At 38.7% G+C, this 72,089-nt stretch overlaps 1 protein-coding gene across 1 annotated transcript; it reads right to left on the bottom strand.

Annotated features, from left to right (window-relative positions):
- Window positions 1-25,038: 25,038 nt before the first annotated feature.
- On the bottom strand, window positions 25,039-71,655 carry NOL10 (nucleolar protein 10). The gene is made up of 21 exons (XM_056487858.1): window positions 71,547-71,655; window positions 71,064-71,109; window positions 70,263-70,361; window positions 69,407-69,484; window positions 67,579-67,616; window positions 64,179-64,315; window positions 63,375-63,440; window positions 61,640-61,700; window positions 61,044-61,129; window positions 60,615-60,693; window positions 59,263-59,412; window positions 56,849-56,915; window positions 52,147-52,199; window positions 37,157-37,283; window positions 36,119-36,198; window positions 35,841-35,939; window positions 35,157-35,246; window positions 33,265-33,438; window positions 32,632-32,879; window positions 28,875-28,977; window positions 25,039-25,432 (listed from the first exon to the last, which is right to left on the bottom strand). The coding sequence occupies exons 1-21, from the start codon at window positions 71,610-71,612 to the stop codon at window positions 25,313-25,315; spliced, it is 2,067 nt and encodes a 688-aa protein (XP_056343833.1). The 5' UTR covers window positions 71,613-71,655; the 3' UTR covers window positions 25,039-25,312.
- Window positions 71,656-72,089: the final 434 nt, after the last annotated feature.

Genomic DNA, 72,089 nt, shown 5'->3' with positions numbered 1-72,089 from the left:
GCAGCATTTATGTATCTGTGAGGGTTACCTATAAATGGATCCAACATTTCAAGTTGTGACCTGATGGGCACCCTGTGATTACCCCAGGGTTTTCTCCTTGCAGAGCTCATGAACTGAGGCTGGTCAGATGCATCCATGGCACTTTCAAGGCTCTGTCACCCATGTCTCCCAGACCAAAGTTGATTTTTGAAAGTCAAAGCCAACCCTTCACTTTGGACTGAAGCAGACCTACATAGTATATCGAGTGTTTTATTTTCCTGATGTTGCTACAGAAGAAAATTGGCAACTAATTCCAATAAAGAGTAAAGCATCAGGATTAGTTGTGCTTCTTGAAAACTGTAGTCCCCAAGCAGCTCAGGGAGATCTGAGAAGGGGCAACAGTCCCAGTAAAAGGTGAAGGGAAAACAATAATAGCAGCAGTCCAGGGGACACTGCCCTTAGCTCAGTGGATACCTGGGAGAAACTGAGCATAGAACCACACCTGGGCTTACATACACACACACACACACACACACACACACACACACACACACACACACACACACACACACACATCTTGTCTGCATCCATGCCCCGTGTGTTTTTTCCATGATTCCACAGTATACAATGAATATCTGCCTACACACTTTACAATGCTTGTTATGTCTCTTTCACACATCCCTGATCATGTGAAATTCAAAGTCAGAGCTGAAGCTCCCACTAGCCTGAGGCAGCTGGGCCCTTTCCTAGGAAAGGGTTGTAGTAAGTAGGAAATACAGTGTTTAGTCCAAATTCTAAAGTGAGCAAAGAAAAATATGTTCTTGCACCTTCCTTAGAACAAGGAAAACATAAAGGTCCAGTATGGAGAATCCAAATACAAGAGCCCCAAACCCATCAAGTTGAAAGAGATTTTCCAGGCCTCTATTCCAGCAACACTGTGAGATGAAGTGCTGGTACCCAGTCCCAGGCAGCAGACCCTGGGTGTGTGCCCATCCTCAGGAGAGAGGCAGCAGCTCAGAAAGCCCGTGCCCAGCATTTAATTCTGGCTGGCTTTGGAAGCCTCCAGCACAGCCCTGGGGCTTTCTGCATCTCTGTCCAGCAGAACTGACCCTACTGACTGTGTGGGGTTGGATATAAGCACCAGGCTGCCTTGGCAGGGCTGTGGCAAGACTGCAGCAGCAAAGGGACATGAGCCAGATGCCTTCCTGATCCATCCCACCTCTCTTTTGGATTTGCTACATTTTTCTGGTGCCAGGAGGAAATAATCCAACTAAAATAGGCTCATCAGCAAGCAGTTTACCTCAGTGAAATGTTCAGAGCCAAGGCAGGCTCTTGGCCACAGCAACATCAACTTCTGTACAGCAGCCCTAGGAGTCACAAAGCACATAGGAAGTGATCTATCCTAACCTTGGAAAGTGTAGAACCAATTTGCCATTCCCATTACTACACAGGATCAGTTCAGTGGAACCATTTATCAGGTAAGTACCGTCCACCCATTCTTCATTGATTTACCCCTTCTCAGGGAACTCCACTGTTTCCAGATGGATAAGTGATCATGGCACCACTTCCCACCCTGAAGTCATGTGCCTTGCCTGTTACCCCAAAACTAAACCTAAGGCACAAATCTTTCTAACTCATTGCATTTCTGACAGGTGCCTGAGGTACTGCCAACAGCTGTGTGGGACTGACATTGGGCAGTAATATTCCTCCAGTGCCATCCTTCTCCAAGGAGGTTTGCCTCTTGCTATAAAGTGAAACTGGAGTACAGAGAAAGAAATAACACTGCACCTGACCAGCCCTCTGTCAGAAGTTACTGCACTTCTGTTTTGCAAAGCCTAAGGTGGCTTTCAAGCTGCTTCTGGTACAGCAGAACTTGCTGCTGCTGGAGCCTGATGTAGGCTACTGGGTTACAATACAAGCTGGCAAAGAAATGTAAAGCAATAAAAAGATTAGTAGTCATAAGGTACTAAGCAGAAGAAGTAAAATGGACTAATTAAAAGTCTTTTTAAGCTGTCTCATCATGGTTGTTTTATTTGAAAGCCATTTACTGAAAAGGAGCATTTCCTCTCTATTTTGAGCTCCTTCTCAGGGGACTATCATCTCACTGCCACAGTCTGCACTGCTGGCCTGCATATGTGATGTGGCAGAGCACATCTTTCAGGGCTACACCATCTGAAGAGGCATCTGGAAGTTCTGGGTTGAGCTGATAGCTAACATGTTTAGTCCTGCCTGGAGCCACAGCTGCCCTGCCTTGCCCCTTCTGGGTCACACCAGGGCCTCACAGCCAGCAGCCTGTGAAGGACTGCAGCCTGCTGAAGAGGTGAAAGCTCTGGGAATAATGTGGCACAAGAACCAAAAGCCTGCTCTTAGTAAGTGTCCAGCACTTGTCAATGGTCTCAAAGGGAAACTTTAGCAAAGGTTATACAATCTGGCCCAGTAATTCTGGGGTCTCCTGCTATGGGTGCTGCTGACTTGGTGTTACATTAGAATATATGTGGAGCATTCCCATGCAGCCTTTCACACCAGACATGAGTGACTCCTGCTCCTGCTCTGAGCCAAAGCAAACCAGGTGCAGCTGGGGCTATGCAGTGGCAGAAAGCTCAGGAACACTGTGACTACAGTGACTTGGCTTCTCATTTGGCATTGGTTTGGCTGGGACAGGGGAGCTTTCCCATGTCACATCAATCTGCAAAAGACTTATATTCCCTTGGACTCAGATCCCCAGAGAACCAGGATCATGTGCCTAGTGGAGGGTCTTCTGATCTGCCAGGCACTTTGGTTTGTGGCTGTTCAGGCCTCTGAGACAAAGGCATCTCTTTGTGAGTTTGCAAATTCAAAGACCCCTCTCTAAAATGCTTGCAAGGGTATTTTCTGCTGAGTGCTGTTTTGGGGTAAGCAGGGACAAGTCTGAGTCTAAGGGCCCTGCAGGAAAAAGGCTCAGCTACATTTCCACATGCAGAGGGGTTCTCCAGTGGTTGGAACCATGACAATACAGCACACAGTAAGAAAGTAATCTTGTAAGCAAGACACATAATTTTGAGGTCTAAATCAAATTCAATCTAGCAGCCTATAAGCATCAACTGTCTAGATGACAGCATTACATAAAAGAAGCCTCAACATACAGTTTTAATTATTTTGCAGTTCAGTAGCAACTGGAAACCTCAGTGGAGTCATGCTCCAGCATGCCAAGCACTATATTAACAAATGTCATGGGCTGGTCCTTACCCCAGAGAACCCAGTGTGCACAGACAAGGCATATTCTGAGAAGGAAGCTGAGATGCAGAGACAGATGACATGACTACCCCAAGGCCAAACAGTAGGTGGTTGGTGGGGCAGAGATTTCCCAGCACCAAACTGCTTTCAAGCCTCAAAAGTCCTGGCTTTGTGCACCATCAATGGGCAGTGGTCAACCACAAAGTCCTGCTTAGAACCTAAAAATCAAATTATTGTTTTGCCTCACATTCCAGTACCTTTTTGGAGGAGATAGGAGATTTTTTTTTTTTCCTCATAGTCTCGATTTTTGGGGTTTTTTTGGTGTTTTTTGTTTGTTTGCTGAGGATGTCTCTGTAACTGCTTATAGAGACAAAAAAATAAATAAATAAAATAAAGAAGACAGGTCCTGTCCTCTTCACACCATTGGGTGCATATCCCCCATGTGGTGAAAATACAGGCATTAACCAAGAAGCAACATTTGTCTGTCCACTCCCCAGAAAGAGACACCAGAACCTCTGTCCTGTGCCTCAGTGCATAAATACTCTCCAGGCTGGCTGTGTACCACCCACTGGGCAGAAGCACCTGGATTTTTTAACTTTATTGTAAGTGTGTAAGACCTTTCAGAATAGATATGAAGCAGACTTAAAGCCTTAAATTCAAAAGAATTGCAAACAGTTCCATGCCCAGCTTCAAAAACCTGATGGAGAACCTATCATCCAGGCACAGGTGACTTGGAGATCACCTACCCTGTCCATCCATCACAGTGTGTCCTGAGCTTTCTGCATGCTGCAGAAAATGCATTGCACCAGCCACAGATAGGACAGGAGGCAGAAGGAAGCAAGAAGCTTCCCCAAGAAATTCAGGAATGCAGCAGCATCCATCCTGCAATCATTTCAGCCCATCAAACAATTTATCTTCTGGTAATTGATGTTTAAGGAAGACTGTTCTTGAAAACCAGCTGTGGTCCAGAGTCCTTTAAGGATTTCAGTCTCTGGGCTCAGAGTGGAGAAGTGCCTCACATTACACCAGGCTCACTGCCAGGGCATCAGCAGGGGGTGAGTTAAGTGCATTGCAAAGCACTGCCCAGCTCTTTGCAGATTTCTGTGGCTTATGCCAGGGCTTGGACAGCAAGCATCACCCCTCCATATGGAACATAAAATAGTGTTTTATAAGAGTGTGAGGATATATATTAGTGCCACTCCACAGCTCAAACACACCAAAAAGTTATTGGCTTTCTTTGGACATAAATACAGTTGAAACTTACTCCCTCAGTAGGTGCTAATGATACACTTGGCTTTCTAGCCATGTTCTGGAATAAAAAGGAGTGTTATGAATTACCTACAATCAATGAATTCATTACATTATATGGGACCTGGATGATTCTGTTAATTTTCAATTAAATAAAAAATGTGTTTATTGCAGAATTTAGCAAGTCAAATTGGTTTCTTATATACATTAAATGCTCTTCCAAGATTCCTCTGTTCTTGCAATGTCTGTATGGACAGCAAACATGAGGAATTGCTTACACAAGGATGTAGATGAAAGGCAGGTCTTTAGCACTGTAGCTAACAGGCCACCCCCTAAAATAACCCATGATCCTCATTAGACTGGGCAGATTTACAGAGGTGAAGGTGCCAAAGTAGCTTGTGGAGTACCTTGCTAATACCAGGCATGACACTGGAGAAATGCCTCACGTGCTGCCTGTTCCAGCAAGCAGAAACCACAGCCTGTTTTCCAGGCTGAGGAATGATGGAGATCAATTGGAGGGGGACTTGAGTAGCCACAGTAACAATCTTAGAGGGGAAAAAGGAAACAAAGATAAATAAAGGTGGTGAAATTAATGTTTCCTCTTGTTAACTACATTATTTTAACATAAAATTGCTGAATGTGATTGCTACTAGATAAGAAATGACAATTCTTTAGTCTGTTGGTCCAAATTCACTTCCAACACAGTCAGAAGCACTGAAAACAGCGCCAATGACAACTAGGAGGAAAAAAATGAGACAAAATAACGACTGTATGTATATAGCTTACAAAATAAAGAAAGGTGTTACAGGTTTGTTTGTTACAGACATTTATGTAACAGAATGGAACACCATATATAAAGCAGCAGCTGTACTGAATGCTGGACATTGTAAGGTTGTAGGGTAAAATTGAAGTTGTAGGGTAAAATTCATATTGCCTTAACTCCTGACTGCCTTAAACAGGCTGGGAGATGGGGACTGGGATCTCAGGTAGAACATTTCCTGGAAAAATTTGGGTTACTCTACCTGGGATTTTTCACCCCATCCACCAGATATCCCAGGCTCAAACTGGGGAAAACCACTACTATCTTTTTAACCCAGAGTTTAGAATATTCCTGGTTCAAATCTGCTGTCTCAGCACAAGACTTTAAAGTGGAGGTCTGCCATCATAAAATGAGCTCTAAGGTACCCTGGTGTGGGTAACCCTCAGTCTTTCCTGTTTACAGAAACAGGAACCAGTGCCTGAAATTACTTGTTCAGGGCTAGAAGACTAGGTTTTATCCTGTGCATTAATCATTACTTTACAAAAATCAAAAGATCCAACATGAGGGATAGAATACTTGGAACATCTTTCTCCAGCTCAAGAGTATTCTACAGCATTCCTGGTGGCTGGGGCAATGTCCTTGGGAGGATGTGCAGTTTCAGATCCCCTCAGGCAGAGGAGTCAGCAGAGCCCCAGGTGTCCCACATCCCAGCCCCAACCATCTAACTACTCATCACAGCCAGCAGCCATGTGCTGGGCTGTATTACCTGAGCCTAATCTTGCAAAGAACCTTTAGCTCCTCAAACAAAGCAGCTCTTTGTGGATGTCAAAGCATCAGCTCTTCCCGAAAGGTTAAACAGGGCCTTGACTCCTTCAATCACTTGGCTTGGAGACAATGAGCTTTTGCAGGCTAAGCAAAGCTCTGCATGTGAGAACAGCTGAGCTGACATGTATTTAGTATGTTGCAGCTTCTCCTCCCAGAGGCTTTGATCAATGTTCAGAGAGCAGGTAAAATGCACAGCCCATGCCCAGATGCCAGTGGCAGTTCCAACAAGACACCCTGGCAAGAAAACCTCCTGATCGGACAGAAATGGGAGGTCTGTGATGCAAACAATGAATGCCACACAAATGCTCCCATCTGCTGATCTAATGAACTCTGCTGATGCATCCTCAATGAGATTTTTGCTTTTACACCGAAGTAACATATTTTCTCCATTTTTAATGCCAAGACAGTAAAGCTTAGAGAAACTTGGTGAAAGCCACAGAGCAAATCTGCCATGCCAGAAAAGAACTTCAAACTTTCAGCTCCTATTTATTGTTTCCCTGTGTTTTCCTCCCTTTGTCTTATTACTTTTTGGTGCACTGAGAGCAGGGACTCCTGTGAAGCCACTAGGAACTATGACTGGAGACCACATTACTCCAGTGCCTCCTGTCTAATCAAGTCCATCTCCTGTGTCCCTTGAGAGCACTGGAATGCACAGGGTGACCTTGAGGTGCAGAAAACCCTAAGAGATGTCTCCCTGGGTATCAGATGGTCAGTCCTATTTCAGGTCATGCTTTGTATTACAATGCAAATGCTTTAGGATTTTGAAAAACTGGGTGCAGACACTGGACATAGAGAGAGGCACAAAGGGGACAGAAATACCAGCAAATAAAATGGGCCCAGGCCCATTCTTTGATCCTGAGGACAAGGACCTGCCAGCACAGATCTGTCCAGTTCAGCTTTTCACAGCAGGGTGGCAACATCCAAACCACTTAGTGAAACTGTGTCCAAGCTAATTCCCAAGATGTGGGATGAACATTGTCTAAAGTCCAAACTGACTTAGGTCCAAACCCATTTAGGTCCAATGTTGCTAGGACAGCAGCAGGTCAAGAAGACTCCACAGAGACCCCATGAGCTGCAGCAGCAAACCTTCTTCACCAGAGGAGAGGGTGTCTAGTCCACCTCTGAGTGCATACACAGGCTGAGAACAGGGTTGTCTCTGCCAGAAAAAGGCATTTTCATTGCCAGAGTGTCTCACAACAGCACCCTCTTACAGCAGCCACACCTGTGATCCCAGCAGAAGGAACCCTCTGCACCAGGGCTCCCCAGCCTGCTATTCCCAAAGTCACACAGATTATAACATAGCAGCGCTGACTCTTCAAATCCTTGTGGCTGAAGATGATCAGAGCTTGTTTGTGGTCTTGTCCAGCATCAGAGCTTTGGAAATGTTCAGCTGCAGAAAACTGACACCTGCACCCTGAAGAGTCAGTGCATCTTCAAATGGCCTAGCTTGTGCCCTCACTGCTGGGGCACTGATTTGTCTCTTCTGGTTAATGAAAAGCAGGATTTTTCTTTTTTAAAATAACTGTTGCAGCAACAACACAGGAAAACAACATTACAAGGAGAAAATCCAGGCAGGACAGATGTATCCAAAGGCTCAGAGCATCTTGGTAGAGATGAGGTTGAGAGCAGGTTAAGCTCAGTTGTGGTGGCAAATGGGATTGAATTGATATGACCATGAATAAATTGTATCAAACCTACTAAAAAACTACTGAAGAGCATTTCCATTTCATAGAGGCTTATAAACCAATTCATAGCCAAGTTAGCAACCCAGTGAACTACCCATCCAGACCAGAAGCTATCTTTGAACACAGCAGGAGCTCTGTCTTGCCTTCAGACTATCCCAGATCTCTGGGGCTGAGCGTGAGGAGGCAAGAACAGGAAGTAAGGAAATGTACCGTGAAAAATATAAGGCATGTTTAGTCTTGTGGACTGGCAGTGGAAAAGAGATGATAAAAGAGCATAACCAAAGTGCACTGACAAAAAGGAAGAAGTTGACCTTGAAAAGATAAATAGTTTAATGATGTTGTGAAAGTATCTGTAGTTTATTACGTCTTTCTGCTGCTTTATAGCATATGAACCAAGGTGAATAAGTTTTTACTTCCTGTCTTTCTTAAAACCAATCTTCCCTCTTTTTATTTGGCACATTCTTAAATAGAAAGGACAAGATCTGAGATTTTACCAAATTCTCTTTCAAAGTGTCAATTTAGTATTTTACCCTCTGATATGAAAGAGGGTAAAAGAAAGGCAAAAAAATTATATTCTCAAATTTCTTCATCAATATAGTAGTAGCATGCTTTGAAGACTTGTTTGGAAAATGACAAGCAAAACCATGTTCAAAATGATTTCAACAACCTAACCAATTTGACAATATCAAGAAATTTTAAACTGTGGTAGTTAGATCAGTGCAAAACAGCCTGTGGAAGATGCTTCAGAGCTTCTATAAAAAACATCCCTGTTTTTTCAGCAAATTCTGACATATGCATATAGAAGAGCCCTTGAAAAACATGGGTTTAAGCAAGCCAAAGCAGAACTGTTAACAGCTAAGATAGAGCCACTCCCTAACTACTAACTGCAAAACCAGTTCCCTTTAGAAAGATGAGCAGCATTTTCAAAAGAGACAGCCTCTCCTAGCTGGTCATCTCTCTCTGAGACTAATTGTGTTGGCAAATTTGTCCCACTTGTGCTCCTCAAAGAGCAGCAGAGGCTGCTGCAGATGGGCTGGCTAGCTGGGACATCAAACTGCCTGCTGAGGCAGCTAAGAGGAATAATCCATAATGCTGGATGGAGCTGATGACTGGGCAGCTAAAGCACCCAAAAAGTCTCAGCCGGAATTCAGTGAAATACACCCACCACTTCTTTCAAATGGGCAGGGCAAGTCCAACTCCTCAGTTAAAATGCTTGCATTCATGGAGCCCTCTTAGCTTAGTTAATCAGTTCCTAGGAAGTCTCAGAAGAAAATCAAATGTATAAGCTGATGGCTTACACTCTGCAGAGCAGCTGTCTTGAAAAGAGCACCAACAGCTTTGACTGGCTGAGAATTAGGCCTTGTAGAAGTCCAGTGCTGGTCCCAAGGATCCTGTGATCCCTCAGCCTAAGTTGCTTATGCACCTTCCCTTCTGGCTCCTTGTTCTGAGGTCCAGCCAGTCTCTGCAGCAATGCCTTTCCCCACCCCAATTTGGTCAGCACTGTTTTACCAAATGGGACAGAGGTCCCTGCTTAAAAACACCTTTCACTGATTAAAAAACATGGATGACAAATCAAAACCACTAACTGTGAAATTCCAATGTCATCTGAGGCTACCAGGTAATTCTCTGAGGTGTTCTCACCCTCTCTCCATGTCCTCAGTGATGGAGCAAAGACAGTGGAGACAAACCAGCCAACTGCTCTCCAGGCTGATCACTTGGCACTTCTGGATGTCTGTTCCTGAGAGCAATCTGACCCTAAATGGGTGCTTTTAAAGAGATTACCAAGTGCTGTGCCTGTCTGTCAGTGATGGCCATGGTGCAGGCCTGTACTGTCATGGCAGCTTTGTGCCCACTATGAGAAAATTTGCCTATGCACAGATCACTGGAAGTTACACATGGCAGGGTAAAATCTCTCCTTGTTTTTAGGCTGAATGCTTCAAAAATCACTCTAACTACAAAAAGTTGAACTGTATGTGTCTGTTAGAGACACCTCAAAATAAGAAAAATCAATCTTGGAAGACTTCTGCCACTGTGACACTTTTACCACCATCAAATAGTACCCCCAAGAGCCACACCTATCAGATTCTCATATTTGTTGCTTCTTAAATTCTCACAAACATTTTCTTCACAGTTAAGCCACAATACAAAACTTTTTCTCTTCTGAAACAGGGAATTGCTCCTGTTCCTAAAATCAAACAAAATGAAGTAGATTTTAAGAGGCTTTCAAAATGACATAGAAAAGTTCAGGTAGAAGCTGTTCAATTCTACTAGTCCAGTGGTCTAACTGTAAGACCATCCTTCCTTCCAGACACTCTGCTTTAACGGGAAGCTGAGATAATGAAGAGGTTTCCAGTTGTCTGCTCTGCAGGGCAGGAAGCACCACTGTTATTCTGCATTGGGCAATGCCCATGCATCCACCTCTACAGTGGAAACACAGCTAGAATCAGCACCCACAGCCAAGGACACTGCTGATGAGATGCCACATGGAAATGGATGCCCAGGATGTTTGTGATCAGTTGTAGGTCTCTGCCCAATGCAGAGTTTATAGCCTTCAGTGCTCACAGTGTGGCTTACTCCCATTCCTGGATCCCAGCTGCTCTGTAGTTGAGTGTGACAATGTTTTTGCTTGTATGGTGTAAAACAGGGACACAGAGAAATGTCCTTTGCAACACCTCACATGAATGGGCACTCTCTGCCTCCATTCCCACCTTCTTCAATTGACTTAAATTACATACACCTACAGCAACTAAAAATACATGAAGTCCCTATCTGCTGCCATAGTCCTAGGAGTTAGAATGCTCTGAAGACTCCAGGATGAGAAGCAAAAACACAAAAAAATTCGTGCAGAGCATCTTTTTGCAGACCTTCACTGGGGTACCAGGACTGTCCTGGATGGGCTTGTGACCCTTTGCACATTTGAGCTCGCACAGGTAAAATTCCTGCTGCCTTCCAGGGGTGCCTGCAGTTTTACAGCGTGCAAAACAAGCAGCTCCCCAGTGGAATGAGGAGGCCTTCCTGCCAAAGGCTCAGGCCCAGGAGCAGTCTCACGGGCCTTGCGGGGGCCCAGACGATGAGTAAGGACGAGTCCCATGAGTAAGACCCACGGGGCTGGACGCAGCTTGTCACTCATTTTTCAAGTGCGTGCAGGCCTGCTAAAGCTGACCTATGAATTGGGAAAGAACGCAAACATTAATGGGTTTAACACTGTCCTCTCTTCTAAGGCAAACCCTGGGTTGCCTGAGGCACTCCCCTTTCCCATCAAACTTCCTTGGTTTCTCCAGGAAGCCGCAAACTTGGGGTTTGTGGCCCTTGACTGATATGAGAATATAATCTGACAATTTAGAAGAGCCCCACCAATTTCTCAAACACTGCTTGCTGTCCTTGCTTTACCTCCAATGCAGTAGCCAGCATGCTAAAGCCTAGCACGTACTTAGAAACACTCTCCTTTAAAAAATGCATGCAGAAGTGTTAACCACCAGCACGGTGAGAAGGGCCAGAGCAGGGGCTGCAGGCAGGCAACACCACTGGCTTTCCTCTGTTGAGATAGTCCCATCCATTTTTTGGGGTGACCTCTTGTCAGAGCTCTTTGGATGAATCACTTTTCCTTTAGCAATGTTTTTACTGATTCTACAGCAACTGAATAAACTCAGAGAAGGAGAGTTTGCTGGAGGCAGGTGTGTAATTCAGCTTCCCTGCTCTTTCAATAACTCATTCCCACAGGTACATTTACAGTAACATGAGCATTGTGTGTGAGTAGAAACACAACAGTAACTTCTGCAGTGTCAGCAGCACTAAATGTGAATGAGAAACAAACAAAAGCATGTTGTAAATGCTGGTTGAGCAGGGAATGCCCTAGGATCAGAGCCACTGGAATTTGCCATTTATTAAACCACAGTGAATATGTGTTTGCATTCTTCCTACATATCTTTGATTGCTAGTCTTAGATTCCTTATCACCACATAGCATATACATGCAATATTATCATCATATTACCAGGATATTATCAGCTCCTGCTTGTACACACAGACATTTAATTTCCTGATCTCTTTGAAACACTTTCTGCTACATGGCTGACACAGAACAAAACTGAAGAGGGAAAAGATCAGTGAGGACACTGACCTAGTAAAAGGTTTACTGAAGCAAGTCTGTTTACAAGGGATTACCACAATGTGCTGATTAAAGAGATTATGATTATCTCTTTCTAAGAGATTTATCTGCTGTGATTGTGTGTACATAAATGCTTCACTGCAAGCAGCTAGAGAAAAAGCTATAGTCAGATATCATCAGATCCACAACCAAAGTATTTGGGATAAGTAATAGAAAATCTCTTAGGAAGCAAAGAATATCTAGCCAGATGCCACCGAATCTTGTCTGGGCAACATTTCATCTAACAAAGCCAGTGCCCAATCTCCATCTGGCAAGAACTGGCAATACTCCAGTGACGGGCTGAAGAGCTGGCCTATATTCAGCAGAAATCCCATCTTTCCCTTCTGCTTCTGAAATACATCAGGCAGAAAGTCAGGAAACCTAGCAAAGAGTCAGAAGTGAGCTAATGGCTCATGTGGGTCAAGGTGGACTGCCATAAATCAGCTTTCAGATTAGGCTTTGAGAAACCTTCTGGGGCTACAATGACATAAGATACCACACACACAACATGGCTGTTGTAGGGCATAGCCAGTCTATAATGCTGCATTTGTGAAAAAGGGGGAAATCCAGATCCATACCTATTTGCAGAATTATTAGTCCATGTATTATCTAAGCTTAAAAAAAATTTGTTTGGAGATTAAAGGTCTAACAGAGGTGATATTGAACTCACATCCCAGTAAAAATCTCAGGAGAACCATTTGCTCCATGGCTGACCCTGGAGGGGCAGAAGGGCCCACCCCAAGGATGTGGATGCAGGCAGCCAGGGCAGAGATTCTGGCAGTGGCTGCCTTGCTCCATGCTGACTGATGGAGCAGCTGCAGCTCCATAACATAAGTTCCTCCAGCAAAGCTCTCCCTGTGAGCAGAACTCTTTCCCAGTTGAGTGGTACTCTTGGAGTCACTGGGGAATGGAACTGCTTAAATTGGGGTGTTGCAAAAACTGGGACTTCAGAGCAGACCCAGTGACAGCCAGTTGTTTGTGATCATCTTTTCTGGCATTGCTACATGGAAAAGGTCTTTTAACTCCAGGCTCTGGCAGAACTGCACTAACAAATTTTACCACAGTGGTTTAAGACATGCCCTTTATCTTGCAGCACATCCAGACAGATGGGGCTCACAAGAGCACCCCAGCTACCCAGCCCATGCACAGGGGACTAGCCTGTCACACATAGGCACTGAGACCAGCCAAAGGCACTCACAACACTGCCACAGTGTCACCTCATCCATTGCCTGACAGTCTGGGGGGATGACAATGGGGACAACGGCGCTGCAAAATGATTCAGTGACAAAAGTCACCCTGGCCAAGCCAAGAGCTGCAGTGCACACTGCTTGCTGATGGAGGTAGGGCAGCATGGTGCTCAGTGTCCCCAGCTCCTGGAGGCTCACACTGAGGAGAGGTTACCCACAACAGAGGTCACTGACAGCCCGAGAAGCAGCTGCCACATTCATTATGAAAGGGGAAATGTCAGTGATCATCTTCAGTGCAGCATTCCAGTTCACACCTCAGGAGAGATGGAAAGACAGATGGAATCAGTGCTCCCCTTTCCCTCTCCAGACCCTTTCAGCATCTCCTGCATTGGACTTCTAGGTTCTCACAGCAGAGCATCACAGTAAATCCAGCTCCTACCTCCTTCCATGCTTGCCCAAATCTGTTCTCCAGAAGATCGAACTGCAGCATTTTCTTTTCCTCCTGCTTGCACTGGTATAGAATAGATCAACCTCTGCTAGCAAGCTTTGTGATAAAAGGAGACCCTTGCAGTAAGAGTTTTTATCATTGGATGCAGAATTTTATTAGAATGAAAAAAAACAAATTGACACTCTTCTTCTCTCCATGCTCCTGCTGGGGACATACCCAAATTACTCCCATCTGCCACCCTGCTTCAAATTTAAAAGCAGCAGTAATCCATAGATACTTGTAACTATGATTAATTCTATCTGAGAAGGAAGAAAACCTCAGAATTCAATGAAGAAGTTACCACATACAAAAGAGATGTTGCCTAATAGTGGCCCGCTTTTATTTTATTAGAACTATAACACTGAAATTAGTTACTAATGTTTTGAGGTCTGCCTTTGATCTTAATAATATATGTGGTGAGAATTGGACAAATTGGTAATTGTCTCCAGCTGGAGACAAAGCAGTTGGAGGAGAAGCCATTTCAGGATCCTCTGTAGTTGCTTAAGTAAATCCTAGGATTAGGAACATGTAAATTTTACTGAGAGAGGGAAGAGAGAAGGGACTTGGAGTGCTGAACGGAAAAATGAACAAAAATTATTGTAGGTGGGCTAAGAACTGAAAATGCTTGATTTGAATTGATTTCAAGAAAATGGAAAATTCATTTTCCCCTGTTCTGTCTTCAGTGAAAACCAAAGGTTGGCTCACAGGCACAGTTGACAAATCTATCCAAAAGTTCTGTCATAGCTAGGGCAGAGAGAAAGAAGAGACATGACAAAGAATTGCTTCTGGAAGTCTCCTCTGCTGTATTTATGGGTACAAATGAGTAATGCTTCACAAGAGGATATTTGAACCATAGGCTGCAGAACCCTTGTTTCCTTCTGCAATCCATGCTGAAATTTTTGTAAAGGACACCTGTCCTGCTTGCTGAGCCCTATACCCAAAAGTCTTGTTGCTCAGGGGTGAAGACAAGGAGACTTTTCTAGTCAGCTTGTGCAAGAGAAAACAGTTTTCTGGCCTGTTGTGAATGGTACCTGAATCCTTCAAGAGTACTGCCTAAAAAATCTGGGGAATTCAGGTCAGAGTTTAAACAGGTCAAAACAACACTTTTAAACTGAAAAAAAAAAAAACCAAACCAGAAGTACTTTTGGAACAGCAAAAAGTGTCCTGTCATGCTCTTTTCCAGAAGGTTGACAGAAATACCACCTTCAAGACTACTAGCTTTAAGACTGGCATTCTTCCAACCAGATTTTATTCCACAAACACATCTTTTATGGTTTAATTTTTTGCTCGATACCTGTGTTTCATAGAATTATAGGATAGTTTGGGTTAGAAGGAACCTCTGGATCATCTAGTTCCAAGAGACTCCTTCCATCAGACCTTCCATCAGGTTGCTTAAAGGCCAATCCATTTAATGGATGAAAAATAAACAAATGAAAGAAACATTCTGTCTAATCACTTCAGATGTTCTCAGCAACAGTTTAAAACAAACTGGAAATATTTTCATTTGTTGCTCTGGTTTCAAAAGCATTAAGAAAAGATCTTGCATAGGAAAAGGAGAGGACTTGTAGAAGCAGAAGGCATTTGTGGACTGCAGGGAGCTGTTTTCAAGTTTTTTGTAGAACATACCTTAATGGAACTACACTGAAGTGGTTTTACTTGTGGTTCACAGGCTGGGTGTTACTCATATGTGGTAGACACTATGAGGCTGACTTGGGCAGGAGCCATCAAACACTTCAGACTGCTCAGCCCCATAACAAGCATGATATGGCCATGGAAAGCATTTTCAGGTTTTTTCACAGCACCTAGTCAGAGCCTGGAAGCTGTTTTGCCTCTGAGAAGGGATTTCCAGGCTTGGGTATCTGTGGTGAGATGCAGCTCCAGTCTTCCACTCTTAAGGCTGATGACCACTATTAAAAGTTAGAGTTTCAGCAACTTTCCTGGCAATACCACTTGTCTGCTAATAACAGAAGACCTCAGAGTAAGACCCTGAGAGGAAAAAAAACCAAGCAACTTATAGGTCACGTAAATCTTTAGCTATTTTTCAAGAGGACATAAGGGAATATGCAATAACCCACTGTTTGCTTATATCTTTCTTTGCATGATGTGATTTGCAAATGCTATTTCTCAGACATCATCTTCATCTCACCTCTTCTGATTTTGGGACCCACCACAGCACATACATTGGGAATGTGCGTGAAAGAAATCTTACACAGCTTTCAGTGTTTCCCTGCATCCTCACTCCACTTTGGGAGATTATCTGGCAACCAGGAAGTGGGTTTGTGAAAAGCATACAGCAGATCTGATTTCCCAAGCAGAGCACCCTGCTATACTTTGGTCTCTGAGGCAGAGCAGAAACCATAGTCTACTCTGCCCAGCCACCATCAGGGGCCAGGCAGCTCTAAGCCAGGGAGTTCTAACACTTACACAGCCACTTCCCCTTATCCCAGCATACTCCTTCCCCTCAACAGCACCCAAGCCAACAAGCAACCAGTAAGCCAGGCAGCACCTTGTTACTGTCACAATAAATATACAGCCAACATCATCTCAACACAGGTAAAGCTCCTCCAGTGCCAGCAAGAGTGTCTCTTGATCTGCAGGTGGAACAAAAGCCCAAAGAAAATGAATTGAAAAACTTACTCAGTAACAGTTCAAAGCCTGCATGTGGGATAGAAGCTGGTTTATGCTTGATAATTCTAAGAAATGATTCAATAATAGTTCACCCTGTGCAATGGGTTCTCTATAATGAATGCAAACAGCATCTATGAGAGCCAATAAAAATTATATACCAATCATTCAGATTAGCTCTCTCTGCCTCTGGGTAGTTATGCACCCAACTAAGAGCTTAATGATCACATGCTAGTCTAGCTCACCCGAGATACAGGTCTGCTGTTGAGGGATTTGAAGCATGGCACCACAGCTTGCTCACATGTTATCACTGCTTCTCCAGTTAAAACACGTGAGATCCCATTGACATAACAGAATTTCCATCTTTCAATGCTTGAAATCCCCATGCAAAACAGTGTTCAAAGAAAATGGAATAGCTTTCAAATTTCTTGCTTTGAGGCATTCACATCATCTGATTTAGAAATTGAAGTGTCCCAGAATAGTCACTGTCCCTTGTGTATTTATGCCCTTCTGCCTTAGGGCTTAATAGTGCTTTCTCTGAACCCAGTAGCCAACTTTACTTCTATAGACCTGTAATATTTATGGAATAAAGTTGAATCTCCCATGGAAAATTTTGATTTTATCACTTTTCAGCTTGGTGGTGAGGAACACTGCCTAGGATCCACTGGGAACCTGTGGTACCTTGCTAAAATACTGAAGATATTTCTAGATACACCAGCTTTAAAATGCACTGACATACAGAAGGCTTTCAAGAAAGACCAGGAAGATTACTCAGAGAATGCACAGTAGTGGGAAGGCTGGAGGCATGGATGCTGCCAAAATCTTAGGACAGCCTTGCCCTGGGAATTTCTGAGCTGAGTTTGGAGATTTGAGCACACCTGAACTCTGAGCAAGCTCACAGGACAGTCCTAATTCTTGTCCTAGCCAAGAAGCAGGAAATTCGACCTGTGGGAGTAACACAAGCTCTAAAGTAGAAGTTGGTTGGCTGTACAAGTACCTTACATAATAACAGCTCCTTAAGCCCATCTAGTTCTTCTGCCTGTTTTGTATATTGAAGTTAGCTGTATAGATGCCCTAAAATGCATTACTCAGTATAATGAGCTAGATGAGGATGATACATGAGGTAAGCCAGAAGCAGGGAGGTCCCAAATTCAGAAGCTCCAAGGCTTCCTGTGATTAAGAAATCATTTCCACTTAGCTCCTATCTGTTAGCTGTCACCAACTTCCAACTACACTAGGGAAAACCAGCATCGATAATAATTTTCATTTGTACTATTCCTACTTAGTGCAGAAATTGTCTTGCTGTCAAAACTTACCAGTTAAGACAGACTGAAAAAATGAAGAGGTTGTCTATCAGTGGTAGGTTGATGCTAGCTGGACACCAGGTGCCCCAAAGTTCCTCTATCACTGCCCTCCTCAGCTGGACAGGGAGGAGAAAATATAAAAAAGAGGTGCCAGAAACATGCTTACATAGGAGGAAGGGAAGATAAAAAGGGTTCAGAGAGCCCAGCACTTTAGCCCTTGTGATTAGAGAGTGCCCAATAATTCTAGATGTTGCAGGGGATGGAGGGCAGCAGAATCAGAAGAAATGTTTGAAAGAGTTTACATTACTATTTCTACCTGACCAGCTGTACCAGCCTTGCCATGCTGGCTGGAGGAATCCAGTTTTTAAAGACCACTAAGTGCAAGAAACCACACCAGGTCAGGACAGGACAGCACCTTCCAGGGGAAAATGGCAATAAAATTAAACACTGAAAACCCCAAATTAGAGCAGATTAGTTTCAGCTCTAGAAGATTTGACATTTCCATTGATAAGCTTTTTTTTTTTTTTTTTTTTTTTTAATTTTAAAATGTTTTAAGGGAAACATTTCACCAAATTCCAAGTGATTTTCCATATCTCCTCTCTTCCCCCTTTCTTTCCAGCTGCTTTACTGACTGCCTTACCAAACAGTGACTTTTTCTAAGTTATTTCTTTCTAAGAGAAATTCCTACAGTTTCATGGGAAGCAGCCTCTTTGAAGGAAAGAGCTCTGATTCCCCAGATCTTCAGAGGTAAGGAAAAACAGTGGCATAACTGACACTAGAGGTCCATTACTTTTCTGCAATGAATAGGTAGCATGTAAACATCACTAGAGGCCAAGGCAGACATCCACTTTTGAGCATTACTTTCTAGAAATCATTTCAGTAGACATCATGTACACATCACTTAAGAAAGGAAAGAGAGATCCCCTGGAGGGAAGGAGCCACTGGCCTTGACTGTTCAGTCATTTCATCCTGCAGCACCCAGAGGTGCAGTGCTCTCTCTGCTTGGGAGTAAATCCTCCTTGAATTGGTCACCATTATCCAGCATATCCTGACAGCCCTATCCTCACAGGTATCCCAAATGCCATCACTGAAGAAACTTTCTTTCCCACCACTCCAGGGGCAAGCATTTCTTGGATACCTGACATAGCCTTGTGCCTCACCTCTGCTCTGGAGAAATTTCCATCTTCTTCCAGTTTTTAGATGGAACCTTTCATGATTTGGGAGACAGATTACAGGAATAAAGGATAATCACCTTTGAATTCTTCTGGAATAACTGCCTCTAAAGTTACCAGTTATTCTGATGTCTTCCCTTACAGGCTGAGTTGCAGATGAACAACACCAGTCCCCAACTACAGGCAAATGTGAGATGTTACACAATGCTCCTGGTTGTGTCTGTACTTGTAAACTGAACAGTGTCAGGCCCCGTCCTAAGAACTGGAGAATGATCACTACACTCTTCTTCTAGTGATACTTAAGTTGCAGCAATGCAGTTACCATGACATTGTGCAAAAGTGATTTGTTGAAACCTGTCTAAAATATCTCTGATAGAGGATACTTATTTGCTGTGGAGATCTGTTTAAAATATTGCCTCATTTTCAGTGCAACAGCGTCACAGTCCCATTGTGCAATCTACAGTTTACATCTGGGAAAGGAGAAAAAGTACCTATGATGAAACCTCCCTTTTGATTCAGTTTATAAGAATATCAGCAGAACCCCAGCAGACAATATAATTACTTTTCACAACACTGTCACTTGCATAAGATGATTAAATCTTCACAGGTAGGCATGTGGTCTTTTATGACCCATGCTATATGCACTCCATACTATGGCAATATTATAAAGATTAAAAAACAGAAGAAAATGCTTTTACAGAATAAATGCTGGTAAATGGAAAGGACATAATATACATGATTGAAATCAGAAAATATATCATTTGGATGCTTCTGAATGCCAAATGTTTTTGTAATTGTACATATTGCAACTACACGTATTTAACTCTACACTGCAATTATACTAATGCTGCAGGTAAAACTCTTTAAAAAAATACAAAACACGCCAATCCCAGTTAAAACACCTAGACCTTAGTGAAGGAGAGCTAGCAGTACAGATACACAGAGAGCAGAAATGGATTTTGGGGCAAAAGCAACACTGCACTGCCTACTGCCAGTACCATGTACAGCAGTGTGCACCAGCTCTCTGAATCCCCTCTGGTGCCACAGCTCTATGGAACTCCAGGCTCACACAAATCCTTTCTGCTCAAGATGTGCCCATACACAGCCATACACTACCATTTTAGTGCTCATTCTCAAATCTGTGCTTTATCTGTACAAATTTGTACCAGAGATCCTGATATTAACAGAAAAAAGTGGAGTGTAGAGAGAGGCACTCCCGAACAAAGAGCCAGATGCTCAAACGAGATAATAAGTAAAAAAGAGAGAGCAGCTTTGTCAGAAACTGCTGTAGGGAAGGGTGGTTCCAGGAATTGGGAGTATAAATTCTGATTAGGGCTGGGCTGGTATTTCCCACTTTAACTGCCTAGTTTTCTCTTTAATGAGGAAATGGAATTTTTACTTTTGTCCCCACTCAATGAAGAATTAAATGGGAACAAGGCCTTGCCTGCATAGGTAAACTGACCCAAATCTCAGCATAACCCCACTGAATGAGAACATTTCAATTTGTACCTGATCTTACTGCAAACTTATTGTTCTTCAACTCTAATTAAATATAGCTGTCAAAGGAAGTGCAGCACCCAATCCTTTTCAAAGAGAAAGATAAAAATTACTCCTTTCTGAATATGCTCAGGGTGAATCTTCTCTTCTTTGATATGCTTCATAATCTAAAACACTAAGCAAAGAACAGAAGATGGAGGTGCTGAAAAACAGTCAGCAACAGGCAGACATTTCTGAACTTACACTAATATGGATGGTTTAGTCGTCATGATTTTCACTCATTTTAACAAAAACCCACCTATTTTAGCTCTGCTGGTCCATGAGTGCAAACCAGTCTGTACCAGGGGATACTCACAAGGATTTTGTATGGAAATGTCACTTACAGGACAAACACAAAGTAACATGTCACTTATGAACAGAAATTTGCAACTAGGGCTGATGTGGATTAAAGATCTGGGGTCAAATTAAAAAAAACAAAGATGAGCCACTAATTTGATCACAGAGCTGGAACATCTCTTATGAAGACAGGCTGAGAATTGGGGTTGTTCAGCCTGGAGGAGAAGGGTTGGGGTGACTTTAGGGCACCTTCCAATAGCTAGAGGAGGCTTTCAAGAGAGCTGCAGAGGGACTTTGCACATGGGCATGGTGAGCATGGAGATAGGACAAGGGAGAATGGCCTTAAGATGAAAGGGGGTGGGTTTAGGTTAGGTATTAGGAAGAAATTCCTTACTGTGAGGGTGCTGAGGCACTGGCACAGGTTGCCCAGAGCATATGTGGACTCCCCATCCCTGGAAGTGTTCAAAGCCAGGTTGGATGGGGCTCTGAGCAACCTGGTCTAGTGGAAGGTTCACTGCCCATGGCAGGGGGCTTGGAACTAGAAAATCTTCAAGTTCCCTTCTGCCCCAAATGAATCTATGATTCTACGACCTAGAGATTCCTTAAAATTCAGGAATTCCTTTTCTTCCAGTTGCATAAAGTATAAGTGGTGCTAAATCTGAATATTTTCTGCAGATTTTACTACAAACTGTTCTTTTTGGTGACAGAACTACTTCATGTTCAACACAGAGTCAGTTGTTGAGTAAAACGGGCTTTGAAATAGAGAGATAATGATCAAGAGGTAAAATTTATTAACAGATTTATGTGCTTTCATTCAGTTTAAAATCTCCATACTTCTCAAGATCAGACAAAATATATTAGCTATGGACAAATGCCAAAAGAAGTACTTAATCTTTAAGAAAGAGATAAAAAGATAAAACTAGTGAGTGATTCAGTGGAAAGATGAGACAAAGGGGGGAAATTACTCCAGTCAAATAATGATACATGTTTCCTTCTTATGCCCTAATCAGGCTGGAGAGGTCCTCTAAAGTTCACTAAACCATTCCTCTTCCTCAGGGAAGGCTCCACTACACCTGAAGGTACACAGACATCTATAGCTGTAGTTGTTTAATCCAACATCACAAGTCTTTTTGTGGACATTGCACAACCCAGGCAAGGAGCTGCACTGCTTCACTGTATTCCTGCATCTGAAATATGGTTCTTTCTTCCTGGAATTAAATTATATTCCACATTTTCAAACCTGGAAACATGAAGAATACAAACATAAAAGACTGCTGAAAAACAAGATGGAGTAATCTGAAAACTGTTCCATCCTCTCTCACAACTCCTCCTTGAAGCCTGACATCTCAAACCTGCTTTAAGCTCCACACAAATCCCATGAGTGTAAGAATGTGCATATACATCTTACACACACTTGCTATGTATGCAGGGTAATATTTTAACATCATGTTTCTTTTGTTCAGACATTAAAAACCAGCAGTGTGTGGTACAGTAAATTTTTTTAACTGTTTCATTTAAATTGGTAGATGCTCTTAATTTCAAACAATTATACCAGCCACAGGAACACAGAACGATTCTTGGCTTGGTAATAGAATTTTTGGAAAGAACATTAGATAATTAGTTTTGGTTCAATGTTTGTTGAATGACTAATAGCCTAACTGATATAAATCATATTACCTGTGGAGTAATGTACTGAAATACAGCTGACACATCAGACCTAGGTCATTCCTTTATCTCACCAGCATTTCACTCATATATAACCACTATCTGTACATTTATTTATACTGAGTTTTTTAAACTGATTCTCACCACTAAGTTCTCATATGTATGAAACAATCAGGGTTTCCATAAGGCTACAGCATCTGATCACCCTTACCTTAAGAGTACAAATCTTAAATGTCACAAAGGATCTCAGCAGCTGCTCAGCTTCTAGGAATTGCAATTCTGGATAAATACTGATTCCTGCAGTATGGAAAATGAAGTGATTGCTGACAGAAAAACATTAATGAAACCTAGGCTGACATTTAAAAAATGCCTGCTTTGGTTGCATGATGGAAGTTAATTCACTTGCAATGATGTTGCATTAATATGCCAGCTTCTACTGAAACTTCCAATCTTCCCCAGACAGCTGCTCAAGAACAGCTTTAACCTGCTGTTAATCTGCTTAATCAATCTCAACAATCTAAACATGCTTCATGCCAGGCCCCTGTGTGGACAGTGAGGTGGACTGAGAACTGGCAGATCCCAGAGAGTCATAATCAGTGGGACAGGGTCTAATTGGGGGCTGTCACTGTGGTGTCCCCCAAGGGTCAATATTGTTTGACTTACTCATCAATGACCTGGATGAAGGGGCAGAAGCCTCCTCAGCAAGTTCCCTGATGACACAAAGCTGTGAGGAGTGGCCAATACCCCAGAGCACCATGCAGCCCTTCAGAAGGACCCAACAGGTTGGAGAGATGGGAAGAGAGGAACAGTGAAATTTAACAAAGACAAATGCAGGGTCCTGCACCAGGGGATGAATAACTCTGGGCACCAGCACAGGCTGGGGCTGACCTGCTGGGATGCAGCTCTGCAGAGAAGGACCTGGGGTGCTGGTGGACAACAAGCTGCCCATGAGCTGGCAGTGCCCTTGTGGCCAAGGCCAGTGGTGTCCTGGGGTGCATTAGGAAGAGCACTGCCAGCAGGTCAAAGGAGGTGTTTTGAAGAGTATCCCAACTTTCTCTGAGGTGAAATAAATGGCATGCTAAGGGCAGTTTGCCTTCTATCTAACAGTACAAAGCATTTTCCTTTAATCATATAGACTTCAACCTAAAAACATGATCAATATTATCCTAATACTTACATTATGAATGCAAGTGCATGAAAAGCAAAACACTGACTTAAACCACTCAGTCAGAAGAATCTCAAAACACAAGAAATACACTCATTTTAAGCTGAAAGTCAACCATTTCAAACTCAATACATCACCACCCTGCAGATCAACCACATTTAGTTTTTACTGCTCTTGACAGCCCACAAAAATCATTGCTGAAATACAGCTGCCTTCAACCATTAAATGCAGCTCTAGATCAAATATAATGGGATTTAGTCCCACCATGAGAAGGAATAAACTCTGCCAAATTCCTGCTCTTAAAATGCCAGCTCTCAGTCCCCAACTCTCCCTGTATCAAAAACAATGGAGGCCAGTTTCCATTGTTAGCCTTTCCACATTCCTACAGCCCCATGTATGATGTGAGCACACCAGAATCACACACAGTTTCTAAGAGATAATACAATGCTCCAGGGGGAAGATGTTGCATTTGGATTTCAAAGTCTTGAATATCACAGGACAACACACTAAAAAGTGGGACATACCCCAAAGCAACCACAACTACACTCATATTTTCTCAGTTTCTAAGGAGAAGTAGTAATGGTACTTACAGCATGGGTGAGGCTGACATTGGAAAACTGAATAGTTCTGTGCTAAATAAAAAGTATGGACAAGGCAGAAATTTGACAGCTAGAGATAAAAAACTAGGTATTGAGAGACTCATCCTTTAGTTGAATGCAAGGGCAGAGGTGATGACTACAATGAAAGTTTTTGAAGGTAAAAATATCAGGTGAAAGGGCCTTTTTAAACTAAAGGCAGCAATACAATTAAAACCAGAATGAATTAAAGCAGGTAAAATTAAGTCAGGGAGAAAAAAATTACCCACGTGGCTTATTTTCCTATCATCTAACAACAAAACAAAACCAAAAAAAATAAGGCTATGAGAAACCAAGGTTTTTACTGAAGTAATTGCAAAGATTCTATAAATACTGTCCAAGAGACATGACCAGATTAATACCTCCCTGGTTTACATAGCAAAACACCTAAGAACCTGCAAGTCTTTTAAAAAGATTAACAGTGACAGGGAGATTCACTGGTTCTTGTTGGATCCAAAGTTCAGGTTTTAGCTAGGAAAAAAGCAATTCATAAAGGCTTTTAAAAAGCAATAAAAAGGATCTTTTAGAATCAAAGGTAAAACTTAATTTATTTGCTAAATAGGGACCTACTTAGGCTCAAGGGTTTTTTTAATTATTTAACTAAACTCTTTATTTGAAGCATAGGAAACTGCTGGCCTTGCCCTAAAGTGCTTGTTATATGAACATGTAGCACTTGACCTATGCTGAACCATGACTGACTTTCCAAAACAGAAACGTGAGGATTTGGATATTTACAAAATCTAAGTTTACAGGACTACCCTCCTTCTGAGCTTCCCCTTTTTACATTGATGTGGCAAGAGAGGTTTCCTTACAGAATGACCCAGAGGAACCCATATCAGGCATTCTCAATTGTCCTCCTGACAACCATCTGTACCATTTGCTACTAAAGGCAACCCAAGAATATACGAATATATATGAAATATATATGAATATATATGAAAAACACAATTGTGTGTCACCCTTCAAGAACCAGAAAAATGTGTTGTGTCCTTGTAAAGATAAGTTTTTAGACAAAATAACTTACCCTTGATTTTTTATCTAAGCAGTCACAAAGATTTCAGAAACTGAAACTCACAGGTCTTAAGTTAAATAAAAGACAGACAGCCTCCTTGTATACATAAATTCTTATATAGAAAACATCCAGGGTTACACAATAACCAGTTGCTGGTGATTTCTGAATAAATACAGTTCACAATGGACCATATTTATAGTGTCCTTTGGTCAGTACTTTCACAAACTTTTCATTAATTAACACAAGGTTTAGGAAGTTCTGGTTTTGTGTTCACCAATAAATACAAATCCATTGGTACTGTGTCCCAATCTGAAAAATCCCCTTTTTCAAATGAAAAATGAGGTTAAAATTTCTTAAAAAAAGAACAGAAATCAGTGAAATAGTCGTCCTCTTCCACGTCTGCTCTTGAGATGACTGGCAGAGCGCCGAAGAGTTTTCCTCTCTTGACGATGTCGTCTCTCAGCTTCCTGCTGTTTCCTTTGCTGTTCTGACTGGAATATTAAAACAAAAATAGACTCAGGTTCCTGTAAATTGACACATCACCTCATTGTCCCAGTATCAATATATCAAGTCAGAATTCCATTAATCATATCTGCAAATGTTACCATTAGTTGCCCCATGCTATCTTGTGTCAGACTGTAGCTGTTAATTCTAGATACCCTTAGGCATTATCATTCCAAGTCTTTCAGAGCCAATGTTTAACATAAAGATATCAAAAAACAGTGAATAATGTATTTCAGATAAAAAAAAACAATGCTTAACACTACACTGCAGAATTTATGTGTAAACACCCTTAAGAACACCGATCCCAATTTGTGGCTACTTAGTATCTACTTTCATTAACTAGTGTTTTCAAGTTTAATCACAGAATCACAGAATAGAATAAACTGATTTGGAAGGGACCCACAGGTATTACTGAATCCAACCCCTGGCCCTGCAGGAGTCTCCCTGGCTAGAATCACTCTATGTGCCCAAGAGTATTGTCCAAATGCTTCTTAAAATCTGTCAGGCTTAATATTGCACAATTTAATTTTAAAAAGACAGAACAATTAGTTAAATTTGCTGAACATACGTTTCCTAAAATGTGTTCTTAGGAGTTCTTGAAAGTGTTTGATATGCTGTATGCAATTCTAGAAAGACTTTCTACATGAAAGTAATTCTAAAATTTCTGCTCCTATGGCACATGATCTATTAATGTTTCTTCTCTTAACCAAAAACATGCTGGAAGATGTTTTGATGTACCATGTAGATGAAATGGCTCTTACAGCCACAAACTACTATTTTCTTTGGAAGACTAAAGTTTGCCTTTAAACTAAGCATAAAATGTAACTTGAACCAGCCAAGCTCAGGCAACTGTCCATGTCAAAAAGCACTCCAGCAATTTGAGCAATTTCAAGCAGCCCAGGATAACTGCATCAATAGCATGACAGAATTACCACTGGGCATGCAGCTGCATTCCCACTGCATCTCATTCTGTAACCAACAGCATTCATATCAGCTCACCTCCCCCAGTCTCACCATTTAGCTGAGCTAGAGGTTTGCTTGCATGGACAGCATTTTGGCTGAGGTGAGATACAACCCAATTTACCAAATGTAGCAATCAGCCCATACTGGTATCAAGGCAGAAAAAGCTAATGGTCTTTAGACTTTGATGAAATTTATGAATTCCCATTTTCTGTGCAAGCACAGCAACAAGATATCCACTATTTGAAAATACAGGTAGCTTCTCTCTGTCTCCAGACCTCTTCTTAAGATCATATAGACAGCTACTCATAGTGTACTGAAACTGAATGACCTTGATCTGCATTAGAAATTTTAAGGTTTGGTGTTTTTGAGTATCTTCCATACTGACCTAGTAGTGTAATTACTTTGGTATTTTGGAAATCCTGCTATTTTGTTAGATCTGTTTGCTATGATAAAGCATATTGAAATTGAAAAATAAGCTGCCACACTGCAGGAACCATATTCAAATTCTCTGAAAACTAAACTGTGAAATATCACTGACAAAGTTTCATAACTGGTTCTGTCAATGCTAGCTGGGCATCAGGAGGTTGCCAACATACCACACCTGCAGGAGCCAAGTCCAGCCTCAGTTCCACTCACTTAGGAGTTGAAGTGACACCAACCCTATGGAAGGACAATTCTCTCCCCTACAAAATCTTTCCACCGACTCCTAAATACACCTGCCCTTTGAGGTATGGCATCACAGAGTGGAAGCTGATGTTTCAACTGATACTAAAACCCCTTTTTGGCTTGCCAACTCCAACTCTTCATCCTCTGAAAAAGATGCCAGGACTGCATACTGTGACTTCCTCCTAGCTCTTCCTCCTTCATTCTTTGGGACTTTAGAAGATGTACATAGGGTCTGTTTCGTTGAGAGAAGACTTGTCTTACTTTCTTGCTCTCTTGATAGGAGAAAATATCCTCCACTGCAGATGCATTATTTTTCTTCAAATTAGATTTTTAAAAATTGTTTTAATGTGTACGTATTTCAATAAAGCAATATCGTTAAATAGTCAGGGAAAATCCATAAACGTTAGAAGCACCATAATTAAAGAAAACCCTTAAAGCTGTATCTTATCTGATGGAATCAAGTAAAAGTGGCATTCCAAACCACTGCTGTCTTCTTCCTGCAAGGTCTGTCTACCTTGTTCCCAAGTATTTCTCAGTAAAAGCTGACAGTTTAGTGTGCACCACCAACTGCAAAAAATCTTGTGGCTTTGCACTTCTTAAGTTAAAGCTACTGTAAAAAATACTGTGCCTTGAAGCCCTGCAAAGCCAATTAAATAAGCTACAAGATACCATCAGTTACAGAGTTGGCAAAATTGCCAGAAAGGTTACCCAACATGGCACTGCAGAGGAATTTGCAACTTAATCCACAGTCACCACATTTTAAATTCCAGGAATATAGGAAACAAAGAGGACATCTGTAAGATCCTCTTAAAAGATTAAAAACGACATCTACAAACAGATAATAAACAGTAAAGTAAGGAAGGTAGAGACAGTCAACAAATCTGCTTTTTTTTTTCCTCAGGCATATCCAATTTGACAATTATATAACCACTTAGCCTTTTTTGTGACAATGTTTTACGAGTGAGAACAGTATTTGACCAGTGGTAAGGAGAAATGTGCTATAGCAAAGATAATTACTTGAGGAAAACCAATTTCAACCAAAATAAATTTTGTCAGGTCAAGTATCAATTCATATGGGTCATCTGCTTTTAAACTGAATCCTATCTTCAGTTTTAAAGCAATTTTCAAGTAAAAAAAAAATCCCTAAGTGTACTGCAGCAATAGCAGATGCACATAAGCATTTATTTAACTGTCCCCATACTACAAAACAATCACCTGCATGCAATCTACAAATTCTTTAGAATGGAAAATCAAAACCCTTGGGAAGGAAATAGTAGCAGTCAACTACACAGTCCGTATGGAATGTGACAACCAGTATATGAGCAGAGCTCATTCCTGTGACCTGTGTTCCATAAGGTCAATAACAAAGGTGGTTTGGAGCTCTGCTTCTATCATGCTGAGACCACTCAACATGCTAAACTGAGAGAAAGCCTGAACTGCAGCACCCTAAATTGCATTTGCATCTGCAGACTGAGATCTGATCAGTGCTGGCACTGAAGTCAGGCACGGCCACAAGCATCTGGTGGTACCTCTGCAAATGACAATTAAAAGATGAAAGCCATTATTTTCCACCAGAACCTAAGACTTTAGAAGTGTTGCCTGAGTTAATACAGGATAAACAGAGAGTACTACCAGAGGCTTTCATTCCCTTGGCAAGAACCTGAAGAGTTGGCAGCTTATAAAGAAATGAAGAGGGACATTTGCTTGACGGTTTTAAGTTCCTGTTCTTTCATGCAAAAACTAAAGTTACTTGTGCATTATCTTAAAAATTATATATATATATATATATATATAGCTCACCTTCTTTAATTTGAATGTTGCCTGTTTGCTGCCTACTGTGGTATCAGACACATTGAGCGTGCCAAGTTTTTCTTCAAGCTTTAAACGATCTTCAAGAGTTTTCCTGCAGAGAAAAATCAACATTAGTCCCTTTTTCTGCCGTGTTTTTACTATAATAAAAGTTGACAACGCAGTCGAAACTAATCTCAATTTCTCTGAAAACCTGAAATGTCATAACTAAAAAAATAAACATTAAAGAAACAGAAAGATAAATTCAATAATTCCCTCCAGATACTGCTTTCATTAAAAGCACTTAAAATTTATGTAAAGTTCATTGTTTTTGCTGCTGAAAAAGTAACATGACTCTAATTGAGAAAGAAATCACACCCTTCTACTGCTATAGTTTTCTATGAAATGTCCAAAAATGTTGGTGATATTAAACTGCACCAATAAAATGTAAGGCTAGATATATTCCATTTCCTTGAAATTTTATATTTCTGAATTGGAAACACTTTTGAGGGCAGGAAGTAAGCTTGACTATACACTGGAATGAATTCATCTCTGAACGAATCACTTCACCAGTCTAAGCAGTTTTCTGAATAAAAGAACAACATAAACAAGAGAATGTGATAAAGACAGACTCTGGGCCCAGCCAGGAAGCATAAGCCTTCAAGCACAGTGCTTATCACTGAGTTTCTGTAAGCAAACTGGTGTAGAGCCTGTCCCTCAGGCACCAAACTCCAATTTCTGTGGTCAAAACTGACAGTTTTCAGTTCTTTCACTGGAAGCTAATGCCCTGCAAAAGCAAGACACATGGATGCGCCCCAGCTGCTCCAGCTTGTGAGCTGGTACTTCATATGATGCTTGCTGACTTCAGTTAAGGTGGGCTGTAAACTGGGACAGCTGAGGAGTGGAAAAACAGCCTCCAGCTCAGGGGGGAGGCAGGCAGGCAGGACAGGGGCTGGCTTCAGCCAGCCTCCCTAAAGGCACCTGTGAGCCTTAGCCTGGCTCACCCTTCTCCTACAATGTAGGTCCTATGAGTTACGTGGCACCCTCTGAGAATATGACACGGCTTGTATGATCAAATTCACTTTGCATGTGCTTAGAAAACATTCTAACTGTAAAAAAAATTAGTTTCTGCAATTTGAGATGCTATTAGTGCCTCATTAGTTCTTTCTGAAGAGGGCCAAGAGACATTTTCTATACAATTTTAAAAGTGGAAAAGAAATCATCATAAAAATAGAGATAATAAATATAAAAAAAATAGCAGCCACCAAAGTCAATGGTATTTACTGTGCATGAAGAACTCATGGCTGTGGCCTATACATGAAGTCTCTGAAGTCCACTGAATTTTGGTTAATGAGCCATTTTATGTAACAAAGACTTTTCAGATTAACAATGAAAAATTACTGTCAAGAACTACTTTATTTCTCATGACTAGGTACTTTGTATTTTTTTCTGTAGTATATTTTTCATTGAGTACATTTAAAAACTTGTTCCATCTGTGTGAATCGGAAAGACAAGCTAAGCCTTAGAGCTAACTGTGGCAGAAGATCAGTCACCAACATTGTGGTGGGATTTCTACATTCAAGTGAAGTCCCATTTTTCTCCCCTTTGAAAGTGAACTGGAGAAATATGGCTACTACCCAGCAATTATTTAGCATGACTGCCTAGACACTGCTTCAGTCAGGAGAAAAAATTAAAGTGAGTAGATACTAGCAACATGCTGTGGGGTAGTAATCTTACTGAAAAAACACAGGTATGGCTCTATTTATCTGAAAATGTGCAGACCTCAAATGACAGTGAATGGTACATACTGATACCCAAACAACAGCTGGTTTTTTTGTTTTGGCTGGGTTTTTTTACATCTTTCTCAACAAATTAATTCAAGGGATATGTTCACAGAGCTATGAGAAGCAAATTCCCTTACCCTAACGTAAAAACCAAACAAAAAAATTACCCATGTAATTTTTTTTCCCCTCATTATAAAAGACAGTTTTTCAGGACTTTTCCTGCTGTAAAACAGGAATATCTCTTCAGAAATACTAACTATATTTTTGTTGGCTTTCTTGGCCACCTCTGAAGATATATACCTTAACTGTCATACTTCTTATAAAATATGACTACTATAGTTTTTGATTTTGACATGTTTTAACTTCAGTACCATACTCTTTAAAGGGATATCAAGTAAATCAAAAGATCTCTTAGAACACAGATAAAAATCCTTTCTTTTTATGGTTTCCTTTCAAGTTACTAGGTAGGAAACTTATGTTGCAGGGAAAGAAAGCAAGGATTTGCAGGTTTGTTGTGCAAGTGTAAGAGTACAAAAAGGGAAAATTAAACATAGATGGATTTGAGACAGGGTGTTTTACAGAACCAAATTTTGCAGCTTCCCTGCACAGAGAAATGTGTAGACTGTTGGTCTAGAAAGAAATTTATAGTACGCACCACTGCTTTAAAAGTTGGGCTTGGAGCCATGCTGAGTCAGGAACATGTCAAAAGAAACACCCAGTTTTATATAAGTCATAAACTGTTTCCTCAGGTAGAACATTATATGATTAGAGAAAAAAAGAACATCTAGCCATTAAATGCATAGTGAAGGTATTAAGGTACTTAATTATATTGGTCACAGACCATCATTCTGTAACTTGGATATATCAAATCAAAGACAAACATGCCAGCCTCACCAGATTGTACATGCCACTACAGTCTTTCCAGTTTTCAATATGCTACTTGAATTAATTACTTTTATGCTGACTACTTATCACTGAATAAGGCCAGCACTAAACATATTTATTTTCTTCACAGAATTCTAATATGTAAAAATGCTTATTTAACCAAACAAGTTAGCTCACAACACAAGCTAAATCATTATGACTACAAAATCATATCAGATATGCATTATATGGAACAGATAATGCAACAGCTGTTGATTTTTAATTTTTTTCTAAGAATCTGAGGAACACCAAACTCCATACTGAGAACAATGCTTGGATGAACACAAAGTGATCAGCGAGTATAGAGCTAATTGCTTAAACAAAGCTAAAAAAACCTCATGTAAGTCAACTCAATGACAGCAACTCAGAAAACAAAGAAGTGATGCTACCACATTCATTTTTTTGGTCATCCTATTCTGTCCTCAAATTCCTCTTTTTTTTTTAACATTTTATGTGATATCCTATCTGTGCATCTACCAGAAAGGGGATCTATTAGCAGCAAATCTTAGGACAGATTCTCTCATTTCTTAACAAGCACTCTGTTAGAAGTCTTTGGATGGTGTATGTCATCACACATTCCTTCATCTACAGGACAGGTCTGTGGTATTTGTTATTGCTTTTCCTGGGGTGAAGAAATTATTTTTCTCCCTCAAATCCTTTTAGATATTCACATGAAAAGCATCCAGCCTGTTAACCTCATACTGACATTGGTGGAGAAATATAACCAGTCCACAAGACCATCACTGTTACGTGTGAGAACTGCACTTCACCAACACTGAATAATGGATCCCCCAATCTGACTCAGTAGTATCTTGCTCATTTCATTTGTGTTGTGTTTCTGTCCTACTTGTGCATTTGTTTATCTATAAAACAAAGCTTTCAGCAACCATGTCACTTTAAGTTATACCCTTGGATCACCAAATGTAGCTTTACTAGCAAGTAAACAAGCTACTTTACTAGCTACTAACAAGCTTCCAAGCCAAAACATCGTGGACATGCACTGTAGGGAAATACTTGAGAATCATCCACCCCCACCTATTAAAATAGAACATTAGTCTTACTTCATTAATTTCTGTTTTTTGGCAGAGTCTTTGAAGCTTCTGAATTCCTCTCCTTCTTTAATCTCAAAAAACTGAGGTTTCAGTAATGTTTGCTGATCCTCCTTGAGCCTTTCCTGCCGCTTTAGTTTTTCCTCTTGGCGTAAAAGCTTGCGCTGTTTCCTGACCTCTTCAACCCAGCCTTTTTCATCATCTGAACTCTCAGAACTTTCTGCATCACTTGCTTTTCCTTCTGGTTCTTCCTCTTCTTCCTGCAGACAAAAATAGTATAAAGTAAGAAATCATCAACTAATTTTCTTTCCAAATCATTCCTGCAGAGTATGTGACAGCTTTTAGATAGATACAGCTGAAGAGAACTACAATTTTTGAACAAAAGCAGTAACAGCAAATGAAGCTTAAAAGTATATTACAAGGTTGTTACCATCTACATATTTTATGATTTTCAAACTTGTGCTTGTGCAAAAACGATATTACATCAAAAAAGTTGATTAACATTATAAATTACACTTAATTATTGTAGCTAATAAGACATTCTTGCATTGCCTCCATCTTTCTGGAGTGAGAAGTCTGAAAGCTTGAAACAGAGGAAAAAAAAAGCTTACGGAGTTTTCTTAATCCAAATGGAAAATATTTTACCTCTCCCTGTGCTTCCAGTTGTTCTAAGATCTTTAGCTTCCTCTTTCTTTTCTCACTTATTTTAGAAACAAGTGGGTTAAGTAGCCTAAATTCTTCACTCTGCTCATCCACCTGGAAATCTGGATTCTCAAACATGACCTTAAAACGATCATCTTTGAGGAGGCTGGGCAGATTCTGGAACAGAAGCAAAGCATAAGCAAGTTAAACAATTCTGAAATAGACATTAACAAAATAAGTAACACTTTCTCTTAATTAAACAAAATTAATAACCAGTATATGAAATGCCAGTTGCTCTATCCTTCCAGGTTAAATAAAAATCAAGATTTATGCTCACTGTATTTTTACAATGATTGTTTTAAGCTACCTGTAAGCAAGAGTTTTTTTTAATGCACAGTACAGACACTTTAAATACCCAATTACTAATATTTTCAAATAAATGTTTCTCATACATTCAGCCAGCTAGTCTGGAGACATGTTGATATCTACTGACTAATCAGCAGTACCTCCAAGGCAAATATACTGCCTGATGGGGATGTGCCTACAACATGTAAAACAAATTATAAGGGTACATGTCTTTACGCAATGCTACTATTATTTTACTGTAAATACTTCAGAGGAAATGTTATACAGATTGTAACACTTTTTCTTCACTACTTTCACACACAGAATGGAAAAGGCAGATTAAATTCATGTCAAAGTAAAATGAACTCAGTGTAAATTATGCTACTGGTGAATTCAGAACAGTTCAAGCTACTAATTCATCATATGAGAAGACCAGTTATCATTTTAAAATCATTGCATGCATAGCTTTTTATTAGAAGATGCTTATTTTTTAACATTGCTCAACTTATACCAGCACATTAATCCCACTACTGCATTAGGTTTTTATCGTTACTGAAGAAAAGGAGGGTGGAACAAAGGATACAGAAAACAAGAAGAGTAAATTTCAAACACAAAAATGACACAAATGTGGAACTTTCAACCACAGCCAAAAAGTAAATCCCAAAGCCTAAAATAAACTGCTTGTAATAGGACTCTAATACTCTTTCAGAAAAATAACCTGAATGTACATTTTTATATACATTTTTATTTAGTTCTCAATCCAGTCTACAATCTCCATGTACTCCAAGAAAAAAGCTGTCCCCAGCTATTGAACTCTCATTTTCATTGTACTATTTGCTTAAGTTTGCATTTAAGTTTCACCACCACTTATCTTTTTAGTAGTTCATCCTTCCTACAAACCTTAACACACAAGATTTCATTATTTATCACATGCAGTTGGTGTCTGCCTTTTATGATTGATATATTCCTGTGAGAATGAGCACCTATTAAGTGCTACCTATACAAAGCCTCCTCTCCCATTAGATATTAAACATTCACCCATTTCTTCATTTAAAACTTCTCTTAGCAGAGAAATGGATTACTTTTAACATCTAGAAGAACTCCTGTTGCATAAAAGCAATTTGTTTGAGCTATTCTATAAAATATATTCAATTGTATGCACAAAAAAAGGCAATTGGAGCTTAAATTTTATAGACAACATCTATCCTGTCTCCACCAAAATACCAAAACAAATGTAAACAACGAGTCTTGTTTTAACAGCTGTGATATTAAGGCTGCATTAACCAGCCTCTAGAGTCCTATGAAACCTGTATTACCTTCACAGTATTTCATCATTTTTAGCTTCAAGCTACTATATAGTCTTTTTTTGTGCTGCAGCTACAGTCAAATCCATCTTAAAGCCACCTACCAGAATAAGTTATTTATAAGAAACAGAAACAATGGTATTTTGAATCTGTTTGGCCAAACAGCAACAACAAAAAAATAAAGAATCCGTAATCATTGCGAGTTCTGTGCTCCCAGCTAGAGAATTCACCAAAACAAGAGCTCACCTTTTGTTTTCTTTTTTTACTGAACTGTTGCTCTTCTCCTTCTTCTTCAATTAGTTTGAGTGCAAGTTCTTTATTAACTTTTGGGAGTTTCTAAAAAGAGGAAAACAATTAATAAATTAGCCTTTTACACATGCAACCTACATGGCTTATGTTCTTACAACTATTGCAGAAAAGCTCCTTAACTGGTTCCAAATATCTCTAGATACCAGTAAAGCAACTGCACTTCGAGAAGAATTAAGAACTTATGTATTATTTTTAACTTCTAATGTATCAGGTTTAGAACTTCAAAAGCAACTCTTTTTCCTTTTATATTGAACAGGTCCAATCTACAAAGTTACTATTTATAAACACAATACAATTTTCATGTATTTCTTTCCAGAGTATCATGTCTAAATGCCTTAAGTAATTTAATGACAGAAGTAGAAAATGCAAAGTTTTACCAGTGTATTATCTGCTCAAGTGGCAAAAGAGATGAGAGTTGCATTTTCAGTTTGGTACCAGCCTTTCAAAATCACATGTATGGGAATGTTATGTTTCCATTCAAGAAGTTCTATAAATTCTTTGTGTGTCCAATAATAAACATAATCAAACTCTAAGTCACTACATCTCTAAGATACACTTAGGAAAATATTACTCTTTATGAATAGTTTTCCCCAAAGTATGCTATTTGTTTCTAGGATTCACCTTCAGTTGAACTCTCTGTGCACGTGTTTCTTCTATCTTCTGCCTTATTTTCTCTCTTCTATATTCTTCATAGGCAAAGGGGTTAGCCATCATTTTTGCCTTTGAACAAGCAGAAGGAAGTAAAAAGAAAATACCATTAATACAGGACACAGCCCATTACCTGGATGGAAAAAAACCCAGCCACAACAAAAACAAACAAACACAAAAAGACAGTGAAAACCCCCAGCACATTTATTTTATTGTTGAAATAAAAACTGGTGAGATTCAGCCTTATTTACCTTATGATAAAGTCTTATGTCCATGAAGAAGCCATGCATATATGCTCTGAGCAATGATGATCCAATGAGATGAGCAAGGCCTAGGGAAAAAGTTCCAGAGAATTTCGAAGAGCTTTTACATAAAAAGAACTCTATTCCAAGCCAGTCAGTTCACTTCCTTAAGACAAAGAACTGCCAGTGCAAAACATCAATCTAACAGTCACAATCATGGCATCAAGACTAAGTAGAACTGGGAATAAAAATCACTCTGGCAAGCAAAAAATTTTAAGCTTCTTCAGAGCAACCAAATCCATGTTTCTTGTCATAATACACGTTACTGAGCATGTTTTTAAAAGGCCCACATGCACCATGCTCTATAGAAGTTCACAAAGAATTCCAGAGGATTTTTTCGAAGTCATAGTCCCCATTTTTTAGTGTGATAGAGAGATCATTTTAATTAAAGAGGCTTGTCTTGGGTCAAACCCAACACTCACAGTCAGAGGTAAATTAAGTAAACTGGAGCAAAACATCGATCAAACCACATAACAGACAAAAAAAGGACTAACTGCCTCAGGAGGTTGCTTACCTTCTCTGCTATATAATTTTCAGTGTTCCAATTTCTTGAAACTATTAGTCCTAGAATGATTTGCATTTTCTGAAACTTGCTACATTTAATTAGGGCAGCCTTTGGCTGTGAGTTCCAAATTCTATTTTGAGCACCTCAAAAATATTTTGAAAACTAAACCAACTTCTCTTCCTATCCATGTGGCATATGAAAGCACACATAGCAGATTCCCAGAGGTATTATATTAGCAAATATCAATCACATTCTTGGGATAAAAATATGCAAAACACAAGTGTCTAGTGTTGAATTGGTTGGGAATCAAAGAACTTAGAGCCATCAGTCTGGAATATTAATAACAAAGAAAACAAGAGGAAACTACCATCAGTGAATTTATAACAGTCTTCATACATCACACTGAAATTACAAAAATCAGATATGTAAATGTTTAAAAACTGAACAAAGAAGTAGCCAAAGAGCATATAAAACTGTTTTACCTAAATTTTCAAGGTCTTTTCTGGTAACAAATTTGTAATCATCATAAACAGTGCTTTCTGGATTCTCTTCCAGTTCTTCAGTCAAGTTGTCCAAGAAGGAACACCATTTTGGGGCAGGTCCTAAAACCTGTGGATATTATGGAAAGTTGTAACATTGCATTTTCTTACCAAAAAAGCCTACAGTTAGGCTCTTGGCTACTGTGCTGTAATGGAACAGCAAATTAATCCCACAGCACTTAGAGAACACAATTAAACCTATTGCTTGCTTTACCAACAAAGAGTACTATAGATTATGTAAATGTTGTTTTAATTTAGGTCATTTGAGACCAGCCAGTCTGGAGGTTTCAAGTTTAACTGTTTCAAGTGGTCCCAGTCTGATTAATTTACTAAAAGCTTAGAGCCAAACATTATAGAAGAAAGTACAAACTAACAGCACTAGATAGCAACTAATTTGCAAAGTGCTTCTAGATCTTGAATTCATTAGGTTCACTACGCAATCATGTTAAATCCTACTCTGACCTATTTATTTTAAATATAACACCACAGATACATTTCATGTATTTATTCAGGAATAAACACATACTGTATGAACAGATAACAGGAAATACTAAAAATACTTGCACATTTCCATGATGAGGCAAAGGATTCGTTTGTACAATATTAGGTAGTACTATCAATGTATTTTTCCATATAAGCTTCCTCCAATTTCCCAAGTTAAAAATCAGCTCCCTTTACTTTTCCCTCCTGCTGTTCTGATAGAAATTCCTTTCCATTTTGACTCATGCAGTCACACTCAGCTGTTCCAGCAGTCTACTATTTTAGTAGGTGAGTTAGCAGCATGGAAAAATCTAACACTGCATTTCTCTCTCTAGTGTAAATGAGCTGATGTTTTAGAATGTTAAGTGACCAGTTAAATCCTATAGTTGGACTTTTAATGAGGTTTCTGATTTGTTTGCTAAAAATTGATGCTAAAAACTCTGCAGTCAATCATAGGAATGCTTGTGATACAACAACAACATTTTAAGATCCTATTTAATTATGGAAACAACTAGAAGTGATTTTATTTATTTAACATATAGTTTGTTTTAAAGTGATTGTGTGATAACTGCATGAGACAATGCTGTTCATTTAAGAAGTGTCTTTCTTCTAACTCTGAAGTCCTCTTTTGAAGACTATACACAAAAAACCTGTAAAATTGTGTTCTAGACCATAACATTCTATCAAACACATTCTTGTGTGTAACACTCCAGAGAATAATATTTTATTCTAGACCACTATTGTCTTTGTATTAAATATGATTTATCTTCCTAAGATCACAGTTCTAGCTGAGAACCATAACGTGCCAAATGAAAAAGGGCATTTTTTTTACCATGCTGCATATTTCATTCCAATTACCAAGAGCTTCCAAGGAAATTCCCAAGATGTTACTAACAAGAAACATTTTTCCTACTTAATTAACCAAAATCCCCATGTCTGCACCAGAAATAAATGACATATATAACATTCAGATTGACTTCTTGCCAACATTTCAAAAGCTTTTGTCTCCATCCAGATTTTAATTTTTTATATTATTTCCTCCAAACCCACTTATTAAATGCCAAGCTTTTCTATTAAAAAGAAGCAGTCTAGATCTATTAAAAGTCTTCATGCCACTTAAGGAATCAGTTTTCTGTCCCTCGTTACCAGACCATCAAAAAACATGACTGGTGTGGAAGAAACTTAAGTTTACCTAGATAACTTTGTTTCATATGAAGCAGTTTGTCCTTATTAAAAAAACTCCCAAGCTGCTTACTAACTAAACAAAACTTCTCTTGTAATAAAGTTTAAGGACAACATTCTCACCTATACTCAACACCTGATACTGAGAGTAAAACTCTTCATGGGTCATAATCTGTGCCATGAAACACATAAGTCAAAAAACCTGATTATTCACAATAATCTGTGGAGTGAGCTAGATGATCAGATCTTAGAAAACAAAGTCAGGGAAATGAGATACTGGAAAAAAGAAGTGGCAGAATACCAGGAAAAAATAGAAAGTCCAACCATTATTCAAATTTCACATGTTAACTGACAGAAAGGAAAACCCTACAGAGATATCTGTGTATGTTTTATTACCTTATTTCCCCTTCTCCCACCCCACTGAAACCACTTATTCTACCTATTCTACGACACTTTAAGAGCTCTGCTTTGTGCATTAAAGTGAAACACTTTTCAAAGCTTAGGAAGAAATTCAAAAATAGAAAAGGCAAACAATATCAGCCACAAGAACATAATCAAGACATGCCCTTCTGCTGCAAGAGTAAACCTTCACAGAATTTACCTGCTACTGCATTTTTAACTCCAGAATTTAATGCTCCACTGTCAAGCAACAGCACCCCAGGATGATGATAAGAGCACTCCAGAATGCCAGGCTCCAAGAATCCACCATTCCAGGTGGATGCCCAGGTACAAACAACGATTGACAGGGCTGGTCTGCACTGTAGATCCAGGGACAAGGCAGGACAAGTGAAACTGGCCTGTCTACCCCAGTTCATGACTTTCCATATAGTGGCCACATTGCAACACAAGTGGGAACCCCTGGGACCCCTTAGAGCTGCTGTCATCCAGCACTGGCACCACCTCAGCCTTGTCTGCAGTCCCTGTTAGAGCCATCACAAAACAAAGCCGTGGAGTTTGTGTAGGTCAATTAATACACTGCCAGTTTGGAGTGGAAAGGTATGAATCCACCACATCTCACAGAGAAAAACACACTGAAATTCACAGCATAAATGAGAAAATGTTAAGAGGTAGGTAACTGCATGCAACTTAAGTGACAGGTAAGAACAGACATTACTGTGCTACCTAATATCAAATTTTTCTTATATACATTAGAATATTTCTTCACTTTACACAGAGAAGACACAAAATATGAGTGGTCTAGCACCCAACTGAGCAGAGACAAGTCTGAGACCAAACTGACCAAGAAATAGAAAAATGTTCACAGAAAAATATTTTTTTAATATTGTAAAATAACTTCAAAAATCACAGCTCTTTGTCCTCTATTTTACAAGATGTTTGACTTCGTAGTCTTGTGGCACCACAAGTCTTGCATGTATAACAACAGTTCTTATGGCCATGCCTAATTCCTGAGCACTTCTGTAGAAAATATAATCCTGTCATTGGTCTGTAATTCTCCTAAAATTAATGCACCCTAGGATAGATGTTATTCCCAGCCCAAAACAGATGTTCCATATCTTGAATTTGGAACACCAGACAGCACTTGTACACTTTTAAACACCACTCAATAGTTTGACAGTCAGCTCTGCAGAGTCCTGAGAGCAAAAAAACCCTGTCCTAATCCTAACTAGTATTAAACATACTCAACAATTTAAAAGGAGCCCAGGATGTGTAGAAGCTCCCACAGGCAGATGTCAAGAGATTTAAATTAAACTACAATGAATGCACATCTGATGAGTGTTGTTAAGAACCTGTTTGAAGGTTTCTGAGACCAATTCTACAGGAGTGACTGAACAGTTGCTCTTTACTTCTCAGGGAGTAAAAACCGGTTCCAAAATCTGTTTTTCTGGATGTTAAGCAGTAAGTTCCTGGAAGATTTCAAACAAGGCAGTGATAAACTCTTCAGCAATAAACAAGATGTCAAAATATAGTAAGACTCAACCCTTCCAACCTTCACTGGTTTATTTTAGGAATCAAAAATATGCAAAATGTTCACTGTATTAATTAGATTTTAAAATTATGCAGTAGAATTTGGAAAGTTTAGACTGTCTGAATTCCCTCTAGAAGACTAACTTAATGTATGTGGACATCATTCAACCACACAGTTCCAGAGGCTTTGGAAAGCAGAGGCATTATGTGCTGTGGCTGCATGAGACAGCAGCAGTCAGATGCACAAAAATTTCAGTTTCACAAGAAGTAACTTTAAGGCCGCATCATGCCACACCATTATGATACAGTTCATAACAAAAAAGCATGAAAATACATCCTATCACTGTTCCTTTGGATTTTAAAAGTAAAACCTTCTGTCAAAAATCTATGTTTGTGGTATCTTCTATGCATTTTGACTAAGACCATTACTAAGTAGCAAAAATGTACTAACTAAATAATTCACTGCCATATTATTTGAATAATGGTGATTACGACAAAAATAGTATATATTTAAAGTCTTCAACAGATCTCTATGTACAAGTATTGTGTAAAATTATTAATGAGTTGGTGGAGACATTGTGTACAACTTCAGTATAAGTGAATGAAAACTGTAGCAAGGACTGTGAAAGGCAGCAAGGAGGATTTCGGAAACAGTAATGCTTACACAACAAATACATCACAGAGACAATGTAAACTAGAGCTGAGCTAAGCACCAGAGAAGTGTGACTCAACAGCCTTTTAAATGGAGATAATGGGGAACAACCACAATTAATTTTCAGATGAAATCTGAAATATTCAAGGAAAACATTATACAATCTGTATGCTTGGGATATGATGGGATTTGACTTCACAATTCAAGGTGGCTCCTCCATTCCTCCTTCCACATTAAAAAAACAAAACCAAAAATAAAACTTAAAGCATTTCAACGAAGAGTGATTATTTTCTAGACTACCATTTCTTGAAATTAAATATATTTTATATATCTGACTCAATGATTTCACATACGTATTTACCTACTGGAGACAAAAATAATTCTTTGGAGAAGACAAATAATAATATTAAAATCTTAATTTTGTTTGTTTTTTAATGAAATGGCACAATATAAAGCATTTAAAACCTGTAACAGGATATAACTGCTGGAGAAAGCAAATGCACATCTATGCATGCATATTCTCCATTTCAATCACACCGTTCAACAGGACAAAGATTATAGAAGGTCTAATGAGAGAGGTAAAAAAAAAAGATGATCCCCAGGGTGTGGGCAGTGATTGAAATGTGCAATTGCATTTTAAACATAATTAGCTCCCTAATTGTATAGCCAAATTTAATTAATGCAATTACATGAAATATTAATTACTATTAATTTTAAGAGTATTGTTTTCAATGTTTTGTTCTCTAATTTTAAGAATTAGACAGATCTCAATATGTAATAACTTTGAAAAGTTTCCATCTAGATGCATTGAGAAGTCAAGAGAAGAACTAACAAATCATTGCACCTTGTTAACAGTTAACATTAAATCAATGCAACTGGTACCTCTAAAAAGCCAGATGGATTACTTCTACCTTGTAGATATGGAAAGCTGGAGCTCTCTGTTCTTGTTGCTGTGCTTTTGGCCTTCAACCACAGCCAGCCCAAGAGATCAGCTGGTGTTAGAAAGGAGCTTTGGGATCACAGTATCTTGTTATGTTTCTGTCTAGTATGTTTCCATACACAGCGTTTCCGTAGCAACCAACATGCTCCAAACAATTTGTCATTTTGAATTCTGCCATTCTTTTGTAATCTTCATTATTCCTATGAATGCTCTACAATCAACTCCAATTATGTCCTGTTAATCTCGTAATTCTATTTAATGGGCTGAATAAAATTCTTTGATTCTCTAAATTAAATTGGTTTGGGGAATAAACTCCAAACAAATCTCCTATATATTCTTCATGCTTTCATTCACCCTACATCATATGGTGTAGATTTGTGCTTTTAAAGACATCAAGTAGTTCAGTGGAGTACAGACATGACCAAGAGAGACTAAATAGCACATTCTCCCTTTTTGGCATATTACTGACAAAAGCACTGCAGTTGGTTTTAAGCCCACACACTCATAAATTTCTCTGAACTATATAATGAATTGGCTTTTTCTCTCATCCTAACTCCAGTGCATCCAGACATTTTTGGCACATTCATTAATCAGAGATGTTGAATAGTTTTCCTACCTTTCACTATGCTATGTAAGCTGCCAAATCAACTATTTGGAAGTTTACTCCTGAGAGAACATTTTAAAGGAAACATTGCTTTTAAGATCTTCCCAGTGTTAAACAAAAAACTGCTGCAGGAACTTGCATGCATCTTCTAGGAATGAGATACTAAATCTTTCCGCCGTGGTAGTTATCAGATAGTAAGTACTTATTTTTCTAATTCTAAGCAGCTTGGCTTTTTAGTGGTGGTTTGGGTTTTTGTTTTTTTTTAAATCACATATTCTCTGGTCTGACATGCACTACAGTCAGTTAACCAGCCACAGGTCTGCTTCCACAGTGAGTGCTTTTAGTGAAGACACCATCTTTTGAAGGAGACAATGTTGCTCATAATATTGGGGAAAAAACACCCTCAAGCAAATAAAGTTACTCCTTAAAATTGTAAATAAGATTACTAGAATAGCTCTTTTCCTCACAAGACAGAGCTAAAAAGAGACATTTCTCAAGTCATCTGTGATATACCAGCCATGGCATTGAGAGTCTAATGCTTCCACCAATGTTCTACTACCATGTTCTGACATACATAAAACAAACACTTCATCAGTATTACTACAATTTGTTATTTATCAGACTCCCTACAGGTTTTAAATATTAACACAATGTGAAGTCAGAAAGATACACTGAAACTTGAAGTAGAACACCACTATTTTCACATGAAGTCAACTATCAAATGAAGCCCAAAAGGTAATCAGAGAGTGGCTTCTCAAAGCCTGCGTTACAACCATTACTTAGTTCAAGCACCTTCCCAAAAATATTTCAAAAATATTCCCAAAAATAATTCAAAAGTTACCAAAAGTCTGTCCTTATTCTAACACAGCAGCTTCTATAGCATACCTGCTGTAAAAAGAGAAGCAAACTGCCTTAATACTGTGCAATGACTTCAGCTGGGACTCACTTCACAGGTTTTATTTACCTATGGACATGTGCTGATTGTCTTTCTTTATCCATAAAAAAAAAGAAAGATGCAGATCACATATCATCAGCTGATCTAATGCCTTGCTGACAGTAAGTCAGGAACCACATTCTACTTTGATCATCCACATCTTCCATTCCCTACCACATTTGACTAAGTGCTCTTACCAATTCCTTTGCATAGGTTCTGGGACTCATTAGAACCTTAATGAATTCAATTTACTGTTCAGTGACTCTGTCACTGAACCAGCACAATCTCCCTCACAGACACCATCTTCACAGTTTACACAGTCTAACAAAAATTCCACCCTATCATGATACATGAGAAAGAATAAATTCCTCGCGAAGTTCTTCCCTTGCATTTGTGACTACAGGAGAGGTAGACAAGGCAATGGTAAGTGGGAAACTTCGTAAGTGTCTCAGCCTTCTTTTTAAACAAGGAAAGAACTTCTATACAGCTTTTAACTGTTCCAACATGTTCAGAAATCTGTTTCTCAAAACATAATGGCACTTCTTGCAATACTACAAGCATAGGCCATCAATTGACAAAACTTCCACTACTAACATCGATTAGAGTAACACATGCATTGATTTTAGTATGTATGCAACAGCCCCCCATGGCAATCTAAATTAACAAGTAAGAACCACCAAAAATAAGCTAAAAATGCCAAGTCCCTGCATGTCCCCTTCTCAGTTTCTCTTGATGGGACAGGAAAATTCCTCAACTGTGTAGGATCTTGCCTCTCATGCTTTTAAGTGGCTGGGAACAACAGAGTTCTTACAGGACACACCAGATGCCAAGGAATGTTACAGCATAAATACAATCATTAAAACAAAACATACTGGAGGATAACCTGTATTTTAGGGAAATTTGACACATGCTACAGATGCAAAGGTAATGGCAAATACAGCTCTTTGTCTACCTTACATGACTGACAAACTACCGGAAATGTAGTAATGTGTGAATTTCTAATAACTCCCTCCATTGCAGCTTAACTGCTTTTTGCAAAACTGGGAGGAAGACTTCTCTGTGAGTTTATGCAAGTACTGCCAGACAACACAAAGGGAAGGAAAAGCAGCTACCTGTTAGGAATGTGCAGCTCCTCCAGACAGATAATAAAGATAAGCTCACCATAAACCAACTTCGTTGCAAAGCATAAAGCTAAAGAAATTTTGTATAACTCAGGAAATAATTTTAAGTAGAAAGCAGCTTCTAAATAAATGCTCAAAAGCTTTCACAAATCTGATAGTTTTATTGACTTCTACGGTCTTCTGCGATAGAAACCTTAGATCTTCGAAACTCACTATTTATGCACAAAATAGTTATAACTCACAACATGTTTAAATTCTGAGTGCAAAACAGAGGATGAGAATACAGTTACCCTGTACCTCCAAATGTAATGAAGACTTAGTTGAAATTATTACACAGAGAAAACTCTCACATGCTTTGTCTTTTCTGATCCAAAAGCTAAAACACTCTAGTTCTTATTACATGCTGATAGACATGTAGCATAGTTCAAAACTTCCTTTCAGCAATTACACATTTTCATTATCTGTGACTGCCTCTCTCTTCACCGACTGAAGCTAAGCAACTGCAACTCTAAATTTTCAGCAATCAAGTGAAGAATAGATGGCCCAAGGCAAAGAACAAATCCAAGTTAGGAAATAAAAAATATCTTTCAGATACTCAAGACTTAACAAAAGGAGAGCACAGCCCCCTCTCAAAACACATTTCTTAAAATAAGAACTCAAGAACAGAAGGTCCATTACCACCAATTGCTTGAGAAACAGTAACAACACTAAAAAGCATGTGATTCTTCTATCAATGGTCAGAGCAATCACCTGGTATAATTCCATACAACTTCTGCTTTTAAGAGTGTTCTCCTGTGCTCTATGAAGAGTTTGACATAAAACTCTATGTATGACTTTACAGTCAGTGTGCTGCTGTCTGCAAAAAATACTGAAGAAGTGCTGCCTAGTACACTAACAGCCACAACAGCATTAAGCAGGGCTCATACAACTTCCTAATCTAGACATGATGTCAAACTAGTACATCATTAGCACCAGAAAACATCTAAAACAAGTTTTACAGGAAGATCAGAAATTGTTTCCTGATTATCACACATTGGTGTTTTCCTTCTATATATATGTGATAAGTAGTACTGTCTCTCTCAGCCAGCACATGGGAAATGAAGGATATCCTTTGTTGGGAGTAAGCCCAGGGTGTTATTTTTCAGTTTGAAAGTGTTTAGGTTAGAAGTAGGAAGCTCACATTTCTGCTTGTGAAGATAAACAACTTTTTTCCTATGCTTGTAAATACTGTGAGATAGGTAATGCATCATTCACCAGACTTTTTTTTTTTTTTTTTTTTTTTTTTTTTTTTTTTTTGTGTAAAGGATTAGACTGCTCTGGATGAAAAACACAATTTTGCAAGATTGAAATATCAAGACTTAGAATTAGTTTAAAGGCCAAAGATACACTCAAGTACCTTTTTATGAATGGAAACTTTCTTCTTTTGACACTTGGCAACCCTCAAGCTCAACCGTAGTATGTTACTTCACAACAACCCTTCTTTCCAGTCATTTTACAGTTTTCAAAATGAACAAACTAACATTAAGACCAAAATTTTCCATTCTACGTCACAACTACTATTTTATTTTACAACAGTTTTTTCCCAGACTATGAAATGTTTTTTGACATTATCTATTGTTTCAGGATAGAAAAAAATCTCTCAGCACAAGCCAGTTTCATGGTTGCCTTCCACTTTACCAAAAACATGTTAGGGAAGGGCTGAACAAGATGAACAACTATTTTCTAAAAAACACAGCCACATCATATGATCTTCAAGACAACATTTGAGGCAGCACTTATGCAGAATGACCTAATACTGCCAGTCTGAAGACTAGAAAACATTCTAGAAGAAATAAAAATCTTGCACTCTACTGCTAATCTGTTCTATTAGTGTCAAAATTCCAAACACAAATATAATAAGAATTGCATCATCTGCTTCATAGCTTTTACCACATAAGCTAAAAATCTATACAGAATGTCTCACTGTAACTAACTTCACCCACAAACTATTTGAATGACAGCTGACTATACAGAACACTGGCCCCAAAGGCATGAAGTACAAGGCGTGGACAGGTAGGTTTGTATTCCTATCATATAAAGACCCAAAAGAGAAAAAAAAACAATCAGTAGATCTAAAACAGATAAGAATGTAAATCTCAGAGTGATAAAACTGTTCTGAAAGGCTCATAGAGCTAAGTGGAGAGTATAACACAGGGGAAACCTCCCACACCTCATAAAGTGAAAAATGACAGTCTGTAAAGACAGGTCATAACCTCTTGCATAGAACTAGTGAGAGCACCCTATCACAGACTGACAGAAAATACTGAGATATTTCAGATAAATGTTTTTTCTGTCTGTGAGTGAACTGAATAAAACTTTGGTCAACACGGCCATTTGGAAGCAGCTCATCTGGATACCTATGATCAAAGCATATTCATCCCTAATTTACATTCTAGAACTACTCCAAACAAATATCCAGAAAGAAACACAGGGGATGAACTAAGGTATTAAAAAACTGCTTTCGTTTGTATTTCCTTCAGTCCAAGTTCCCGCTACAGATTTGTTTCACCAAATAACAACAGCATTAAATGAAAACATGTAAGCTAATAGGATTTGTTGCCTTAATCAGTGATTATGTTATTTCAGGGTTAACCACTAAGGAAAAACTGATTTTTCTCACGTTTTCTAAAACTATTTTTTTATAAATCCAAGAAAAAACATTTTTTTAAGGATAAACATTTTTGATGCATATTCAAAACAAAAAGATGCTAAAACAGTAATTAAACCAGACTAGAGGTTTAAAAAAAAACAAAACAAAAACCAAGAGTAAAGGGAAAACAAATTCAGTTAAAGAATGTGTGAAAGACAAGAAGTACCAGCAACGGCTGGTTTAGCTGAAAAACCACTCAATTTTAAGAGGACAAAATTCATGATATTTCTAGCAATAAGGACAGTCACATGTGCAAAGTAGGTATTGTATTAAAAACAGAACCCTTATACTCTTGGAGAAACTGAATCATCAAGTAGTCAAGAAATACTTGCTCTTGAAACATTTCCAGTTTATAACTCCAACAGCCCTGAACTAGGAGAGTGCTAGGATATCAAATTATTTTCCAAAACCACCTGAAAAGAAGCCAGAGATGCTCCAGGATTTATTTTTTCTTAAAGAGCTTAATATCTTCACTATACCAAAAGTACATTGCTTCTAGCCTCAACAGGGAGTGTTCTGCCAAGACTGCAGGAAAGTAAAAAAAATCCAGAACACAGAATATTACACTCAATTAATTACATGCTTAATTGCTCTCTTCTCTTAACAGCCTAATGAATACAGCAAGCTTCAGTTTCAGTATATTCATGTAGCCCAAATTTACAAGTCCAATAAATGAGACAGGACTGATTTGCAACATCTGTGCTAAGATCAGACATGTTTGTGTAACCAGAAGTAAACATTCAGACTAACACCTTTGGCCCTTTGCTCCCCACCCAGAGCACCCAGGAGTTGGCATGTGGGGGGTTTTCTGTACAACCTGCAAAGAGAACGTTGTATGGCATGCAACATGAGAGCCCCAATTAAACTTAAAGAGAATCTGACTCATCTTATATCCCAGGCCAATGGACCACCGTGTGTCAGTGGAACTTCTGCCTCTCTTCACTTCTTTAGCCAGGACCTGGTTGCACTATTGAATCAACTTATGTTTCTGAGTCAGTAGTCTAAAAACTATCCCAAGGCACATACAACTTTCATTTCAACCTTCCCGAGGCACACATCAAAGTGATGTACCAGGAAGCCAGCTGGCAAGAAGCAGGTTCCAAATGTTTGCATAAACTGCAAGTTAGCTATTAAACCAATGGCAAACAGCCCAATTCCAGTCAGGAATTCAGAGGCACTTGCCCTCATTACAGCCCAACAAAATAAAATAAAGTCTCTAAGCTAAGCCACTCAAGATGTTACCCATGTAACACAAACTTTTCATTTCAATGGTGAGATTCAATTTGCTTTTTGCTCACTCTGCATTGTGTACCTAGATAAGGTATCTTGCTATTTAAAAGCAAATATCCTATCCTTTCTAGAAAACCAAAAAATCACCTTGCATTTCCTCTACTTACAGCTTTGCACACAAAGGAAAAAACTGGAGTGATTTTTTACTTTTTGATCCGAAATGCAGTATTCTCAGACATTCCTAGTCTCAGCTGTCATACCTATCCTGATGAAACTTCTGCAGGAAAAGCTGATGCATGCCATTTCTTTCACAGGCAATATTATGATACTCAATGTATCATAATCTTTTATAATCCTGAAGTTCAGGAGACAGTAATTTTTTGGGTTTGAAATAGAAATTTAGCTTTGGCATTAACAACAGAGAGAACGGGCACACGTACACAGATAATCAGTCAGACATGAGCTCAGCCAGAGCACATTCCAAGCTGGCCGGACACGAGCCAGCTCCAGTTCACCAGTCATGAGCTGTGTTAGCACAGCACTGTGCCCACACTAATAAAACCTGCTGAGAGGCTGGGTATGCTGGGCTGGGCACAGTCCTGCACTGTCTGGCCAATTCCAACCAGGGACAGGGATGCTGGGTCTGTCTGCTCCCATCTATGCACATACTGCTCTGCAAGACTCCCACCACTGTGAATGTCTGTCTCCTTCAGAGTACAGCACTATACTATCCTCCTGGATCATAGCCATGGCAATTCCTTATAGCTGTTCCAATAAGCATTTAAAACGAGAATAATTATTAGCACTACAGGCCAATGATGGGCACAGGCAACTGAATGGACTTTATTTACATAATTGTCCTTTACAGCTAATAGCATTCCTCCCAGGCATTTATTCTGTTATGGAATTTAACAAGACTTATAACTCAGTTCCTGTCAACATCTCAAAGACAAAGGACACATTTTTAGTTGTATTCAAGTCTACCTTAAAGTAAACAAATAAAGAGAAAATTAATTTACTCATTATAAAAACTGTGAATTCTAGTTTTTAGAAAAAAGGTGGAAAATAACACCATGAAAAGAGATCAAATAATAAATTTCTTTTAAATTTTGCTCCAAAGACCCATGTAACTAAACTTAACTTTGCCTGTGCAAGGAAATTAGTAAGTCTTCCAAGGATGGAAAAAAAACATGTATTAATCATCTACTGACAGAGAAACCAAAGGACAGGTGTGCAACTCTGAGCTCAAATAACTAGCCTGGAAGATCAAGGAATAAAACTGTAACATGACTGCGTTAATAACATTAAGTTTTCCTTAATAAAAAATGCCCTGGAGCAGTTGAAGGCTGACACAAGTCCTCCATTTTATATTTTCTTCATTTAAAAGGTAGATTAAAAAATAAACAAAACAGCCAACAAAAACGGATTTAGTGAGCTACATACTTGATTTTTAGGAAATGCAGTAAAATTACACAATACTGGGCTGTGCCAGACCCTTCAGTCTTGCCTGTAAAAAGGCACAGGGTAAAAAAGTCAGACCAGAGTGTGAGATTTCTGGCTCTATTTCAAAGTAACTTCTTCTCACTACTATTTAACTTTTCTATTGTCTAAAGTAAGCATTACATGTTTTGAAATGAACTACAGATGGTCAACTAAAAAAGGAACAACAAACTTAAAGCCATTGACACAAACTGGAGAAGTTTAGCTTATTTGAAAAGCAAATTTAGTTTGTGCAGTAGCCTCTGAAAAAAAATTATATTTTTTTGTATATAACCATACCTTAATAATAAAACTTATATTTGGATTTATGCTTTAACATTCATCATTCGGGTCCATTTGTATATTCGTGTCACTGTGAATGTAAAATCTATAAAAAGGTATCATCCAAACAAGTTTAGGCAGACTCAGGTAACAAAAATCAGGGGATGGTGACACAGGAAGATGGTTTAGGGCAAGATTTATGTTAATATTCATTGGAATAGCCTGCATGCTGTAAAAATACTAGATAGCATTAGTTAGTATTTAAGTTTGCAATATTGTCTCTAAGTATGATCTGAAATCTAACACAGAGTGCTTCTATTTCTTAACTAAAAATTAATTGTCTAACTTCAGAACTAAAAATTCAAATACTCACAGAGGATTCTATGAGAATAAGATTTTTGTGAGTGAAAGCAAAAAGTAAGTATTTTTCATTTTGATTTACAATATGTGCAAGAATACTCAACGTAATACTAGCTTGAACAAGTTGTAACAAACGTTCATCACTGGTGACAATCAGGACAATGAAATAACTTTTTGGCTAAGTTGGATGTGAACCTCTAATAGCTGACTTACAGCTGTCAGGTTCATGTATCATGTACACCTGCATAAAAAATCTCAGTGCACAATCTTCAGAGAGAAGTTGAACATTACCTTTAGTGACAGAAGGAATGCTTTTTCCATCTGGATTATTTAAACTGACTAACTAGTACATTCCAGTCTTAAAAACACATCAGACTTTGAAAATATGTGAGTTTCTATTCCCTAATCCATTAATTAAAAAAGATGATAGAGAAAAAAATGCTTGGAGAGCTACTCTCTCAACCTTACAAAGGATGAGGTAAACGGAAAGAAAGTGTTCAGCTTCTAACTACAGCTAATATTTTGCCATAAATACAAAAATATTTATTGTCCCCCTTTGTTATCCAAAGCATGAAACAGTGCAGTTAACAAAACGTGAGTTGGTTAGAGCTGAACTACAGAAACAGGCAATTCACATCCAAAGAACAACCTGACATAACTCATGTATAAAATACCACATCTCTCTAAATGTAAAAAATCTAATAATGTAGGTAAATATATCAGACGACTATGTCACTGTACACCCCATACTAAAGGCACTAACAAAATATTTCACAACAAAGCAAAGTTATTATTTTGAAAAACATAGTCCCTATTTAGGAATTCTTTCTCATCAGTTATCAAAAACAGCTTCACCTGAATTTTCTGCAGCTACTAACCAGTTTTGAAACTGGTAGCAAATGGCAAATTGTTTTTTAAGTAATTCAATATGTTACATTAATAAATTATGGTTAAACTACATTTATTTTATTGTGACAACTCAAGGCAATGTAGATATGAATTTCAAACAATTGTGTCTTTAGGAGCAATATCAGCGACAACTTGTACTACTTACTGGTATATAATAGATATTCATTTTAGGGGCTTCATTGGCAGTCATTAGCATTCCTAAAAAGAGATTTCCACAGTAAAAAATATTGATCAGAAGAAGATAATACTATTTTTTTAGGAAGTTCATAAAGTACATATTCTTGGTTTGCAATGGACATTAATCAAGACCTGTAATAAATTGCTGCATGAAATACCATGGTAAGAAAGGTGTGATATCTGCATAATTAATAAAGCTTAATTTTCTATATATTCATTCCCTTTCGTCCTCTATCTTAATTGTTCAGCACCACTTTAAGCAACATTAAGCTCTGACAAGTGCAGGCTGCCAACTTTCATAACAAATGTAAACAATTCATCCCTTAATACTATTCAGAACAAGTCCAGTTAGTATTGCAGTTAAAAACTACATTGGACATAAAATTGCATTATTAATACATTGGTATTAGTACATGTGGTTATTCGTTTTATTTTTAAACACACACCTAAACAGAGGCATAAATTATAACATGGTTTATACCTTCATTCATATTTTATCTTGGGAAATAAAGACAACAGCAGCTTCTCAACCCAAAATGAGATATAGGATACTGTGGCTTCAAAAGGAATAGTACTAGTGCTATAACCAAGCAGGGCAAATGTAAAATTTGAAGTATCTATGAATATACCCAAGAAACACTACAAATAAGGGGTTTACATACTCTGAATATAAAAAAATACTGTAGGAATACTAAAATCTGTGGAAAATCTCCTACTGCCACAAGACTTCATGTAAGTTCAAAATTAAAAGCACTCTCAATTTCTTTCTACATAAAAAAGTAGTAAGAACATTTGCCACGTACTTTTATGTTTATCTCAATTTTGTCTTTTCCATGTAGCTGATCAACAGGTAATACCAGAGACTGATTATGAAGAAGAAAAGTGCCATCAAATTAGATAACATTCTGATCTGAAAGAGCAGTAACATATGCCACTGAGACTATGAATAATTGGGTCAATTACTACACACCCAGAGGGTAGAAATATAATTTACACCCAACTAGAGGAATGCAATTAACATGGGTGGAGTAATCCTTCCTACCTAATCCTTTTATTATAAATATACAATGCAGCTGGACTTATCGCGTCAGAAAACAGGGGGCTTGCTTTCCCAGCAAAGCAAGATATTTGTGAAAGCTTAGTCAGCAAACAGGCAAAAAACTGTGCCTGGAAAGGTTTGCAGGCAATTTAAGGAAAAAGCAAGAATTTATAGCAGGTAAATGAATATATATACACACACACACACAGAGTACTCCAATATAGTATACAAGTTTCACGCTCCCCTACCAGCATACTCAATACTATTCCAAAAGACAAAGCATCTTTCCATTGACTGAATAGGAATCATTAGAAATAAAGACAGAAATAAATTCTGCAGGTGCTTCAAAGATGACAGCAAAGTAAAACCTCCTCTTTAAGAGTCTGCCACCAATAATTAAAGGAGAACAAAACCAGACTTTGGAACAGTATATGAGTGTGTACAAGAAGGGAAATAGAAGAATGAAAGAAAGTTAACAATTCTGAAACGAGAAGTCTATTCCACACATTTTTATTGCTTCAGCTTGTTAGTTTTAATCAATTCTTATGGGAAGAGAGACCACACCCTAAAAAACCACATAATAGCCTAGTTTGATTACTGTAGAAGAGAGCCTTTTTTCAGAAGTTTTAGTAAGACCTTCTTTGGAAAATGGTGTGCAATACAGTATCATGAATGTAAAAGAATGAAAACAGGAGTACGAAGTGATAATATGTGGGAGCAGCAGCTTTAGAAAATGCAGATTTCTACCCCTTAATTTTTCTTACAGTAATTGAAACAAATGAGGCACAGAATTCTGTACACTGAAGATACTGTCAAGTTTAATTTACATTCTATAACTTAAATTGACTAAAGGCTACTTTCTTCCCTTAGCCCCATTCTGCTCATGTGTGATCAGAGGAAGATATTAAGACTATTAAGAGATCCACTAAAGTTTGTCATCATGTAGTTTGGTCAAAGATACAAGAGGGTTTGCATCCCAGGAAAGGTACTAATACTGATGCTGATTGGTAAAACAATTTAATTAAAAATAGCCAACTATGACAAAACTATCACCAAAAAAAAAAAAAACAAGTACACAGCATCCTGATCTTGAGTTTGCCATAACTGATAGAATTATAGAGTCATAGAACATTTTGGTTTGGATGAGATTCCCACAGGCTCAATTCTCAACCTTGTCCAATTATCACATCCCTCAGCTTGGTGTTGCCTGCCAGTTTGCAGAGGGTACAGTCAATCCCACTATCTACATAATTAAGGAAGATATTAAATAAAACTTGTCCCAGTACAGAGCCCTAAGGGACACCACCTGTCACTGACTTCCATTTGGACACTGAACTGTTGACTACTACACTTCTGGATGAGACTGTTCAACCAATTCCTCACCCCCTGAACAGTCCACCCATCAAATCCTTATCTCTCCAATAAGGGTGAAAACGAGGTTTTGCCTTTCTGAGCAGCAGTGACAAGAAGTGTTAAAACACAAGCTGGCAAAGATCCCCTGGGCTTCCTGTGCCATGCATCTAGCAGGGCTCTGAGAATATGGCACCTGTAAGAGCCAAACCCATACTCATACTGCAATCACGTTGTATTTCCAACTTTCTACAACTGCAAGCCTGTCTTACTGAAAGCATTTCTTTATTTTCAAATCTTCAGTCACGATTAATTCTTAAATTCTGGACAAGCATGAGGTGGTTCTAAGCATCTTAAATGCTGGACCAACAGTATTTATGATAAACATGTGATGTACCACCTCTTACCCTAGATCTCTCAATTTCCACTGCAACATGCTCTAGTTTTTGCCTCACTGTCTCCATGCGACTATAAAATACAACCCAGTTTCCTTCCCACAACAGTTCTTAAAAAACCATCAACCTGTCCCCTACAGACAATAAGAAAAGCAGGACTGATTTAAGCAGGAGATGTGGGACACAGAACTGGACTGCACAATCTTGATCTCAATCACAGACACATGAAAAGCAATGTCCAACAGCAACATAAGGGAGATGTGTGCATTCAATTCTTTGTGCTACAAGATTCATCCTGCAGAGTCTCATGAAAAATCTTTTCTGCAAAAGCACGAGGCATGTCCACATACCACAGAGGCTACAGAGCATCCACAGCTGAGTAATGCCCATCCTTGACATAATCAAACTTGACTTGACCGCAGCAACCTGATCAGACTCAAAGCTGGATCTAATTTCATGCTGGCCATGCATTGAGTAGGAAACACACAACTCCCAGGAGTCCCTTCCAACCTAAATTACACTGTGATTCTACACTGACAAGTAACTTTTTTCTGTTCCACTCCCTGGTGTGAGCTCTTCATTGATGCTGTGTGGACATCAATTTGCTGCCAAGTTCTCTTTTAAATGGAACCAATAAGCTCACAGGGGAAGCCTGGGTGAAATACTGAAAATAATTCACTCCAATGATCGCTCTCTCAGTAGTCACCATGGATGAGGGTTTATCTGTCTCCAGGGTACAGAGTCCAACCTGTTACCACGCAGTAATTCTCAAATACACACACATGAACTCCTACATTCAACCAGGGCACATGGCATGTACTCCCACAAGGTCAAAAATGCCCAGTGTCTTATGAGGGAAGAGTATTTAATTGCTCATCTTACAAAAAAAAAAAAAAAAAAAAACACCTCAACACATTCTTAACTGAAGTTGGCAGAAAAGACAAAGATAAGTTTTAACTTGCTAGAAATCTCAAACTCAGTTATCTAAAATCTTAGATTTGAGCTGCTAGCTCAAATGAATCAAAGTTGCTCTGTCTTTACTGCTACCTCTCTCTAAAATTAGGATAATATTATCCTAATAACAGTTTGCAACATAGGCAATGTCTATTTCAAGACTTTTGACTGTGCCATCTTAGTGGCCCTAACTTAGTGCATCTTTTACAGTACTACTTTCTAAAAAGGAAGGTGTCACACCCTACTTAAGAACTAAAGCAACTCATACTAAGCAAGAAAATTAAGTCCAGTTGCAATCTGAAGCATAACCAAATCTGAAGTATAAGCCAAATACAACCACCGCTTCGCAAAATATTCTTACTCAAAAATTAAGCCCTGGAAACCTTGGCTAAAAGTGATCCTCAGTTTTGATCTCTAAACATAACAGTTACAAAAACCATGCAAATTTGTGTATTTAGGAATCTACACTTCAAACCAAAGTATTCAACCTAGGGGATGGCATAATTTAAGTGCTGTATTTAACTTAAGGAAAGATCAAATCCTTGAAATACTTGAAAAAAAATCTGTAAACTTGCTGTAAAATGATTTTTCCTACCTCTAGAAAGCAAGCTCTAACTCATCTGGGACTTACTCAAGACAATAGGCTAAAATTCCTATTCTTATGAAATGAGTCACTTCAGATATTTGAAAGAGTAAAAGAGGTCAATCACTCAATTAACAGCACAGCAGTTTCATACTGCAAAGAGGCTCCAATGCAATACAGATGCAAAGGAAACAGGGACACTAACTGACAAATAAACCTTTATTCTGAGTTCTGCCATAAGGAGGAAAGTAGACCTAAATTGTATCACTTAAACAGAAATAGAGACCACACCTTGGGCTAACAAGCTTTTCCTTTTGAATTAAGCAAGACATTAATATACTTAACATACCTGAATTTGGATAAAGGCAGACATCATTTATATCATATTCTGGCTCCATTGAAGTAAATATCTTTCCCTGAAATTGTAGGAAGAAAATAAATCATAAAGAACTTCAAGCAATGTAATTAAATTCAGTAAATCTAAACATTAATAATAACTACTATAGAAGCTAAGAAACACGATGGAATAAAGATGGAACAGATTTTGCAGAACAATAAAATGTTATTAATATCTGAACATAACACAAAGAACTCAGTATTATATTTTATCTCTGATTTGATCTCTTACAAGGAAGTGCAGCCTACTCATAATTGAAGACACAGCAATGTACAGTGGCAGCTCTGATTTCTCAGCTTACACTTCTGTGTCGAAAATATATTTCAGATTCACTTTATTTTTATTTTGCAAAAGTGAGGCTGAGGTCCACAAGCCCCTGGCACATTATCAGTGTAACCCTCACTTCCTTTAACTCTGATCGTGGTAGTTTTAAAAAATTTTACATTGCTAAGTATGATTAGCTGAAAAAAATGGATTAGGAGTGGAATTTGAATCTGGAGCTTGGCTCTTGCACCATACTAATGTCTACATGAAATGAAATATAGCTCAGCACTTCATCTATGATTTATAAACTCAGTATTAAAGAGGTCTTGATATAAAATAAAAGCAAGAGCATGCAGTTGTATGTAGCTTAGATCAGAATCGAAGTTATAAAGGTTACTTAAGAAAGAGGTAAAAGCAGGAAATGTTCTCAAAATAATAAGAATTGGAACACAGTCTGAAAAACCCAGACAAAATACAGGTGCTCTTATAAGCCAACACATAAAACAGCCAGTAAAGGAAGAGTCTCTAACAACTGGACGACCTACTCTGAACATGAGACTACATGCCTACACAATTCTAAATGACGGACAGGAACAAGGCAAATTTTGATCCTGTTCCTCTTTTTTTCTTTCCCTGCAGCAATCCCACCTACCTTTCCGGGCCTTTCCTTTCCCTCCCAGTTACATGCTGCTACTCCACCCACCTCTGGTCTCTCCCTGATGATTAAGAAGAGCCCTCCTCCACCCCGGCCTCAGCAGACAAAAGCCTGGTGCTCCCCACCCCAAGGCACGTCTCAGCATGGGGCTACTCTGGTATCAAAGCCATATGCTCTCCACCCCAGTCTGCCTCTGTGCTTGGTTCCCAGCCAGAGATAGTCAGGAACCAGCATCTGGGAGAGGTGGAGCCAGCTGGAACATACTCTAGGAAAGAGTCCAAAGCTATCTTTGCCTTCCGGTGGTGAGAAACCCTCCCTTTTCCCACCAGAGGCCACCTGACAAACCTTACAGTGTTTCATTCCCAAGGAGGGAAATATACATACCTAGGAAAAATGGAGAGAGGCTACTGCAGATGTTTTACATAACAGCCAATAATTTATTTGCTCTTTCAAACAATAAAAATTAACTGCAGAGGAGCTTACAAAAAACTACTTGTGATCACAGAAAAAAGAGGCTGTTGAAAGTTCATAAAGCAGCACAACAATACTGAAGTGACTGCCTGAAAGAATTAGAAAAAAAGCCTCTACTACAACTCTCTTTATGTTTCACTATAAAGTTAGAAAAACATGGATGGACCATGTTAGAAGGAAAACAATGACTACAGACATCCCCTCAAACCAAAATAAGTTACAACAGTGTTACTATGAATCTATGGGGTAATAAAATATGTTGTCCCATAGACTCATAATAAGGTTCATTGACAGAAAGGTAAGAAAGAGGACAGCATGATGTAAAGAAAAAAGTGCTATGAAAATGAGAGATTTCAATTTCACTTAGAGGTGAAAAGGACAGAGATAAAGACATTGCCCATTGCAACATAATCTCCAAATACAGTGTAAGACACACTGCTATTTGGCTCCGTGCACAGTATCTGCTTCAGAATCCAAGCAGGATCCTGAGGAAAATAAGCAGTACCTGATTTTAATAGGTCCTTAACTAACTGATCTACCTTTGGAATTAACCCTACTTTGAGCAGGGAATTGGAATGAACATGTTTTCTCTGCTGAAAAAACATAACTGGATGTATTCAAGAACACTGTGAGAAATATACAAACCAAGGCAATATTTTTTTATGTTTGTTTAAATCCTTCTCCTGAAAGAAGCCTCTTGGCCAGACATGTACAAACAGTGAAAAACCCCCTAAGACTATACCTTTATACCTGACAGGCTACTGAATAACTTCCCAGATGTTGATTTAGCCAGACAGGACAAAATGCTATGTAAATTAGGAGACATTAAAACCTCAACTTCTTACACTGAATTTCAGCCTAATTAATCAAGCTGCACAAAAAGCACTCCAAAACAACAAACAAACAAACAAAAAATTTCCAACCCAAATCAAGTAAAAATTTAAAAATCTGAATGCAGCAACATACAACTACTTACTGTATCTCTGTTCCACATTTTTATGATTCGAGAATCTGCAGAGATAATTAAATCCAACTGATGGTGAAACTGAATTGATTTAATAGGCAGGCCATAGTGGTGATCTTTGACTATTAATGGATTACTAGACCGGAGATCATACAATAGGACCTTGAAGAATAAGAGACAAAAAAAATTTATAACATTGTAAGACCATGAGGAAGTCATGCCCATCAGATCTTCACTAAACATTTAACTAAACTTGAGATTTTACTTAAATGCATAGGCAGGATTTACATTAAAAAAATAATTTTAAATTCTGAAAATAACTTAAAAGTGAGCCCAGTTTATTCTAACCAGCTATTTTAACATCACCATGTTTCCATCTAGAAAAATTAATACATTTAAGATCTTACCATCTTTCTAAAGACTTTTTCATTTCTATTGAAAAAAGCAAACAATTTTTTTTTCAATACTCTCAATATTTAATAATTAATAATATTTCACTTTCAGACTCTTATGTTGTTGTTACATGATTTAAATTTTCAGACTCCCTTCCGGATTCAATGAATGTAACTTTCTCTCAGTGAAACACCCCAGAATGTAATTTTTTCTGTTAAGGAAAGTAGATAGCACAGGCCCTGTCTCCCAGAAACCTGTTATTTTATCTCCAAAACTTCCTATGGAACTTGAGAAAATTAAATCTTTCATATGCAAAGTATGAATAACAATAATTTTGGGGAAAAATAATATTATCAGTTTATTTAATCAGAAAACAATCTACAATAAAATTTGTCTGACGAGTACACTAACATAGCAAATACAATTCTCACACACACACATATCTGTTCTTGAAGATGCTAGTTTTCTAAATCCATGAAAATACTGATGAAGGCAGGAAACAATCCCTACACTTCCCTTTACAAATATGATGGTAATAATAAATGAATTGAAATGATTCTTCGTATCAATATAAGACACTAAAAATAACAGTTGAAAGACAATAATTTCTGGTTTTTAGCCACCATCAAGACAAGGGAGAGCACATATGTTGCACTGAGATGGTACTCATAGTCCCAAAAAGCAGCAACTTCCCCACATACTTGACTCAAGTCATAAGAAAAATGCAAATCTGAAGTTATATAGTATGTAGGTTATGATGATTTGAAGTGATACCTACAAAATTCTGAAGAGCACAAGCAGTTGATAAAATTAAATTGCAGTTTGACTATTACTACTCTATACATGTAATTTATGGTCAAATAAATACTTGCAGTAATAGATATATACTGAACTCAATGTATGATAGAACTGGACTGGGAATTGCAAGAGCAGAATCTAATAAGAACTGTGGTAGATGAAGTCAAATATACCTGCCCAGTAGATGTTCCAACAGCCATATTCAAAGCCCCATCAAATTTCAGTGCTGAAATGGATGGCAAACCTTCTATTCTGCAAAGCACAATGCTTACAATTAGGCATTCTTTCAATAAAGTGTGCAAATAATTTTTTTTTAATGTTACAAAATAGCCAAGTTAATTCTTAGCTAATAATAAAATAATTCACAGGTGTCACTCAGAAATACTACTTCAAAAAGCTGCACTGTTTACATTTACAATGTGTATTTGTATACAGAAATAGTGCCTAAGGAAACTCCTTTATGACTAAGAAAATCCTTTATTCACACTAGCAATAACAAGGGAACAGGCAGCTCATTTTAAGGCAAAGTGGGATTTATTTCTAAAAGCAAAACTTCTGAAAAATCCAGAACAACACAGTTTGAAAAAGTAGCCTTTACTCACTCTGTGTCTGCTGTCACACTGCTTAAAGCACAGTCCAACAGCCCAACTCGATTTCTAGTTCTAGGATCCCAGCATTCCACTTTACCCTAAACAATTCAGAAAATATGGTTCAAGCTTATGCAGCAATGCCTGGTAGTCTGAAAATGTTTAAATAAAATTATGAATTATCTAATCTAATGAATAATTAACAAAATTTCTTAGGCTGACATGAGTTGTTTTAATAATGACATACAGACTGCACATATTTCATTTCTAGTTTTTTCAATGCAATCTAAATCAAAATCAGTAATACTAATTTCTTAAGATTAATAGGGTACACATGCCAACTAATTTCTACAGATGACTACGCTGCAAAATGAGAGAACATTATTTTTGCTCCCATCTGCAAAATCTCAAGTGCTCAGCAACCAAGTAACTTTGGTATTTTACCTGCACTATGCTCTCAAAAGTCATCTTTAACATATGTATATCTAACATAGCAAATAAGGCAAATTTAATTAATTAGGTCCATGATTTCCTCTTATCCTCCTGCAAATTAACATAAAAAATGAAACAAACACTACTGCCCTTTCCATAAAATATATGCAAATATTCACCTCAGCTGTCCCCATCGCAAACAAGAAGTGTACAGGATTTATATCACAGACATTACTCTCTCTACAACACAAAAAGGAGAAAGTTAATGACCTTAGAACAATTTAACACATGAACAACTAATAAGATTTCTGTAATCATCTACACTACTGTTCAACCTGGAAAAGCAAAAGTTGGAGGGAGGGACACCTAACAACATACTTAAGGGGAGCTTACTAACATCTGGAGCCAGAGACAGCGCTGATTACTTCAAACAGGTGAGGTTCCAACTGGATGTAAGGATAATATTTTTATGCTATAAGGATAATTAAGCACTGGAATGTGTTAATCATAGAGGCTGAGAAATTTCCATCTTTGGAGTTTTCAAGACCCCCTGAGAAAATCCATCTGAATTCGTATGACCGTGCCCTGAGCAGCAGCCTGGGCTCTGAGGCTCTCTGTGTTCCTCTGCCCATATCCACCACCTACCACCAAGCCCTGCCACATCACTCTGCTCCACTGTATCCTTAAACAACTCAACAGGACATGAAGAAATGGCCTCAAGGTGTGCCAGGGCAGGTTCACATTGGATACTACTAGGAAAAATTTCTACACTGAGGGGTTGCCAAGCACAGGAACAGGCTGCCCAGGGAAGTGGTTCAGTCACATCCCTGGAGGTATTTAAAGGATGTGTAGATGAGGCATCTGGGGACATGGTTTAGCAGTGGACTTGGTAGTGTTGGGCTAATGGTTGGGCTTGGTTATCTTAGAGGTCTTTTCCAACCTAAATAAATCTCTGATTCTAATGTAAAAAGATCTTTGAGATTACTTATGTTCTAAAGCTTACATCTCTTACATCTTCTGTCTGACCAATGATCTCCTTTCTCTCACCCAAGTATCTTGTTTCTCAGCAGGGCACCCAAGAGCCCTTTATTTCAACAACAATTCTTCCAAAGTACAAATATTTCTCTCTGCACCATTTATCCCAGTGCTTTCCAACTTCCTCCATTCAAAGCTCTCTACATCTAATTCCATAATTCATCCACTCAACATCCACTCAACTCCCTCATCTCAAAACCTTTCACAACTTAAGTCTCATCTTCCTAATCCAGGTTTTATTCTATACTCTTACCTCTCCCATTCCAGGATTTCCCCACCTTTTTTTCTCCTGTTACTCAATTCTTTATTGTTCCTTCCCAAATACTTCTTCATCCATTAAGCTATTCTGCCCACTGAACACCAGCTGTTGCCCACCAACAAGTCACTCTATCTAGTGAAGTCTGTTCTTTCCATCTGCCTCTCCCCACATGAAAAAAGCTCAGTTCCTACTCTGGTAGGGTTTTCAAAAGAATCAGACACATGCTGGAGATATAAAAATTCTCTTTGGGCTACTTCAAGAGCAGAAGGACAAAGACATGTCTGGGAAAGTACATACCCTGTGGGTAGATCTTTATATGATGGCTAAATTGAGTAATAATGGCAAAGTTTTAATGAAATGCTCATAAGACCAAGTTATATAATACCTATTTAGTCCATATTAAGCAATTTTAAAATATCCACAAAAGAAAATTAAATTAAATATAAAAACTAGAACAAAAAAAAATACAGAACATAAAATGAAATGAGACTCAGCATATGTTTGTTTTCTGCTCTGCAAAGCATTTGGGCAGCGTTCAGAGACAATGCTGGTGGGGAGCATGTTGGAAGTCTGCTTCCACCTGGTGGAAAGAACAGAGGTTATGATTACACTCAACTTACGAAGCTTCAGTTTGCAGGGAGTTCAGAAATCTTCCTTGCTCCAGATTTAGCCTGTACACTTCAGAACTACAAAAGAAAAACCCAAAATTATTCTTGTGTCTTACGAATACTGAAATACACTGGTGTACATTTGGAGGCATTGTAAAGATTCTTATTCACAGCCTAATTTTGCCAAATAAACAATTTTCAGAATTCACAATTTACAAGACAAACATATACTTCAGTGCTCAAAATACAGAGAAAAATGTGCACTTTCACCATTTATTTATTATATTTCAATATCCTATCAATTACAATTTTTTCAGGCAAAAGATACATTAACTCATTTCTCAGGATCTTTTAACTTCCTGTGATTTAAGTTAAATCTTGAATTTCTACTTACTTTGTTTGAAACCCTAAGGATCTAACTTGATTTCTACTATGCTTTTTCAGAAACCAAATTATGTGATTTAACTCACACTTCACAGCAATAAAACACCAACCAGAATAGGGAAAGTTATTTTATTTTCCTTTCTTAAATGCTAAACACTTTTTAAAACAATACACTGACCTGCAATTTTTAATACATATTTGAAAATACATTATATATATGGTTTAAGAATCAAAGAAAAGAATAGCTTAAAAACAGCAGAAGAAACTGAATTAATTTAAATCTTTCCACATTTTCCACTCTTCACTGTCTCCCTTATTAATTTGGAAGAAATTGCCACTTCTTCCACTTTTTAACTTTCTAATATTTTAATGTTCATTTTATTATTGGAAAACACTGTTAACAAAACTGAAACAAAATATTCCACTTAATACCTTGCTCCTACAAAATACAGGTCACATGATGGGTAGTGGTAAGAGAAATCTCTACCAAATTTTGGTATTCTTGTCTTGTAGTAATGGCCATGTTGTGAATGAAACTCCACAAATCTGCCACACTGCAAGAAGACAATCTGAAAATAAAACAGAAAGCACTGAAACATACAGAAAAAGACAAGGATATCCTCAATTTGTTTTACATCACAAACTTCACAGTGATTTTTTTTTTCAGACTCAGGCTTATCACAAATTATTCAAACAATTTCTACTAAAATGACAGAATCAACCAGCGTTTCATCATTCCCACTAGCCAAAGCAAAAAAGTTTTGTTAATATACATTATATGAATATTCACAAGAGTAAATGAGATGCTGAAAGTGACTCTGCAGTCAGAAGCAGCACAGTTATCTCATGTTCTGCTGCACAAAAATTAACACTTCTACTTCCTTCAAGATACTACAGTTAGTGAATTCTTCCAGGTACAAAGCTGTGCAGACACCAGTAGGTTCACATGTACTAAGCACAGGAGCTACACATGGCAGTGTTCCAATAAATGACAGCAACGATCTTTCTGCATTTCTGTTCTTTGCCAACTGAGTAAGAACATTGTTTCTTTCTGAAACTTAGACAAACATCTCAGTCCCGGAATAACCTACAGGGAGGCACTACTAGAGGGCTCAATCTAGTTCAGTAAATAAAATAGGCCAGATCCCGCTGTTACACTCCTGAGAGCAGGTTACCATGGCACATACCCACAGGAAGGGATTCTTCCCATCCAGAGACAGGATCACCCACATCACCTCTGGCACTCATGCTGTACCTCAAACCATGGCCAGGCACTGTGCAATGGAGGAACAGCTGGCCTGGCCCTAACTCAAGCCATGCCTGATAATCATAGCCAAATCTTTGTCTCTGAGCCTCATCCCTATTTAGCTTGGATTAGAAAAGTGATACTTTAGTTTAGCCTGTGCATCTTCTGAAAGCAGTAGATAGTGAATATCTAAAATTTTCTACTGCTGAATTACACAGTTAGCAATGCAAATAAGGATGAGGGACTTGGGCCAAGTGAGGTACATAAGTTACTTTAAATCTGTCACCTTTATTTATATATCTGTATATTCTTCCCTTAAGAGACATGGAGAAAATACAGACCTGGACTGGCACTTCATGCTTATTTATTATTAAGTCCCTCATTACTTGTGTGCTTTTTCTGTTGCACAGCTAATGCTACACAATGATGTTGCTCATATACATTGCACTTTACTCTTTGTGTGTCTTTATGCTTTTTCCTGGAGGCTTCAAACAAACAAAACTGTTTACTTATCTGTTTGAAACAATACTCAGACCAAATCTTTTCTCTGTTATCACTGCAGAAAAAGGAATGCCTGCATCTCCATGCAGTACAGAAGCTACATAAACTATAAGAACACAAAATAAACCATATTTAATTTTAAAATATCAGTATCACATATTCTTAGTTCACTACCACTAAGTCATCAAAAACTTGTTTCAAGGAAGACAGAAAATGCAGTTTACTTCCAAGAAGAAGTGAATTTTCTTCTCACCTACTCCACCTCCAAAAAAATTGTAGGAAGTTTTTTATAGCTGCCAAAAGCATCCAAACATTTTCCTAATAATTGCCTTACTAATAGTTTCCTATTTAAACATAAATTTCTACAATATTGGACTTGAATATATTTGTGTTCTCGTTCATTAGTAGTGTGTAAATCGTGTTTGTTTTTTCTTCTTACTAAATTAATTTTGGTCACCACCAGAAAACTACAACCTGAGGGTACCAAAAGCATTGGCTCTGGTATGTGGTAAAAATACTATGTGTAAATACAGGTCTTCTGGCAAAAGGCTGTGAGAAAAAAATACCACTCTCTCCTTCTAAAACTTAGTCCAAGCCTAAGACTTTTAAGCTTAGAAAAGACTAAAGATTTTTAAGACTTAGAAAAGCACATAAATGTAACTGGCCTTATGTACTAATCAGTATAAAAGAAAACAGGTGCTCTCACTGTGAAAATGCAAATAAGCCTCAAAGCAACCAACTTTCCAGGGATGGCAGGAACAGATCTGGAGAGACATTATTTTCCCTGGCTATGAAAGGATACTGAGAGCAGCAAGAGGGTACCAAGACAGACAAGGGACAGAATGCAGACAGTACCAAGAAAAAAAAATTTAAAAAAACCCCTATTTGCAATAGTAAAAACTTAAGATTCTCCTGGGCAGGTTCAACAGGAACTAAAAATTCTTTATGACAAGATGAGCAGAATTGCAAGAATTTATTCAGTAAATCTGTGGAACCACCATGCCTGCAGATTTTGACACAACTGTTCAAGCATTAAAATGATATTTTAAGGTCCCATTCCAATCAATACTTCTATGATTCTAAAAATTTCAAGTGTAATTTCTCAAATATAATTCCCTCTTTCTAACATGTCCACAACATTATGACAGCTACCTGAAGTTTATTTTTCTTTCTGACAATTTCTCAAGTTTTATGAAAACATAAAGATTGTACGAAGTTGAAAAAGCAGGGCTTCAGCCTCAAGTAGAGCATCCATTTCAGCTGAAAACAAACACACCTTTCTGTTCAAAACCAGTCAGAAACATTTGGGAACACAGCATGTTCTTTAGTCTCCCAAATGACTATTTAGTATGTACAGACAGAAACATTTTCCACCAGACACACACATGGGAAGCTACTGTAAAGTATTAGCCACTACCTTCTGATACTTGAATTCATGCAGTTCCTTGGAAATCTCACAGGAAAAATGTAAAAAAGCCACAAGGCTAGATGATCATGTCTCTGATCAAATAGCAGTATGTATTAAAACAAACCTATACCTGAAATGGTAAGGTCTTTTCACAGAAAAAAAAAGGTGATTCCTTCAGATACAGCACTTCATTTAAAAATAAATAAAATTAAAAATAAGACTAAAAAAATCCAAACATTACTTCCCTCCTCATTCCTATGCTCATAATCATCATGTCTATAAAAACACTGACAAATCAGGTTGTTAACTTATCCAAAAATAGTGTATGTGTGCATCACTTGTCACAATGGATTGTGACTAAATGTTAGCCCAGAAAGAACAGTTAATTCCATTTTTTCACATTATTTTGCTTGCAGGATAGATCACTATTTGAAGTTTTTCCCTCCAACAAACTACTTTAAAAGTGGTAAAGTAAATTTATAGTACAAAGACACAAAGAAAACAAACAAAATTTTATAGGTATAAAAAATGTTTATCCTGCTGTTTGCTGTTTCTAAAAAACAATTTTTGTTCCAAAAAGCTGTGCTGATTGAGTGCCTTTACTATATATGAAAATGCATTTTAATATACATACTAAACAATTTTTTCATTTATACACTGAAAACTATTAAACATACCTTTGAGTAATCATCTGATAAAATCTCAAACGTAATCACTAGAAGAGAGAGCAAGAGAATTTTGAGTCAACTAAGCAAGCAAACTTACTTAAAAACATTGGCATAATCCTGAAAACATTTACACTTATGCTAATCTTTAGTCATGTAAGTATTCCTCACAGGTGTCAATGCACAATGCAGGCATTAATCTTCAGTAAGATCTCTAATTATGTAACTTGATTTGCAAAACCATAAGCAGTTTTCTAAAACTTTAGGAACATATGAAGCATCCTGAATCTTTTTATTGTTCTTGTATATTTGACACATTCCTCAACACATGCTCAACCATGCATTTTATGGGTGTGGGAATATCTAATCAAATTATTTTCAGTGCATGTGTGGTCCATGGAGCTTTGGTAATCCAAAGATGATAAAAAATTACATCACTTTGGACATATATGCATAAACTTGCACATGGCGTCTTTCCAAGAGGTCATCACTTCCACAGAAGAAGTTGTAAAGTTTAAAAAAGTCACAAATGTGAAAGCTACTACTTATGCTGAGCACCACTGTATTGAACTTTGCCCAGTTTTAATTGAGCTGAGTTGGGAACATTAGGGAGTAGCTGCTTCAGCTAAATTGATTCTATTTAAATGAGATAACTCATTTAAAGTTACCTGAAGTGACTCTATGCTAGACTTCAAATTAAACGTACTTCTGCAGTCTACTAAGATGCCAGTTCAAATAAATTTACTTTAATTAGCAGCAAGCATTTATCATTACAGTGATTTCTGCTCTTTTAAAGAGGGTTTCACTCGTGCCATACTTTCCCCTTCCCAGACTCTCTGAAATCCTGCCTAACAGTGCTCCTTCACCCTACGTGACTCCCTGTAGTCCTGAGGCAGAGAGCAAAGAAACACCCCCATGCTCTTATTAAAATTATTATTTCTCACATCACTTTCACACACATCAAAGTTAAACCAGTTCAATTCTTTTGTAATGGATGTGCTCACCTTCTTATTGTTTTGGTCGCCCCTATATCCCAGCTTTCACTCATTGTCTCCTAATATCCCAGTCTTCAAACAAAAAAGCCTGAAATAAAACCTCCCACCTAGCCCCCCCACCAAGAAAGCCTTAAAAAAAAACAAAACAAGCCCATAATTCCTCAAATTTAAGCACCCTAAAACCTCAGAGTTGTGGCAGCTCCTGCCCTGCTCAAACTGCTAGCTGATTCTCCCTTTCCCATTGTCTAGATGGCTCCTTATTTTCCTCACCACAGTTGTTCTCCCACCAAATTAGTAGCAAGCAAGGAGTAATTAGGGCCTTGGCCATGCTACCATTTACCACTTGCTTCCAGAAAACAGATGGAAAACCATTAGTTAGCAAACAAACTAACACCCCCCCGAAGAAATTCTCTTTACTCTGCAACTCACCTACTAAGCTTGGGCTCCAGAGAGAAAACAAAGCAACTCACAGTGCATTTTCCTACCTTACTGCTTCACAGAACAGGTAAGAAGGGAGATTTTGCCACCACCCAGACATTGTACCTTTGTCACATTCACCAGACAGAACACAGATTTCAGCCACATGCACCCTCTAACCCCCACCTTTCTGGTTCAAGGTAAATCTTACATCCCTCCCACCCTCTTTTCCAAGCAAGGAAAGAACTTTGAAATCGGAATAAAAAGGGAAAATTCAGAGATGAAGACTATATGGGTTTACTCTGCATTACTGTGTTCCCCTGAAGTACATTCTGTCCTCTCAGAACAGGGAGCAGAATTTCTGCTTGAGTTCAACCTGAATTATGTATGAGAGACATCCTGTATTAACAGCCATGGCTTATACTTACCTTCAGAATCTAAGCACCTTTCAAATTTCTGGGATAACTGATAGGTATCAAAACAGCGGACCCTGGGCTTGTAAGTTCCTGAAAGAATAATTTGATTTTTAATGAAACAAAAAGCTTAAACAAAAGGGTAACACAAAAGCACTTTTTAAAAAAGTATAATTAATGTCTTACATATACAGGCTTTACTTTACTCTAAGTCTTCTGATCTTCCCAAAGCCTCTGTGACTGAAAAACCACGCCTCTTAGTAACCCAACCTTACAGCCTGGTTTCTGTAAGCACCCTACTTGTATGCAGGCTCTCCTAACTACCAGATATGTCATACAGCACCTAGTAACACCTTTCAGTAAATCTGAAAGATCAAGGTTCCTCATGTTACTAACACCTAGTAAAGTATTCATGTTTGGATCCTATTTTGACAGTTACAAAATGCAGCTTTATCCTCCTCCTATAAAACAATACTCAAATAATGATGTTCAGAAGTTATTTAACATACACACAATAAAAGTAATTCAGAACTTAGTATTTACCTGTTTTATAGACAGATATGTTTTACAGGTTTTTGATTTGTATTATAAACCCTGGTGGCAAGAGGTTGGATTAGATGATATTCAAAAGTGCCTTCCAACCCAAACCATTCTATGACTCCAAGAATGTATGTATTCCAAAGAGAAGTGTTCCACAACACCACTCCCAAGATAGCCATTCTATCCTATGCTGAGTAAACTTCCAGCATGATGTTCAGTTCCACACTTTAAAATTAACTCTTACCAATTCTACTTGAAACACTAAGTCACTCTGCACCCAAAATTACTTAGGACTTTTGGTCTCTGTTAGAGAGACAGTTTGTTAACTCACCAACTGCCATAATATACTGTCCATCTCTTGATACCTTAATCTTTGTGCTAACTGTGGGCATTTCAAAGTCTTGAATAAGTTCAATTCTTCTACGGATATCTGTAAAGGAAAAAAAATTGTAGCATGGGCACGGTTCTATCAGTCAAAAAAATTGTAATAGTTTCCTAAGGAAGCATGTTGAGTTAACTGAGTATAGGGAATATCCCTTAGAGATATTATAACTAACGCATTATAAGCAGATTTACACAGTCTGCTAACCCTGAGAAGCAGACTACCTCTGTGCAAAACAAATTAGTACTCCAAAGTAACTGTATAACAAATCATTACATAATGTAGTAGCAAATCCTTATTGTACACTTACACAATTAAAGCCTTCTATAAAGTATTCCATGCCCCATTCCCTCTATGCATTTTTCTCTTGGGTAAGTTTCTCATAAAATACTTCTAATGATTCCAAATAGCCTTTTTTATTTTGTGTAAGAAGCTTAGGCTAAAATGATGTGGTCCCTCTCTCTAAGATTAGCACAGCATCACAGGGGAGTTTATGGTCTGACTTTAGAGTAAGGAACAACATGGAATTCACCCATCAAGTTTCTGTTACAATCCACAACCCAAATATTTAACGTCCTAAATGCCACTGGTTAGCTGAAATAGCTATCTGTAGTTTAATTCTGTAGTTTTTATATTATGACTTAGGGATAACTTCTGTGCATCAGTCAGTGAGGAATCTCCTCTGGACCTGCACGTTATGTATGTGGAGTAGCCGAGTATTGCTGAGCACCCTGAGAGGAGAAAACTCACCCACATCTTTCTTCTGTAAAGCTCTTTTCTTCCTGTCAGAGAGCCACTGCAAGAAAAGGGATACATCAGTTCTGAGCTCATTTTTCATACAGGAATCCGAGAATCACTTAATGTTTGTCCAACCATTTGAAATATAAGACATTTAGACTGCTAATTCTTTTTTTTTTCTTTATTATCTTCCGATTTTCATTCCACTGATAAGTTTAACCATTTAACCAAGAAAACTTATAAGATTGTGTTGTTTGTGGGTCAGTGGACCAGCACCGCTACAGTCAGAGGTTCACACATTCAAACTGCATTTCTAGCGTAATAAACGCGGAGCTGTTTCTCGGTAAGGATCGCAACACAAGCGCACATGGACCGGGGCAGCTCAGCCGGGCCGGGCCGGAGCTCGGTCCCCGGCGGGACCGCGCGGACCCGGCTCAGTCCCGCCGCGGGACCCGGGCCGGGCCGGGCCGGGCGTGTTCCCCCTGCCGCCCTCACCTCCGGGAGGCTCCTGCCGGCGCTCAGGCTGTAGATCTTCACCTCGTTGAGGCTGGAGACCTGCATGGCCGCAGCTGCGCCCGCCTCTTCCCGGGCAGAGGGGAAGCGGAAGGCGAGGCGCTTCCGCCAGCTCCGCCTCACCCGGGCGTGCGGGGCCCGGCAGGGAGGGACCGCGGCTGTGCCCTGCCTCACCCGGGGCTGTGGAGCCCGGCGGGGAGGGACCGCGGCTGTGCCCTGCCTCACCCGGGCGTGCGGGGCCCGGCGGGGAGGGACCGCGGCTGTGCCCTGCCTGACCCGGGGCTGTGGAGCCCGGCGGGGAGGGACCGCGGCTGTGCCCTGCCTGACCCGGGGCTGTGGAGCCCGGCGGGGAGGGACCGCGGCTGTGCCCTGCCTGACCCGGGGCTGTGGAGCCCGGCGGGGAGGGACCGCGGCTGTGCCCTGCCTCACCCGGGGCTGTGGAGCCCGGCGGGGAGGGACCGCGGCTGTGCCCTGCCTGACCCTTGTGTGCGGGGCCCGGCAGGGAGGGACCGCGGCTGTGCCCTG

The sequence above is a fragment of the Oenanthe melanoleuca genome, chromosome 3 (assembly GCF_029582105.1).
Source record: "Oenanthe melanoleuca isolate GR-GAL-2019-014 chromosome 3, OMel1.0, whole genome shotgun sequence".
NCBI lineage: Eukaryota > Metazoa > Chordata > Aves > Passeriformes > Muscicapidae > Oenanthe > Oenanthe melanoleuca.
Note: the sequence above shows the minus strand (reverse complement) of the source record. Positions and strands in the feature narration are given on the sequence as shown.

Excerpts from the sequence above, each read along its gene's own strand:
- NOL10 (XM_056487858.1), bottom strand. The coding sequence starts at position 71,612 with ATGCAGGTCTCCAGCCTCAACGAGGTGAAGATCTACAGCCTGAGCGCC. Across the intron at positions 71,110-71,546 it reads CCGGCAGGAGCCTCCCGGAG|TGGCTCTCTGACAGGAAGAA; the intron begins GTGAGGGCGGCA and ends CTTTTCTTGCAG. Across the intron at positions 60,694-61,043 it reads AGTGTGACAGCAGACACAGA|AATAGAAGGTTTGCCATCCA; the intron begins GTGAGTAAAGGC and ends TGTGCTTTGCAG.